We start from the raw sequence: 70,071 nt of genomic DNA on the forward strand, positions 1-70,071 counted from the left end.
GGGAGGTGGCCTGCGGGAGCCGCCCGTTCGCCGGGAGGCCTATATGAAGGCGTGGGGGAGCAGCCGGAGGGGCTGCAGCCTGTCTTTGGGAACAGTCCTGGACCCCAGCAGCCCGCACCCAGCACGTCTGATGCAGAAACATCACAAACGGTACAAGAGCAGGGTGTGGGGGAAGACGGGACCCACGTGATCGCTGTAGTGTCTTGTAAGTTACTCATATGCTTTTTTTTTTTACGTCTTTATTGGAGTCTAATTGCTTTACAACGGTGTGTTAGTTTCTGCTTTATAACAAAGTGAATCAGTTATACGTATACATATGTCCCCATATCTCTTCCCTCTTGCGTCTCCCTCCCTCCCAACTTACACACTTCTGTGTTTTGTAGTTAAAAGCTGTGTTTGTTACAGAAAATTTATAAAGCAGAGAAAGGTGAAAAAATAAAAATCCTCACACATGGCAGCTCTCCCCCTTCACAATAGGTCCAGAGAGAGGGGCAGGAGCCTGGGGTGTCCTGTAGCCCAGGTTTGGCGTGACCGGCTACCACTCACATATCCTATTGGCCTCAAAGACAATTTGGGCACCAGGCGGCGGGGGCTCACCCGGCGTGAATACCAGGAGATGTGGACTCCTGGGGGCCTGCTTGGGGGCTGCTACCACACACGGGGAACTGGGAACCCTCGACCCCAACGGTCTGCAGAGGATCAGAAAGCCTGGAACGATGGACCGGGCCAGCCTGGATGCAGGGCCGGGAGGGCTGTGCCTCTGTGGAAGCTGACCGTTTCAGTGTCAGGGGAGCAGGCCAGGGCAGAGGGGGCTGAACCAGGCAGAGCTGCCGGCCTGTATGTGCTGGAGCTGTGCTCCTTTTTGTCCTCACGTGGCTCCCAGTCTAGTGAGAAGTGGACACTGGCCAGCTGACCTCAGAAACACATGATCTGACACGGGGTGCGGAACGTCCATGGGTGAATGCGCTTAGGTCACCCAGGCTGTAAGGCTAGGAAACCTTCCAGGATGAGATGTTTGAGCAGCACTTGGAATAAGAGTGAATGAAATAAGGGTGGGGTGGGGGCAAACAGCTCCAGGGTGGAAGGCTGCGCTAAGACCCAGGGGCACCATGGAGATGGTGCTTCTAGAAGCTTCCGGAAGGCCAGAACACTTCAACCCTCCAGATGAATTCCATATTCTTCTTCTTCTTTGGTGTTGGAAGTATGTGTCAGTGTACAGAATTTGTATTCAGCACTCACTGAAGAATGACCCACTGACTCTATAGGTATTTTTGGGCCCAGGCACTGTGTTAGGTCCTGGACAACAGGGGACCAAGGTCGACAGCCCCCTCACCTGGGCTCCGGGCCTGGCCTGGGGGGCTGGTGGGGCCACCCTGAGCCCCTGGGCACTGAAAGGACAGGCTGGCCTGGTTGGGGCCTGGGTAGCCACTGGCAGGGCTTGCTGATGCTCTGGCTGGCTGAGGGACCCATCTGCCAGGCAGCCGAGGGTCTTTGTACCCCCTCTGCTTCTGAGGTGTTGGATTCTGATCCTGAGGACCTAGGGGACTTCTGAGGCCAGACTCTGGTCATCTCTGCTCTGGGGAGGCTGGTCTTGCTTTTCTCAGGTTCTCCTCTAGATGGTGCAAGGGGACCAGACATGGGCTCTGTCCCCAGCGCAGGCCTCCCAGGCGCCCCCAGGACGGCAGTGACCACAGGAATACATCCAGCTGAGTGTAGCTGGGGTGCTGCAACCTGCAGCAGGGACAGGACAGAGCACAGGCCTTGGGCAGGGCTGGCTGCCTGCAGCCGCCACAGCAGCCTAGCGGGGCTGCCCTGGGCCTGGTGTGCACCCCACAGACCCTGTACTGCAGCCGGCCCCGAGGCCCCCTCATCCGGTGTCCTCTCCCCGCTTATCCCATCAAAGCCGAGAGGCCAGGAGCTGCCCCTCCCCTTGGGGACGGGATGGACACTGTTCCCAGGCCCTGGCCAGCCCACACCCCGGTTCCCGAAAGCCAGCTCCGAGAAGAGTAAGAAAGACCCCTCTGTGCGGGTGGGGACCCCTCCCACAGGGGCTTTGGAACTCTGCTCTCCTGATGAAGGTGAGGTTCATTCAAGCCCCCTCCGGTCCCCCAGGCCAAGGCTTCTGAGGCGTCTCTGCTCACCTGCTTCATGTTCCCTTTGGGTTGGGGGGACATTGACTTGAGGGAGAGTTTCCTGTGAGGGCTGAGCAGGACCTCCGGAGGGTGGCCTGGGGGCCACTGCGTCCGGCCTCCTGGGAAGCCTGCACCTCTGGGCATGGCCTCTGGGGGACTGGCCCCAGGAATGTGCACATTTGACTTGCTCCCAGGTGGGGAGGCGCCGGGGAGGGCCAGGGCCCATGAGGACCCTCTGCCAGCCCCCTCCTCGGGCCTCCCTGCCCTTCATCCGTCTCAGGCTTGTGGGTGGGGCCCGGGAGTGAAGGTGAGCCCACCACCTGCATCCCCGGAGCCCCACTGACACACTCTGTCCCTCGGGCCCACAGGGCAGGGGTCGTGCACGCGTCCCCGTCTATATACTGATTTATTTCTTTACTTGTTTTAATTCAGGAAGTGGTCTCTGCCCTCACTCAGAGGGGTTGCCTCCTGCCTCTTGATTCTCCACAGCCAGGCCCCAGGCCGACTGAAGGAGGGTTTTTGTTTTGATTTCTCCCCAGTTTGTCTTTTTAATCATGTTTGAATCCTTAACCCTTTCTCCTCAGCCCTGTGGCAGGTGCTGTCCTACTGTGGACCAAGCAGGCTGTCTAACTCTTGTGGAGAAGCAGACTTTCAACTAGAGGAATTTAACTGAAAACCTTTTCTTTCATCTTGTTCCAGGCTTCCTCCACCACCCTCGCCCCCTCAGCCCCTCCCTCTGCAGATCTGGGTCCCAAACACCACACGCTCCTGCGTTAATTCAGGAAAGTCCCTTCACCTGTCTGGGCCTCGGTTTAGATGGTGAAAATGGGCATAACGGAATTCAGATTTTACGTGCACAGCTGTCGTGAGCAGCACACGGGACAAGGCAGGAGGGCCCTGGGCTAGTGGCGTGCACGGTCTCGCGGGGCTCACAGCTCAGGCCCTGCCCGCATCTCTCCTCCCATCCAGCAGCTTTACCTGCTGTTTGAATTTGTATCAAAGTAATAGATAAACACAGTTTTAAAAGCCAAATAACACTACAGATCAGATCATGGACAAGAGCAGACCCCTGCCCACCTCACCCCTGTTCCCGAAGCAAAGACCCAGAGAAGTCACTTTCTGTAAGTCCCCTGGGTGTGCTGTTCTTTGTCTCGTTTGCGCATCACCTCCATGTTTCTAAATGACAGGCTTTTTATTTTTAAGTTTTACAAGATACCTACCAACTTCCTACCTGAGAGAGGACCAGCCCCTCCCAGTTCAGTTGCATCACATTTTCCTTTTGGGGAAACAGTGCTGATTGCTGACAGGGTCATGTCTGTGAACCTCATCACGGCCGAGCCAGACTGTCCTGGACTGTGTTTCCTTCCTTGTGTGACTGTCTCCCGGAGGTGACCAGTTCTCACCGCTGCCGTTCTAGGCCTGTCCTCACCCCGACAAGGCCACGGCCTTTTCCCACAGAAGGACTGGCTCCTCTTGGCTCCCGTTTGCCTGGGGACTGTACTCTGAGCAGTTTGGTAACTTTCATCATCATGCCAGTGGTCCCACCCCCCGTCCCGTTTTCCTTTTACTTGACTCCTTCCTGGTCCCACACCCCGCGGCAGCGTCCTTGGGGCCTCGAGGTGTGCGTGCAGAGTCTGTTTGCTGCACGTCTGTCTGTCTCTCCCAGGCTCACCTCCCGGCTTCCCACTGGTGTCTCAGCCGCTGCCCCAGCTCTGGAGCCTCTGAGAGCACTGCTTGCTGTGTGCTAAGGGGACGAGACTCTGTGCTACCCAAGAGGTGTCAGTCAGCCTCCTCCGAAGCCCCTCCCAGCGAGGCCTCGACTCCCGTGTCTGCATCACCCAATTTTAGCAAGAATCCTGTTAACTCAGTTGGACGAGAGACCCCTGGCCCGCCATCACCGAGAACCCTGGTTTAGTCAGAGCCCCTGATGCAGTGATTTCCCATCCCCCACCTCACCTGCTCCTTGGCTGTCAATCCCTACCTTCCAGGCTGCATTGGGAATTGAGCCAGTTCTGTACTGAGGCCTTTTTTTGTCCCCATTGCAATGGTGCTGAACGAACCTGTCTCCATGGCTTTAACTGCTGTCCAGCTCTGGGCCTCTAGGACAGCTCTGCTGAGCTCGGAACCTCCTTTGTGACACTGCTTGGCCTTTGAGGGGGAGCCGATGTCACCTAACGTGTGCCTCTTTGGTGTAACGATTATTATTATTTCTTTTTGCGGTACGCGGGCCTCTCACTGTTGTGGCCTCTCCCGTTGCGGAGCACAGGCTCCGGACGCGCAGGCTCAGCGGCCATGGCTCACGGGCCCAGCCGCTCCGCAGCATGTGGGATCTTCCCGGACCGGGGCACGAACCCGTGTCCCCTGCATCGGCAGGCGGACTCTCAACCACTGCGCCACCCTGGCGTAACGATTATTTTGAGCTGATTATTTTGAGAAACAGTGGAGCAGAAATTGCCCTTTTGGGAGGGACATTCGCATAGTTAAGGAAATCTCCCTCTGTACGTGTCTCTCTCTCTGTACCTGAACGGGGGTGGCTCTGGATCAGGAGAGACTCTTACTGGGGAGAAGCCCAGATTCAAATCCACGTAACCACTACACCCTCATTTCTGCTCTTCCTCGTCACCCCCATAACTGGCTTCCCCCACACCCTTCTTCTCTTGTCTTTAGCTCAGGGAGTTCTGAGGGACTGAGAAGCTCTGTGTCAGCAATGGGGGACAACGACCACATGTGTATTTCTGATCACGCCCTGGGTGCCGCACCAGGACACCACAGACGGCGCAGCTGAAACACAGACTCTTCTGTCTGCTCTGGGGTTGTTTCTGGTGAGGCCTCTCTCCCGGCTTGCAGACGGGCATGTCCTCCCCGCATCCCCACGTGGTCTCCCCTCCTGTGCGCATGGGGAGATCTGTGGGGTGACAGGTGAGGGAACCTCCAGTAAAAGGCACAGGGGCTGTGATTTCTCTGCTTCATGAACCGAGGTTCACACGGGTGCTCATGTGAGTCCTCCAGGGCTGGGCCCCGCCCACACACCCCAGCCTTCTGGCTGGGAGGAGGCCAGTGTCCCCTCCCTCCAGCAGGGCGGTGGGGGGCCGGCTCTCCCAGGCCACCCGTGGCTCAGCCGCTTCCTCGCCGTCCCCGTGGCCAGTCCAGCCAGCACTGTCCTGGCTCCTGCTGGGTAAACACGGTGCCCACGTGATGCCAGGCCTGTAGAGACTCTGGGGCCCACATGTGACTTCAGGGATCCGCACTCAGCTCCCTGGGAGCAGCTGCAGCAGGAGCGGGACAGGCCGTCCCTGCCACACCAAGGCCCACCTCAGGCCTTGCGTCAAGCCCCTCCTTCCAGCCTGGACACTGGGCCACACCTGGTTCTAGGACTCACTCTTTTGGAGGGCGGGTGGGCAGGCAGCTGAGCACCACGGAGTGAGGGACCCAGACCCCAGCAAGGCCCCAGTACACACTTGCTGAATCTTTATTGCACTTTTACCACATTGCAAACTATTCCACGAAAATGCCGTGAAAGTAACCAGCTGCCCGGCCACATGACTGTGTCACACACGAGCACAGGCTTCCGAAGCAAGTCAGAAGGTGCTCTGAAGGCAGCCTGGGCAGCCAGGAAACGACTGGTCCTTCACGTCGCCCAAAAGCTACGCAGTGTTCATCTGTCGACGTGAGTCTGTGACAGCCTCAGGAGCCTCCTGCAGCCCGAGACACCTCTCAGCCCCGGGGAGGGAGGAGAGTTTTTACTGTACGTTCGGTCCAGAGTGGGAGCCCTTCGCAGGAGCACTTGGCCCTGCTGGGCGGCCCTCCGTGTGATTTGCTGGGTGGTTGGGGTCTGCATAGATGTCTCTATTTATGTACATTTACACCAGGTATAAATACAAAATAGTAAATAAAGACTTCCTTTCCATACAAAAGGGTGGTGGCCCACCGCCAGGCTGCCTCTGTCCACGGGGGCAGAGTGCTCCCGCCAGCCCGCCCTGGTCTGGAAAGTGAGGACACGCATCCCCGGGCAGCCCGTCTGCTCCTGCGTTGGCCCGTGTGCCCCGGCAGCTGGCCTGGCCACGGCTCGCGGTCACTACCTCCCGGCAGAGGCTCTGTGCTCGGGGCTGAGGTCGTCCTCCACGACGCCGGGCAGCCCGTCCTTCTCCACGCAGTCCCTGACCGCCTGCAGCACGACGCGCAGCCGCCGGTCCAGAGCCTCCAGGTGCGGCTGGTACAGGATGGGGGCCACGCGGTCCCTGCGCAGGGACTCGGCCATCATCAGACTCAGCTTGTACTCCTCCTTAGCCAGGAGCTGCAGCCGCAGGTACGTGGACCGCCTGATCCTGCAGGGAGAATGACGTCAGGCCGGCACCAGGAGGAGGAGCCTGGCTGTCCGCTGCAGCCGCGCCGAGCGGGGTGCCTGCCCAGCCCCTGGTCCACTCCAGCCCCGGCCTCTCAGAAGCACGCGGGGAGGGTCCTGCCTCCAAGAGGGGCCCGGGTGGGCCCAGCGGTGTCCAACGGGCCCCTGTTACTCCCGGCAGACGGTAGCGGGGAGGGAGGCAGCCCCAGCTTGGCTTGCTCGTTGTCTGGGCCGGGCGACACGGAGCTGCCCCGGGGCCGAGCAGGTGTTTAGCCCCACAGCCTGTTTCCCCATCTGCTAAAGGAAGGGCCGGGCTGGGAGCCCCGAGGAGGGTGGCAGAGTGGGAGCCCGGGGCTTCGGTGTCTTCTGCTGCAAGACGGGCTATTATGGTAACAAGGAGCTGGGTCCCGGGAGGAGCTCTGGGAACTGCCGGGGTGGGGACAGGAAGGCTTGGCCTGATCTGCGGCTGTGGCAGCGTCCGGCCTCCTGTGCAGTGACAGGGCCAGCCCAGGGGTGGGGCCCTCGGGGAGGGGCAGAGCCGCACCTGCAGCACTGCTGTAAAGGCACCAGGATGGAAAGCTCGTCGTGGGAGTATTTTCCAAACCTGTGGGAAGAAGAGCAGAGCTGTGGAGAGGCCACTTGCAGGGGGACACCGTGCGCAGAGCCCGAGCACGGGGACAGGAGCATCAGAGCAGGTGGTACCCGCATGGGCCCTGCCTGGCAGTGCGGGGGCCTGGCCCCTGCTGTCCAGCCCCAGGTGCAGGGCCTGGGACGAGGCAGGTGCCTGAAAGCAGCCTGACCTTCTGGCCACTGGACTAAGCAGAAGTTCAAAAGTGAGAGGCCCTGGGCAGGCTGAGTGGAGAAGGCTCGAGGGCGGGTCAGCCTAGGGTCTAGCTGCAGGGGCGTCTTTTACAGCTGGGAACGAGTGACCCACAGACGTAACGGCCCAGGTGCCCAGAGCTGATTCCCCTGAGGCGTCTGAGAACTTGCAACTCTGATCACTGGAGTCGTCTGTCCCCGGCACACACACCCACTCCAGGCCTCAGTCTCCCCAGCTCACGGGCTCACAGGAGTCCTGGTCAGAACCCTGTGTCACATAGGGGGGCCTTTGGGTGCTGTGCCATCCCTCCCCACAGAGCGCCTGCTCCCCCAGGTCTGGGTGGGGACACGGCCAGCCCTTCGCTGCGTCTGGAAGGACTCACCCTCTCCCATTGTCCAAGTGGATGATAAACGTCTTGTTCCCAAACTTCTCGAAGGTCTCGTAGTGATGGCGGTCCATGTTTCCTGTAGGGACAAGCCTGCTGGGAGCCTGTGTGCAGCTCAGAGGCGTCCCCTCCCTCCCCCATCTGGCCTCCAAGCCGGCAGAAGCGAGTACAAGCAGGACCACGGTGGCTGGATCTGTGTCAGGCGTTCCCAGGGCAGGCTGGTGGCCCCGGACATACCCATGAGGAAGTCGAAGATTGTCATGTCCATGACGTCCAGGATGCGGTGGCTGCTGTCGTAGGGGGGCGTCTGCTTCACCTCCTCGCAGTAGTCAGGGTCTACTTCCCACCTGCAGGGGCGCCGGCGTGAGAAGGGCGGGCTCCTCTGTAGACAAGGAGGACCCAAGCAACCTCTGGGGCTGCCCAGCTCAGTACACCGGGTTCACGGGGCAGCAACAGGGACCGGGTGAGAAAACGTGTCACCGCAGAACAGAGTGTCTGCGGATGATACCCGGCAGCGGTGGGCTGAGGCTGCATTAACAGGAGCACGAGGCTGGGAGGTGATGGAGCCACACCATGTGGATGCCACATATTTGTGGTGGGGGGGGCTGGATAGCACACTTGCAAGGACGTCTCCGTGGCTGGAGGGACTGTGGCTCTCTTGCGAGAAGAGCAGGGGTCTGAAGCCTCGTCCGAACACAGAGAGATCCCAGTGGCCAGTGAGCACCCCGTCCCCAAGCGAGGGGCCCTTTCTCATCATCTACTCCCACACACTTGGCCCTGCCGCTCCTCACACCGAGCTTGTTCCCTGCTGCAGCTTGGGCAGAAGCCAGCCCTCTGGAGACCCCGGGGAGTCAGGATCCTGGAGTCCCCGGCCCAACGTGCCCCCGACTCACTCTGCCTTCTTGCGCTTGTGGTATGAGCGTCGCCAGGGGTTCCGCCAGGTCTTCCTCTTGGCCAGGGACAGGTCAGGCAGAAAGGCAGCCAGCGAGCCCTCGATCTGGTCTGGCCTCCCGCACAGGGCATGCTCCGTGGAGCAGTAGTAGGAGCACTCCCCGTAGAAGCAGATGTTGTTGGCTGTGGGTGGAGGACACGCAGTCAGTGGGGCCACTCGGGCAGCGTCCCCGTGCCGGCCCCTCCCGGGCATCCGCCCTGGGCCAGCGCGTCTGCACCACATCCGACTCGTCCCTCCCCTGGGCAGGGCTCACCCACACTCTCACGCTTGACCTCAGCCGCCTGCTCCAACCCCACATCACAGACCATGGGGCCACACAGCTCGGGACTTAGAGCTCGGATCTGAACCCAAGCTCTTTCTCGTTACCCTCGAAACTAAGTCTGGAGTCTGTGGAGATTCTGTCCAGTGGCTTGAAAAAGGCCCTCATACCAAGAAAAAAAAGTGAGACTCAGCCGGGGGGGAGATGCTTGCAAACCGTAAGTTAATAAGCATCCAGTGTTTGCACACAGGAGAGTTCTTAGGTCTCAGTAACGAAAAGATGAACAACCCAATCAATAAATGGGCAAAGGAGTACAAAGGGTATTTTTCCAAAGAAAATATAGAAATGGCCAACAAAGACACGAAAAGATGCTCGACACCGTTAGTTACCAGGGAAATGCAAATCAAATCCACAATTTCCCAACCAGTAGGATAGTTTTGATCAAAAGGACAGATAATAACTAGTGTGTCGAGGGTGTGGAGACATTGGATCCCTAACACAGAGCTGGTGGGAACGTCAAATGGTGCAGCTGCTGCGAAAAACAGTCAGAAAGTTGGACACAGAACTACCACATGACCCGGCCATCCCACTCCCAGGCACACGCCCGAGAGGAATGAAGACACACATCCACACAGACACTTGCACACAGATGTTCACAGCAGGCCATTCTGGCAGTCAGAGTGGAACCAACCCACATGCTCGTCAAGGGATGGGCGGATAAACACAGTGTGGTTCATCCATAAAGTGGAACAATATTAAACCACAAAAGGAATGAAGTGTAACACCTGCTACCACGTGCATGAACCATGAGCATTACGCCCAGTGGAAGATGCCAGACACTGCTTACGTGAAACACTGGGAACAGGCAAATCCACGGGGAAACACTGGCAGCTGCCGGGGCAGAGTGGGGGTGACTTTGAATAGGGACGGGGTTTCTCTTGGGGTGAGCAAATGTCCTGGAATCAGATAGTAGTGACTTGCACAGCACTGAGAAGGTACTAAAAACCACTGAACGGCACACTTCAAATGTTGGGTTGACGACGTGTGGATTATACCCCCACAAAGAAGAGTGATTTGAGAAGCACTGGGCGGGGAGCAGGCGGCAGCCACGCCTCAGTGCCGGGCGCGGTGGGTCTGTCCGTGCATTTACCAACCGAACCATGTTCTCAGGGTCAATCACTTCCTTCCTTTGCTGGGGAAACAAACCCCGAGCCTGGGGTGTGCAGAAATACAGGGCCAGGGCCCCAGGCACCACTGCAAGCCCCCTTCCCTGTGCGAACGGCTGGTTCCCGGGCCAGGGGTCCCCCCTCCTGCTGCACAGCCTGCCCGAGTGACACTTGTGACCTTCTCTGGCTACAGGCAGCAGTCACACCCCCTGGAATGGAAGCGCAGGCTCGGCGGCTCCTCTGAACACGCAGAGTCCCCGCCAGGTCGGGACACGGGGGTGGGAGACAGCTCCCACACCCCCTGCTGCCCCCACCTCAGGGTCTCGCAGCTGCTTCTGAGTCATGACTCTCGGGCGATCAAAGAAAGATCAGCCTGAGATCTCGTCTGCGTAGACACAGTTCAATCTCAGCCCATTTTCAGTAGGAAAATACTTTTCTGAGCCCTGGAATTTGTCCCTCTAATAGCCTAAGCTGGCTTTAGATGGATTCATGTGGAAAGAGAGGCAGTCCCTTGGGCCCACAGCCTCTTCCTCATCAGAGGCCCAAATCCAGTCTCTAAAGGGACGTCCAGGGTGGGGCTCCGATAGCCCATAGCCTCTCGCTTCTCAGCTGTGCAGCCTTGGGGGAGGCCCTTCACCTCTCTGTGCCTCAGTCTCCTCTGAACGGGGACTGCAGCAGTTTAGAGGCTGAGTGTTAAACGTGTGACCCGAGGGAGGAGTGAGGGGCCGGTCGCGGCAGTGCCTGCACGTGGCGAGGAGGGGGCTTGAGGAGGCAGTGCCGGCTCATCTTGATAATGACACTCAAGACAGACAGCTCGGGGTGGCCGGGGCCAGGTAACCAGGAGGGCCTGCCTGCTCCAGCCCCCAGAGGACTTGGATGAGATGCGCTGCCTGGGCAGGGAGCCTCGTCTCTGAGAGGATCAGGAGGTCCCAAAACCCGCCAGCCTGAGGGTCCCGGAGGGTCCAGGCACGCCGTTCTCTGAACGTTTCAGGGGTTTGCCGGCCAGAGGTGGCCAAGATGTCACGTGGGGCAGGGCTTCTGGGGAGGGGTCTGAGGATGCCCGGGTGCAGTTCTGGGAACCCCTCTGGCCCTCAGTGGGACTCTGACTGGACACTGACCACAGTGTGTGGACAGAGGCCCAGTGACCACCCAGCCAGACCGCGGCCGACATGGCAGGAAAAGAGCCGATTTAAAAGTGGGGCTGAGTGGCTGGGAGGGGGCAGGAGAGGCTCCTGGGGGGTTCACGCGGGGCCCCTGTAGAAGCCCACAGATTTGCACGGGAGGACGTGGGCTGATCTCAGGATATGAGGCACGTCCATAGAAATCTGCCGGGAAAGCACGAGGAACGTGTTCCGTAGAAGACGTGGGCTCCGGCTGCTGGCCTCCGCGCAGCCCCACAGTGGCAGGCACTCAGCTGTCCCGCAGCCCAACGTAGCCCTGCACCTCTGGCCGCTCACTGCTGCCCCGGGCCCGCCGGCAGGAGGGTCGCCTCCACCTCTCACCCCCTCGGGCTCCCTGCCCTCCACTCAGGCCCCTGGAGGCGGAAGGGAGCTGGCGTAGATTAAAGTCTACAGGGAAGCTCGGCATCGATGGCGATTTTGGCCTCTGATGGGTGCAGAAGTGCAGGCAGAGCCAAAGTGGTCCAAATGAATCCCAACAGACTTCATTTTCCAAAATGAGATCAAAGCTGGCTCCTGTTATCCTGCAGCTTAAGGGAAAACCAAACCTTCCCCAGGGCTTTCTGGAAGAAATCTGGCTGACGGAGCAGGGGCGGTGGGAACAGAAGCAGTCTGGTCAGAGAGGGTGGGTGGCAGGCCAAGCTGAGCCTGCAGCCAGCTGCTCCGAGGAGCGGGGTCAGGAGTGCGACCCCAGCGGGGAGCTCGGGCGCCAAGCAGGATTCTCGGAGAAACCCGCGGGGCCTGGGAGAGCGGCTGGGAGCTGGGAACCTGAGTGGGTCCAGCTGTCAGGACCGACCACAGTCAGAGTGACGGCTCTGCTCAGGGTGAGGACGGGTGTCGGCAGCAGGCTGTGTACTCGGGGACAACCAGGGAGACTGACAGTCATGATTCGTGCAGAGGACAGGGTAGGACGCCAGAATCTCCGCTCATCCGCTTAGGCTAACAACTGACTCCATCTTCTGGTTGTAGAAAGGAGTCCCCACTCAAAGCCCAGGCTAAGGCTGCCTTTCCCCAGGAGAACACGGAGCAGGCATCAGCTCGGAGGCCCCTCTGCCCCAGAGGAATGAAATCCAGCACAGAAACCCCTTGATTTGTGTCCCTTTCTCGAGATTTCAAACTTCAATCCCTCCCTTTCCTTGTGGAAAGTTACATCATCCCTTCCGCTCAGGGCCCTCAACTGTCGGGACAGAGCTCGGAAATGAAAGAGAAAATGCGGGGACAGGCAACAGTGTGGGTGACTCTCAAAATAACCATGTCGAGGGAAAGACAAAGAACATGCCCAACGCCACCACCCCCCCTCCACTGGCAGAAGCAACCCAATCCACAGATAGAAGGTGGGTCCCAGGCCATCTGGGGGGACGCAGGGGCGGGAGGGGACTCTGGGGGACGGACATGGTCACCATCTCGACCGTGGGGATAGTTCAGACTCCAAACGTCAGTTAAACCATTTAAAAATGGGGATGTGGAAACGATGGGCCACCCCAGGGCCTGAGCGAGGAATCCCACGCAGGTGCTCGGCGAGGCTGGGGCTCCTGCCGCCGTGGCTGCGTCACCTGAACCTTCCCACCTGTGCCATGACGGAGGCAGGGGCACACGCCCCCGGACAGGCCTGTCCCACCCATCCACGCAGCTCGGGCACAGGCAAGGCGACCGGAAAGCCCTCAAAGACCCCTCCCGATGCACAGGCTCTCACTTTGCCCTTTGGTTTCTGGTCACATGGGTGAGACACTGACGCAAAAGGGAATGAAAACCCTCCTGCCTCGGGCGGGTGGGTGGGTTTCTGCCCTACTTTCCTCTCTTTATGGGCTCTGAGAGGAGGAACCAGACGAGGCTCTCGGTGAGCACTGGATGACAAACATGGCGCTTCATGAAATTAAGGACGTGTGGGCCTCAGTTCTGATGAATTTATGAATGCAGCTGAGAAGCGTGCTGAGTATGTCAATCTGAACATCAATCTATGAGAAAGGAGTTTCTAGGCCAGGCTTTCATTCGCCAGCAGGTCTTCAGACACAGACAATCCAGGGCCTTATGTGCCTTCTGTCGGCATGAACTAACTGGGCTGGGGGCCAGGCATGGCCGAGGCATTCCTGCAGGGGAGCGGGGGGTGAGGTCCACTCCCTGTGGATCTCGGTGTCCCAGCTGGGTCACTCCACTCTGCTTTGCCGGCATTACTGGGACAACTCAAAATGCTCCAAGATGAAATACAAGAGAGTTCTCCATGGCTCAAGCTTAGTGAGTGTGGGCGCCTGGAACAGCTCAGCGCAGGGCCTGGCGCAAAGGAAGTGCTTGGGAAAGGGATGGGCGGATCGTGGAGCCCCAAGTGCCACATCTGAAACAGGCTGGGGCAGGTAACTCAGCAGAGCGTGACTTACGTTTATGTGCGCATTTAAGGTTTATAATATGAAGTCTTGAGGGTTTTCATAAACGTCAGCACCTCATGGTACACGGAGCGTGCAGGGTACCCGAGTGCGAGGGGAACCGGGGCCAACCCTCCAGGGGACCAGGGGAAGTTGCTGCTCCCTGCTGGCACTTGGTGGAGGAGGGGGAGGCAGCATGGCCCCTGCCACTATGGGAGGGTCTTGCTGGGGTGTTTTAAATCTGGGAGAGTCCAAAGGACGGAGTTCCCCTCTGGCTGGAGCACCTGGAGGAGACCCCCAAGAGGCTGCGAATTTCCTTTTGCCTTTGGTAGAAACAACATCTATGCCAGCCCAGGGGGCAGAGTCAGGAATGATCAAGACCATTCTGGCAACTTTTAGACTTAGGGTGCGTGGCACGCGGTGACTTGAACACAGCAGCTGAAGCCAGCGCCACATGCGGGGCAGGGGCAGGTTACCTGGGGAATGAGGTTACCTGGGGAAATGAAGAAGGTTCTCCACAGCTTCTTGTCCCGCGTGACGTCCCGGATCTCCTTGGTCATGTTGACCATCCTGCCGGCCACGGGAGGGACCCGGCGGAAGTCCAGGATCCTGGCAGAAGGACAGGGAAAGCCGGCCTCACCTCCGTACCCTCCAGCCGCTCCCACCGGAGTTGAGTGGACACCTCACTCCCCTCCGTTAGGCCCAGACCCCTCACGTCAGCTGCCCACCTTCCTCCCCAGCAGCAAGGGGCCTGTGAGGCCAGAAAGGATTTGCGTTCTGCTGGCAGAGCTACCCTGAGACAGGTGATCATGGAGGGAAGGGGCCCAGTTTTGTGAGACCCATGACCTTTGGTCTTGCCAGAGAGGCTGATGCCCTGTGAGTCTCCTCTTTTCTCTCCTTTATTCCTGACGGCCGGCTCTCTACCCTGGGTCACCTGGGCAACTCCTGTCGGCCAGGCACACAGCAGGGCACGGCCATGGGGTGACAATGCCACGAGGGTGCCGGCGGGAGGGCTCACCTGTCCAGGTGGAAGGCAGCGATCTCTGCGTTGTGCCTCTCGTAATCGGAGAAATAGAAGAAGTCAGGGGGTGTCTCCTGCTCCCTCGTTTGCCTGGAGAAAATGGAACAAAACAGAAGGAGTTTATCAAAGAGAAGTCCTCCCAGTGGAAGGGGGCGTGTGGCTCGTACCAACTCCAGGGAGCTGACTGTCAAATTCCCAAGGATTCTGGGAACAAGTCGTTACATGTAGTCATCGTTAAAAATTAAATTATATGGGGAATTCCCCGGTGGTCCAATGGTTAGGACTCCAAGCTTTCACTGCCGAGGGTGCGGGTTCAATCCCTGGTTGGGGAAGTAAGATCCCACAAGCTGTGTGGCACAGCCAAAAAAAAAATTAAATTATATAAACCTACAGCTAAATAAGTTGCATTTAAGAATAACCACTTAGGGCTTCCCTGGTGGCGCAGTGGTTGAGAGTCTGCCTGCCGATGAAGGGGACACGGGCTCGTGCCCAGGTCCGCGAAGATCCCACATGCCGCGGAGCGGCTGGGCCCGTGAGCTATGGCCGCTGAGCCTGCGCGTCCGGATCCTGTGCTCCGCAACGGGAGAGGCCACAACAGTGAGAGGCCCGCGTACCATAAAAAAAAAAAAAAAAGAATAACCACTTAGATCTCACGATGTCCCAGCTATTTCCTGAGCTGAGGCTGCTCCTCTTGTCTGCAGGTGGAAACCCGTGCTGGGACACCTGTTCCCAGCCCACCTCTGCGACCTCGTGCTGGGAACCTGAAGCCTGGAAGTGTCTGCACTGTGGAACTCGGCAGACTCTGCCCATCAGGCTTTAATAGCCACAGGGGCTGGTTATTAAATGATGATCAACACCCCCCACCACCGCCCACCATACACAGATTCTTGGGAGAGGCTGCTGGCGAGGGTGGCCAGGCAGCAGAGGACCCGCCCTGAGCAAGCGACTTCCCCGGGTGTGAGCCAGGGCCCGGGTCAGGTTGTGCAAACTGACCCCAACCTGCTCTCGCTGGCCGGCCGCTGCCTGGACAGAGGGCTCCCCGGGGCTGTGCAGGAGGCACGAGGACCGCAGGACCCGTCTCTGAAGCCCACGAGGTGACCGCTGTCCGTGTCCCCAGGGCACCCTGGCATTCAAGACCAGCGGCCTGCCTCCGCTCCTGCCCTGGGTCTTCCCATGTCCCTGAGTGGAGTTGAGGTCACCACACTGTCTCCTGGGCCTCTGCTCTGAGGCCTCCGCTCCGCTGTTCCATCTTCCTGGAAAAACCTTCCCTCCATGTCTCCCAGTGGCTCAGTCGGTGTTCCCAAATGTGTATCCCACCCCACCAGGCCCTCAGGCTCCCAGCACAAAAGCAGTCCTCAGTCAAAGGAGTTTGGAGTCTGGGTAACGGCCCCACCGGAACGCACGTGGGCGCCGTGAAGGCTCGCAAGTGCCGCAGCCTCGTCCACGGGCTTCGCAGCACCGTGCCACGCTCTGCACCTGTGAGGGCTGCCGGCTAAGCTCTCAGCGCCTGTCCCCCCACCGCCCGAGGCAGCTCCTTCACAAGCCTTCCACAAGGCCACAGTGAGCACGGCCACCGCTGGTCCCTCCCCTCCCAGGCTGGTGAGCAGCCAGCAGTGCCCCGCCCCACACCACCTCTGGGAAGCCCTGCCGGGCCGCTGGCTGCTCCTGTGCTGCACTGGCCGCCCCCATTGCAGTGTGTGGGGGGAGGGGAGCACCGCCTGGCCCTCCCCGGACTCCTCATGCCCCCAGGATGTGAGGACTAAGGGGCTCCAGGAGCCTGTCGGCTCTAACGTGCCAAGCCCACCGTGAGCGGCAGACAGCCCCTCCGCCTGGCCACGGGACAGGAGGCCACGTGCAGGATTCTGCTGAAGGGTGGACGGCACCCTGTAAACATCAGAGCTTAGCAGGTGCCTGGGGGCAAACACGGTGAGGGCCAGTGTTTGACCTCACATTTTGGGGCGTTTGCCCACTGTCCAAAGTCATGTGGGAGCAAACACACTCCCTGCATGAGATCCAGGTCCGTTCCGTGTCCTGCCTCCACCGCTGGGGACAATTTCCCCAGGAGGCCACCTGGCGGCACCCAGGGAGGAAACCCAACCCTCAACCTAATAAGAATTTACCAAATGCCAGCGATCTTCCCTGAGCTGGGAAACACAGACCGGGCGAGAGTCAAGGGCCTCCCATGATCTGGCCCACACCTCCCACTCAAGGCGGAGGCTGTCCAGTACGGGCTTGAATGCGCCAGCGACAGGAGGCTCACCACATTTCCCCAGGTAACTCTCCCAGCCTGGCTTCCCTGAGTCCTTACTCCCCAAAATGCAGCTTGAGTTGGCCAGAGACCGCCCGACCCCGAGCATCTGGACCCAACCGCCAGCCGACGTCACTGCTGAACACACACGCACACGCACACGCACAAGTATTGAGTACTGGAGAGCCACCCTCAGGAAACTGAGGCCACGCGGGGAGGACCAGACCTAGGCCTCAGTCCAGTGGGTTGCACATCCACTGGGGGGTCCCTCGCTCCCTGTGCTCTCAGAGCTCCTGACGGGACACGCCCCTTTCCCCGTGCTTCCCCAAATGTCACCTGAATCAGCCTTTCCAGGAACCAGCTTGTGACTGTGGTCACAGACCAGAGTTCACAATTCCAGCTGGTGTAACTCTGGCCTGGGCAGGACTCTAGCTGGGGACAACCCTGGCCTTGCACCAGTCCCTTTGTGAGCCACTTAGGGATACCCTGCAGACGGCTGCTGGTGACCGAGGCACAGGTCACCTAGTCACCCGGCTGAGCTGGAGGCGGCTGGCGTGCACTTCCCAGTCACAGACCCTGCAGGGGGCTGGCACCCAGGGCGGGGACTGCTCGGCACCCAGGAGAAGGGAAGGCCACACTGGCCAGGGCTCCTGAGACATCAAGGAAACCAAGTTCAGGCTTCCTGGCGGAATCTCCTGACTTTTAAATGCTGGCAAGTAAATTTCCTTTTTTTAAAAAAACTGTGGGTCCAATTAAATATGTGAGCCTCCCTCACTGGAAGCCGCCCATGCCCTGGGTCTACAATGGCTGGAGGACTGGGTATTTCTGAGATTGAAGGTGGAGGTTGACTCAACTGAGAATCCCTGGCCGAGCCAAGCACTGTCTACCCAACACTGGTTCTGTGGACTTTGACGTTTTAACTGGAAAAGGGCTGGTGCAGATTTAAGCCAGATTTCTTCCCTGCAGACCCCAGAACAGCCCTCCCTGCAAGGCAGCACCTCCCAATTGCACAGCCTGCAAACCCCACCCGATACGTCCCTGGCCTTTTATTTTTTCAGTCTGTCGTGGAATTAAGAATTATTTTCGTTGGAAAACACATCAGAACTCACCACCAGCTCCTGGGGCAGAGCCCCTCAAAGAGAGCCCTACAAAAATGTACGAAGCTGTGGGCCCTCAGAGGTGCCGGGGCCATGCCCAGGGCTGGCAGCACAGCTCTCGCCTGTGCTGCCAGGGGATCAGCCATTCTCGCCCCTCCCAGGGGCTCCGGGTCACTGACTCTGCTTCTCAGCGTGGCCTGCCCTGCCCTCCCCAGCCCGGCAGGACTTTCCTCCGTGATGGACATGCTCTACACCTCACAGGCACACCCAGATGTTGGACACAGGACCCGACTTCCACATTTTATTTTAATTAACTTACACATAAACAGACACATGTGACTGGTGGCTACTGTCCTGGACGGTGCAGATCTAGAGGACGGCCTTTCTGAGGGCTCTCTGCTCCCTCTGACTGTCCCTCTGTCTGCCCGTATACCCTCACTGGGTGGAAGGTGGGGCCTGGGTCCCTCTGCCCTGTCTCCCAGGCTCTGCCTCTCCACTTAGCTCATGGCTCCCCTGACCCAACAGGGCTCTGCCTGCCCTCCCAGTGGACCTTCCTTCCTCCACTTTCTCGGCCAGGCCATCATCACCATCACCAGCGCTTTGGCCTTTGTTCCCTCTCCCTCACCCTGGCCCACCCCTCTGAGCAGGTCACACACGTGGAATGCAGGTGGCTCTGAGCCCTGCTGCTCTGGGAGAAGCCCAGCCCCTTCCTGAAGGCACTGTGACCAGGTTCCAGAACAGTTCCTGCTTCCTTCACATCTCCCGCCTTGGGGTTTTCTGGTGACCTCCGGCCCCGGGCCATTCACAGGGATGCAGCTCTGCTTGCCTCCTGGCGGATGTCCTTGCCAGCCAGTTCACGCCTGGGAGAACTCAGGGAGTCCCAGAGTTCTGTCTACCTGCTGTGGGGAGGATGCTGGTACATCTCAGGGCGCAGGTGCTGAGCAAGGGATAACCTGGGAGCATCTGTGGGATGCCAGGGGCCAGGGGCACCAGTCCCACTGGGGAGACTGGGATTTCTTTCGTTGCACTGAGTAGGGAGAAGGTGGGCCATGATCCCCTCCATGGGGGGCCGACCACCTTCCCGCCACTTCCTGGGCTGCACTGGGGAACAGCAGGTACTTTGGAAAACTACTGAACCCAAAGCACCAGGCAGGAGACTGGACTTGGCTAAACCAGGTCACCTGGAAGCCTCTTCTTCCTCCAGGTGTCCCGGCGGACGGTGTGCTCAGACGCAGCAGGGCAGGTGTGGGGTGCGGCCCGCCCCAGGCTTCTTCCTGGGAGGGGGACATGGAGATGTGAAAGGGAGATGCTATCGGACCCCCTGGAGTTGGCTGAGCACCCAGGGCTGGCCCTGACGAGGGGCGGAGAGCCCAGGGGCCAGGGACCAGCATTTCCCGGAACGGCACCTGGAGCCCAGGAGTCACGGTCCTCCCCCACCGACTGAGAGGGAGCAAGGCCGGTGGCAGCCCCCCCCCGGGATACACGGAGATCTCTGAGGAACCCGGGACGGGAGGAGCCCCTCACACGTGGAGCAGTCAGCACCTGGAGGCCCCCTCCCACTGCCTCGGAGGTCAGTTGGGCACCCTGGCCTCGGGACTGCAAGGCAGGAAAATGAAAAGGTGTTAAGGCTGACTTCCTGGTCAAACAGCAGCTGAGGAATGAGGCAAACCATGGATTAGGTGTCTGTTGAAGTGAAAGATGGCCTTGGCAACTGCGACTGGGGTTAAAAAGGGAAGAAAGGTAGAAACTGGTGGAAGTGGGAAGAGCCAGGGTCCGAGGAAGGTTCGGGTCCACTCCTCCTCTCAGGAAGGCCCTGGAACTTCACACTCCACCTGGCTCAGACAGTCAGATGGAGCCTCAAGGCCACCAGAAAGCAGGCACTGGAGGGCGGTCCCTGATACCCTCAAAGCCCAGACCCGCTAAACCCCAGTGAGAGGCTGCTTGGGACCAGTTCTCGGGGCCTCCTGCATGTCCCTCTCTCCTTCCTCTCCAGAGCTGACCACACCCAAACCCCCTTCCTTTAGAGGGACTTCCCTTAGCTCGGAAGGAAGCACAATACTACCTGATTGTGCTTATTCATACTAAAGTGAGAATGACTGCTATGTTGACCTCTCCCAGGAAATCTGTGATCTAAATCCCCAGAATCTGCGAATACGACTGCCTTAAATGGCAAGAGGAACTTTGAAGATGTGATTTAGTTAAGGATCTTGAGATGAGGAGATTATCCTGGATTATTTGCCCTATGTCATCAAAAGGGTCCTTATTAGAGGGAAGCACAGGGAGATCTGAAGGCAGAAGAGGCTACACTGGCGGCCCTGCAGATGGAGGCTCTGGGGGGGGGAATCTGTTTCCTTCTCTAGCTTCTAGAGGCACCTGCATTCCTCGGCAGAAAGCCAACTCCAGAGCCTCCAGAAGCCCACAGCCCACAGATCCATTTTAGATTTTGGACCTCCAGAACCGTAAGAGACCAAGCTTGTGTTGCTTTAAGCCACTAAATTTGTGGTAATTTTTTACCACAGGAAAAAGAAAGGCGTATGGAATCTTTGGCAACACCAAAGCAGCACAAAGGACACGGTGATTTAGCAACCTCGGGGAGGTTGTGAAATCCCGTCTGCTTCCTCCAGATCTGGTCACGCTGAAACGCATTACACTTTTAGGAAGTGATGCAGAACGTTTTGAGAGAAGTACCTCTGTCTTCACATAAGCTGCGGGGGCAGAATCCAATGCGCATCGTGGGCCCTCCCTGGGCTGCACGGTTTGTCCTTGGGGCGCCCCTCAAGGCTCTGATCTTTGTCCCTGTTTTAATGACACAGACGTCTGAGGTTGGGAAATGGGAAGCGACGTCTGCAGAGTCACACGGCTGGAAATGGCCGGCCCTGGGTCAGGACCCGGGTGTCTGACCCTGTCCTAGGCTTTCTTTAGGCCCCAAAGTCAGACATGGCTCTGGGTGTGGGTCTTGAAAGCCTGCGTTTCTTCTGGGATCAGAACCACCTCTGGGCACAGCGAGGTCGGAAGACGCTGGCTGCCAGCCGCCAGGTCAGGTGCCTAGGCTCACAGGGGACAAGGGGCTGCAGCCCCAGAGGTTCGGCTGCAAGAACCGTCCCCACGTCCCCAAGAAAGGTCCTGGTTCCTGGTGGGAGGAAGGGCCCACCAGTGCGTCCAGTTCCTGCCAGACGCTTGGCCCAGCTCCCAGCAGGTCTGCACCGCTGCAACCCTCTGAACAGTTGTCAGACCCCTCGTCCCCTCCCACAGACCAACAGCCCCCCTGCTGGTCTCACTGCTACTGTCAACATCTCAGCATTCTTTAACTTGTGGGAAAACAGAAACTTTTGCTTTGATTAAAAACAGAGTAAATTGGCAACTTATGACCAAAACCCACGAAGGAATAAAAGCCAACATTTATCTGGCTCTTACTCTGAGCTGAGTGCCCTGCTAAGTGCTTTCCGTGCGTTCACTCCCTGGGTCCTCACGACCCCTGTGAAGTGTCCCCGTCCTACAGACAAGGACACAGCCAGTGAGAGGTTTCAGCTCACCAACAGAGGGGTCCTGATACAGGGCCCAGCACTGGGGTCCAAGGCCTTGCTTTAGTCCAAGGGGACCCCTGGATTGAGATGGGGGGACTGGGGTGGGGATGGGCTGGGCCACATTCTCTCCACTGGACACCTGGGGAGGACAACTGGTGGGGAAGGCTCTGCTCACACAGGCCTGCCCTGGGTGCCACCCTCTCCGGGCTGACGGAACAGGTGCGCCCTTGGTGCCTCTGTGAAGTGGGGCAGGTAAGACGGCTCGGGGTGATGCCGCCAGGGGGAGCAGAGCCCTGCCGCCCCCCTGCCGCCCCCCGGCTGCCCCACCAACCCGTGCAGAGACGGACTCGCTGAGTTGCGCAGCTGGATGGGGATGCGGGAGCCGGGAGAGAGAACGGCAAACCGTTGGGTGAAACTTTGGAAAAAGGGCAACTGTGCAATTTGCCCAGGGCATACACAGCTGTCACAAGGCTTTTCCGTGTCCTTGTCAGAGCTAAGGGCCCCCGAGATCCCTGAGCCCAGATGGGAACCTGAGGCCCAGAGAGAGGTGGGCCACACATACACCTTTTGTGTGTCGTGGAGAAGGACCGGCGTCCCAGACCCAGCAAGAGAGGCAGAAGGAACGAGAGCGCTTCCAAGGCCACGTGAGAATTGCGAAAGGCACCCCTTCAGGCGTCACTGCAGGTACCCGCTCGGCCCCGAGATGCTCACAGACGGCGGTGCTCCTGAGGGCCCTCCCCTGGGTCCCCGTGCACCCAGCCTCCTCTGACCCTCTTCTATCCATTATTCAGTAAGCTATTGATGACAGCAAACCCTCCTGTAGAATTTTCTAGCCCCCTGCTCTGCTGTCAGCGCTCCACCCACACTGACGCACGCAGGTCAGGACTCTGGAAGGCAGGCCGTGTGACTAGACCCACCTCACAGGTGAGGCACTGTAGCCGGGTCACGCGCTGGGAAGCGGCAAAGCCGGGCACGGCACGTGGACCGGAGAGCCTGGCGGCGTCTGTATCCCCGCCGCCTCCTCCTAGGTCCAGGAGCGGGGGGCCCAGGGGGCACATGGATGGGAGTCCTGCAGCTACTGTAACAGATGACCACAAACGTGCTCCACACAACAGGAGTTCACCCCTCACAGTTCTGAGGACCAGGATCCAAAATCAGGGTGTGGGCGGGTCACACTCCCCCCAGGGGCTCCGGGGGTGGGGGGTCCCTCCAGCCTCTTCTGGCTTCCTTGGCCCCAGCCCTGCCTCCATCACCACATCCCTCCTCTGGTTTCTCTGTGTCCTAACCAAGGACACACGTGACTGCATTTCAGGCCCATCCAGGGGTCCAAGGTGACCACCCCACCCCAAGATCCTGACTCCATCACTTCTGCAAAGACCCTTGTCCTAACCAGGTGGCCTGATGTCCTGGGGGCAGAGGCCACCGCGGGGATGAGGCTCTGGCTCCCGTCCCTGGGCCAACCTCAGGGGCAAAACACCCGATGAGACAGACACTTGTTCGTTCCTCCAAAGTGTGCAGTGGATCCGGACGCACCCGGCACAGGCAAGGAGGCAGAACTCAGCCTTTCTGTCTCGGACAATCTTCCCGTCACTCACACGGCAGAGAGCAAGCACCTTGTCATTAAGGAGATATATTAAGCTGTTTAATACCAGGTTTTGGGCTGGTAGACGTTCTGGAAGGGAGAGGAGGCCGCTCCCTGGCAGTTACCTCGGCGAGACCTTTCCGTCAGTATCTCCTGCCAGTTTTGGCAGCGCCTGTCCTGGCCCCTGCGGGGCTGGGGATCTGTTTGGTAAAACACGCTCTTCCTACTGAGAACCTCCAGCACCTGTTGTCCACTCCTACCAACCTATTTTCTTTTGGGGGAGGATTTCCCTGAAGGCTATGGGCCTCATAATGACCACACCCAAGGACGGGTTCCCCCAGCATCTTGTTACTCGCCCACAGACCTGCCCATGCCTCGACCGGCCACGCCGTGAGCCACAGCCAGAGCATCAGGACCAATCAGCGATTTGCCGCTATCAGGTGATCACGAGGGGCCTTCACACCCGCTGATCCCCCTCCCCTTGGGTCTCCAAGAGACACGGCGACAGCTCTGCAAAGTAGGACACAGGGGACAAGTTGCTCACTTATGGTTGGGTGGAAAAATTAACTCAGAAGAGACTCAAACCTCTTATGGTCAATTTCATGAAAAACAATTTAAAAACAATTCAAAGATCTGTAACTGCAAAAAAAAGTCTGAAGTCGTTTCCATTTAAAAATAATTGCAGTGACTCAGACTTGCGTTCCAAAGCAAAGGGTCGGGGGGGGGGTCGGGGGGGGAAGAGATTTGCTTGAAAGTTTAAGGTCTATTGTGTTCTAAATACTTTTCTGTCAGCTCATCTGGAATTTGGGGACATGACTGAGGCATGAAATCAGCGTGGAAGTGAACACTCCGTCCCCGGCAGCCGTGAGCACAGGCCTCTAGTTCTTCTTCCCGTATTTAAGCCTCCGTCGCTCATCTTTTTATTCAAGGTAAAAAAAAGATGCTCAAATCTACTAAACCGTGTATTAAATATTTAGCACCAAGGCTACTGCTGTGATGTTGTTTTTCCTGCTGAACGAAAAACAAACTCAATCCCGAGTGTAGGGGTCGATTCCAGCTTATTTTTGAGGCTTTTAAAGGAGATGTCAGGTCTGCAAAATTTCCTTTTAGGGTGTAAAAAACCACCAGCTGATCAAACTGCTCTTGAGCTGCCCGACTGGGTTTCTTCCCTGGCGTGTGGGAACGAGGACCAGAGTTTCCTTCCTTCTTGTCACCTTCTGCCCCTTTCACGATAGCTCGGTGACGGTCCCCAGAGACCCTAACACCAGGGAGAACCTCCATGCTGCTGTTCAGGAGGATGTTTTCGGAAAAAATGACTTGCTTGCTTTGATTTGAACAAAGGGGATAATCTTTTCCAGAAGCTCCCAAGGAAATGTTTGTCACGGTCAGCTGGGGCGGGCGTCCTGACGAGACTGGGGGGACTGGGAGACGGCACAGCCCCCCACCTGCTCGACGGGGGCAAAGCAGGGCGCAGGGGCCAGAACTGCGCTCTCTGCAGGTTTTACTAACTTCTTACCATTTACCCATTTCCCTGCCTGCTTCCCTGCTACTGTTATAGAATTGTTAATAATTTCCTTTTTCTTTTATTTTGTCAAGCAAAGGAATTCCCAGCTGCAGGAGCAGCCAGAGACAGTGAACTCCCGCGGTTGCCCGAATCACGCAGTTTTGGCCGATGGTGAAACAGCAGGGTGTTTGGGGAGCCGGAGGGACCGTGCCCTGGCCACTCGAGCCCATGGACAGTAGCGGCCCAGCATAACAGCCAGGCCAGCCACATGGAGCCACCCAGGAGCCCGGGGCGGGCAGTCCCCTTGGCCACGACGCTGGCCTCACAGCTCTGCGGGCGGGCATTCCCTCCCTGAGCCTCTGGGTCCTGTCTGAATGGGCGAGGATGACGAGCCCCTGGGGCTGCAGTGGGGACCAACTAAGAGAATCCTCCCAGCGCTCAGGTGTACCAGCGCCCAGGGCACATGGGAGGTGGCGGTGCTGTGCTGTTCTTAAGGTCCCCCTGCCTCGGACCCTTGGGAGTCTCTGACTGGGCAGCACCAGGCCAGCCTTTCCTGGGGGCCTAGGAGCTCAGCTGGTCAGAGGCAACCATGTCCTCCACGTGGGAACATGGGGACGCTTGGACCCCGGGGAGAAGGCTTGCAGTGGACCCTGGCAGCGAAGCAAGGATTGGAGCGGGAGAAGCCCCTTCTCCAGAGACCCTCCCCCGAGGCCCGGCACCACGCTCCTCAGGCAACAGCCCCCCACATCTCAGGTGAGCCCCTCTGTCCCCCAGAGTCTCCTCCTGCCCTCTCATTTCCTCAAGACACTCACTCTCAGTGACGGTGGATCTCGAAGGTGGGCAGCTGACTTCCGATGGTGCTGTCGGGCAGAGAGCCCAGGGTGGCCATGCAGGCTCAGCCGGGGGCCTGGCTGCTCTGCCCCGAGCCTCCACTGGGCCAACAGCTCTGCCCTGCTGCTGACAAGCTCGGGAGAGTCTCTCAAAAGCCTGTAATGGGTTGTTACTTGTTTTTCAATTAAGAAAGTCCACGGCTTTCTGACTATAAAAATAGCCCATGAAATTGGAGACAACCTGAGTGCCCTACAACTGGGGGCCTGTAAGGTGATCAACCATGTGAGACATGGTGTCTGGTCATCACTCCCAGTGGCACGGGGAGGGCACCGTGCAGATGCACCAAAGACCAAGGACGGGACCTGGAGTAGCTGCCGGGGAGCCCCCTGCACGCTCAGACCCTCACAGGCCAACCGCAGGACCTGTCCACCCACCCCCGGCACAGGGCCTGTGCCGGCCGAGGAGGCTCCCCTGAGCCTGGGGCACCAGGCTCTGCAGCTCTGGACGTTTTCTGTTTGCACCACGTGCAGAGGCCAGGACGGCGCTCAGAGGTCCTGCTCCTTCAGGCAGGGGCCACGTGGAGACACCAGGTGCTGCTCTGAGTCCGCGGGAGCCCCGCACAGCGTCCCCACTAGGCTGTACACGTTAACTGCAGGAGTTTGGAGCCCGAAGCTCCCCTGGGTCCACTAGGCCCTGTGCTTACTGGAGACATAGATGGGTCACACCCAGGGCTCAGTGGGGGGGTCAACTGAGGTTGTGGACAAACTGCAGGGCACTGGGCAGCCCCGGATCCGGAGCGGAGGTGGGGTCCTCCCCCGAGGTAAGTGCAGGAAGGGGACTCTGGGTGCCAGAGACCAGCTGAGGTGATGAGACCAGGCCAGCGGGGTGCAGAGTTCCAGAACGACCCAGCGACCCCATCTGTACTTAAATCCCACAGTGGCTCAGGGAGGAAACAGCCAGCCTGGCCGCCCTGCTGTGCGCCTGGTGTGCCTGGTGCGCCTGGTGTGCCTGGTGTGCCCCCCGTTGCAGGCGAGGCCGCCGAGGCCCAGGGGAGCTCAGGGCCCACAGGAGGTGGCACTTGCCTCCCTCAGCAAAGGAGGCAGCTCTGTGGCTCACAGCCCAGCCCCCGCTGTACAGGATCCATGCGGCATGTCTGACGGGAGCATCAGAAGAGATTAAGTATAGGAGAGGCGCTGTCTGACTCATATATAAATCGGCCCTGGAGACCAACACGCAGTACAGGGTCATGGACAACAAAACCGCATTTTACACATTCATCTGGGATAGCCGCTAACCATGCAAGGCTGTAGCGGGACCTGTGTTGCAGTATAAACGTGGCCATGGCTCCCACTCTGGCGGCCAGGGGAGCACAGCGTTTCATCAGAGCCTCTTTAAATCCTCTCCTCGTAAAAGTGATGAGTGGAAATAGCGTGCAATGGTTTCATGCTTTGATAATGAGACACAGAGCCCCAGGTCCACCGATGCGGTGGCCACGTGGGGACCACGGAGAACACCACGCTAGTCCCTCTGCCTGTCAGCCCTGGAGGGAGCGGGGAGGGAGGAGGTGTCAGGGAAGAGCCAGCCCCTCCAGTCGCCTCCCACATAACTGTTCCAGGGACAGATAACCTCACAGAGTCAAGTCCCTTGCGACTCCTGCCCTGTGTTGGCCCCAGAGAAGCTCACCCCACCAGGTTGTAGCAAGCGGGCTCCCCCGGGCCAGTGCTCACGACAGCTGGATGCGGTCCTAGTGCGGAGGCGCCCCAGCGAGGGGCAGGGCCTGCTCAGGGCCAGGCAGTGGTCTGGACCACCGTGTCGCTAACCCAGAGGCAGTGCAAGTGCTGGGAAGACAGCCGAGAGGGCGCCTGTCCGAGCGCCACACCCAGCTGGACATCCTGGTCATCGGGAGGCCCTGGCGGGGCCTGGAGGGCAGGCAGTTCAGTGAGGCTGCCCGCTCACGCCCCTGGGCCCCAGCCCAGGCCTGAGCAGGGCTCAGCAGGCTGAGGTCGAAACCACCAGGGGAGGCCCTGCCCTCCAGCACTTCCTGTTCTCAGGCCCGCGCTGCCCCCTGGCGGGCCAGGCTGTGGCTGGGGGGCGGCTCGCGTGTCTGCGGTGGAGAAGGGCTGGCTGGCCAGAAGGCGGTTCTGCAGCTGCCTCTGCGTGTGCACCTCGGCTACGAGGACCTCCTGGACCTCCAAACAGCTGCTCAGGGATGGTTTCTCCGGGAGATGCGTGCGTGCACATACGCACGCGCGCGCGCACACACACACACACACGCACACACACACCCCTGTTCTTTGCAAAAGTAATGCAGGTACTTAGAGCCTCTTCACGAGCAATGCCTCTGGGAGGAGTGGGCAGCGTGGGCGCCACACCAGCAGAGACCCCGGGTCCAGGGTCTCCGGCCGGCCGAGCCTCGGCCTCACGGTGCCTGACAGGCCTGGGACCTGACGTCCAAGACCCTGGAACCAAGCCCGGGCCGGCCTCCCACGCCCGATTCACGTTTAAACCCTCTGAGACTCAATTACCTCCTCCTTGAAGGAGAGTGGTGATAAAGTTAAATTGTGACGTGTCAGCTACAGGGGCACTGGCTTCGCCGGCCAGAGTGGAGGCTGTCAAATCCTAACAAACCTGAGGAGGTGGGGGAACAGCTCTCACTGGGGTGGAGAGCCGCGGCCGAGCGTGGTAGCCTCAGGGAGACCAGGGCGTGGCACGAACAAGGAGCACGTGGTGGGCAGAGGCGGGCAGGCAGCAGCCCCTGGACGGACGTGCAGACACAGGCCCCTCCCCCCGCAAGGCCACACACACGGCTGTCCCTCCAGACCCAGGCTCCCAGAGCAGGACAGAGGGGAGCTGCTGCCCGCAAACAAAGGGAGTGAGGCCCCAAGGGCCAGAAGTGGGGTTAGGCCTGGCCCGGTCCAGAGGGACAGGTCATTCACAGCCTGTGACCTGTCCAGGTTCTGTGTACGGCCATCACAGACACTGGCATCAAGCCTGGGCACCACACCCTGCCCTGGAATGAGCTGCTGGAGTGTAGACCACAGGATGGCTGCCCTGGACAGCAGCTCTACTGAAGCCAAGCTGAACAGAGCCCGACCCTGCCACCCAGCACTGTGCTCCTGACACAGCCCTGCCCCCAGACGAGCCCTCAGAAGTACAAGAGCGGTCAGGGCAGCTCCACTAACAACATTCTTTAACTGAAACCGCCCACAAGTCCATCAACAGGAGAGGGATGAAGAAACCGGAGGTTTTCACACAGTGGAATGTGACTTGGCTACGAGAACAACCAGCCACGGGAGAGGCATCTCTCGGGCGCACGGGCAGCACGGGTGGGGGCAGGGGGCGGGGATTCACTCGCCGGGAACCGGGGGTGGGGGGCAGGAGCCACCCTAGGAGGAGGAAACTGCAGCGGCCACAGGGGTCTAGGGGCTGTCAGTTGGTCCTGACCTGGTGCTGGTTACCTGGTCACCTGGTTACTGGCGTGTGTTGTAAACATCCGCTTACCATCTGTGTGCATTTCCATATGAATGTTCCAACTCAACAGAAGCGTGCATTTTAAGAAGGCGGGAAAGTGGGGAATTACAAGTGTCGGTAGAGCTAAAATTGTATTGGATTTTATCAGCACTGATGATAGTTGCCCTTGATCTAACTGACCCTCCTCATACAACATACAGAGGAGACCAAGGCAGGCGGGGCGGCGGGTGAATCCATCAACAGTGAAGATGAAAACTCTTTGCTACCTTCGTCACCCAGGCACTGGGAAGAGGTGAGGGTATACACGGAATATAGTCTTACCTGGACGTTGGAAGGGGTTGAATTGTGTTCCCCCAAAATGGTACGTTGAAGTCCTAACCCTGGGGACCTGTGACTGGGGCCTTATTTGGAAATAGGGACTTGGCAGATGGGATTCATTAAGAAAAGGTCACAGTGAGTCAGGGTGGCCCTGAGTCCAGTGACTGGTGTCCTTATAAGAAGAGGGGAATTTGGACACAGACCCGCAGGAGAGGCCACGCGAAAACAGAGGCAGAAAAGGGAGTGACCTGGCCACAAGCCACAGAACGCCAAGGATCGACAGCCACGCCCAGAAGCTGGAAGAGGCAGGAAGGACCCTCTAGAAGCCTTCGGGGGAGGCGGTCCTGCGACACCGTGGTTTCTGACTCTGGTCTCCGGAACTGAGGAAGAAGAGCTTCCTGATTCTCTAAGCTGCCCAGGTCGTGATGCTTCCCGAGGGCAGCCTGGGACACTCACACAGTGTGGACGCATCGGGTTAGAGCTCAGCTGTTGTTATAAATTAAGGAACCAGAAATGAACCCACATGTTAACGACGTCAAAGACGATGATGGCCACTGCTTTGAGATCTGAGTAGGGACAGTGCAGTGGTCACTCCAGCCACATCTAATGCTGGCCAGTGCCCTTGGGTGCCCTCGGGCACTCTGAGCTTCAGTCTCCTTGTCCACAACAAGGTCTGTGGGGTAACAGTGGCCTCCCTGTCTGGGTCCGTGAGGCACTGTGTCTGGCGTGGTGCCCTTTCGTGCACCCACGACCTCGGCCTCATCTACCTCCAGGCTGGGGGGGTGCCTTCTTTGGGGGTGCCTTCCACTGTCCCCTCAGCTCCTGAGCCCTGCATGACAAGTGCTCGGTAAGCCAGACTCGAAATGACCCAGTTCAGACTCACTGAGCCTGGCCCGTGGGGTTTTTCTCCTCTTCTTCTGCTTTGCAAGTGATGCTGGGTCTGTGGAGCCCCAGCGACCGGCTCGTCTGTCCTGCAGGTGTCGTCTTGCTGTTGGAGTTATTTTCCCCTCAGAGCTACCACAGGGGCAGGTGTGCTTTCCTTCCCTCCCTGCGTCTGAACACGCTTTGGGTCCCAAAATACACACGGCACAGAGGGCGCTGTAGCTCCGGATTCCAAACGCTCAGGAGGCGGCCCGGATGTTTTGGTGAAAACGGACCGTTAAAGCAGCCTCGCCAGGCCACGGGGAGCGATGGGTTGCCTGCTGGCAAGTGACCTGAGCAGAAGCGCGGCTGCAGCTCTGTTTCCAGCCTGCATTCAGCTGTTGCGCCCTAAATAGCCACTGTTCAAGTGCACCAAATAGTCATCATCCCTCGAATGTTTGCAAGTCACAATTGCAAACTCCAGCACACCCAGACAATCAGAGAGCAAGGCCTGACTCGGGGAGGGGACTGCAGTGGCTCCTGGAGCCCCACCGGGGCTGAACTTACTGTCTTCCTTACCGGAGATACAGAGGTCCCAGAACGGCAGGGGCCCGAAGCCTCCTGTAATCCAGCCTCATGCAGCGTAAGGCAAGCGAGGCCCAGAGAGGGGAGGGAGTGTTGCAAGGTCACACAGCAAGGATACTCTCTATGGCTAGGCCTCACCTTCTAGGGGCCTCCACGTGCACCTGCTCCCTGCCTGGACCCCCCCCACACACACACACACATGGCCCCGCAGGCCACTGGCACCTAGGTCAGAAGCCTTCACTCTCAGCCCCGACCACGTCTGTCACTGTGCCCAGGGGTTCTGCCTCTCCCAAGTGTCTCTAGGAGCCACGCTCATCCCCCATCCTCACGCCTCCTCAGGCGCAGACGCCAGCACCTCCCATCTGACACCCAATAAGCCCTCCCACCCTCCCCGCATAACGTGGCTGACTGACACTCCTGGAAAAAATCCAAACATCCAGGCCCAGATGCCCTGCAGAGTCTGACCCCTGCCCCTCTCCAGCTGCCTGGACTCATCTCCCCTCGAGTTCTGTGCTCAAACACAGAACTGTCCCACAGAACTTTCTGTGATGCTGGGCATGTCCAACACGGCACCACCAGTTACGTGCAGCCACTGATGCCTCAGGTGTGGCTGGTGTGACCGAGAGACTAGGTTGTAACTTCATCTCACTTAAATTAACCTCAGGATAAACAGCCATGTGATGTAGTCCTCTGCACAACAGCACTGGTCCTCCAGACCGTAGAAGCCACCCGGTCCTGGAATGTGCCGCCTCCTCCAGGCTGGCCTTCTGGCCTGGGGTGCTGTCCGCCTGACCGTCACACTTGTGCTCAGGCCTCAGCTGGAGGTCACTTCTGAGAAACCTTCCAGCTGCCTCCCAAGTGCTCACCAGCCCTCAGTCTCCCGTCTGCCGTCAGTGGCTCGTTCTCTTGTTCGTTCTGCAGACGGATGTGTAGCACCCACCGAGGACCAGGCCCTGCGCAGTGGAGCAGACACACTGCTCTCTGTCCCGCCCTAAGCAGCAGCAGTGCCGGGCCTGAGTCACGCCTGCATTCCCTGAGCCTGGCAGGAGGCCAGGCCGGGCTCAGTGCTGGTGGGGTGACTGAATGCATATCTCTGCCAGCAGGTGGTCACAGCTAGTGTTACGGGCACACCTGGACGCTTCCTTTGCAAGAAGCAGGTTGAATCCTGTTGCAAAGCCTGTACAATCTGGTGCATTTGCCCAGCCCCACCCTGACTTGCCAAACACCAGCACCTCCCGGCTTCCTTCTATAAACTTGGTGTCCTGTCTCCTAAACCAGTCCAATAGAGTTTAGACCTCAAACCTCTTCCTACAATGCTTTTGTTGACAGATGGATAAACTGAGTCCCAGTAAGGGGGAATGAATTTACTGGAGGTCACACAGCAATGGCCTTGCCAGACCTGCTGTCACTGTGGATCCATCAATGCTTCTGAACTTCAGCCACACACATCACCTGCACCACTATTACCTAGCATGTACATTTTTCGATATTAAAATTTAAATACTACACCAAAAGCACGAGCAACAACAACATAATAGTTAAACCCCACATCCTCAAAATGAGAAACTTGTGCCTCAGAGGACACCACGTATGTGATAAGGGTCTTATATCCAAAATATATAAAGAAGTCTTACAACTTACTAATGGAAAGACAACCAACTAAACAACGGCAAAAGATCTGAACAGACGCTTCTCCAAAGAAGCTCTAAATGACCAACAAGGATGTGAAAAGACACTCGACACCATTAGTCAGTAGAGAACTATGAGTCAGAACCTCAAGGAGACACCATGTCACACACCCACCAGGATGGCGAGGACCAGAAAGGCGGATAAAGACAAGTATTGACGAGCAGCACGTGGAGATGGCTGGTGGGGCTACACGTTACATAGCCGCCCAGGAAAAGCGTCTGCAGCTCCTCAAACAGTTACACTTAGTTATTATGTGACCCAGCAATTCCACTCCCAGGCATACAGCCGGGAGGAATGAAAACATATGTCCACCCAAAAACCTGTACATGAATGTTCATACGGCATTATTCATACAGCCAAAAAGTGGAAATAACTCAGATGCCCATTAACGGATGAAAGTACAAGTAAAATGTGGTCCATCCACACTGTGGAGTATTGTTCGGCCACAGAAAGGAAGGAAGCTCTGACACCGGCCACAACGCGGATGAACCTTGAACACATGATGCTCAGTGAGAGACGCAGACACAAAGAATCAGATAGTGTGTGATTCTGTTTACGTGCAACTCCAAGACGGGCAAGTCCACAGAGACAGAAAGTAGAGTAGTGGTTGTCCAGGCCTGGAGGGAGGGCAACATCGGACAAGGTTTTTTTCTGGAGGAACGAAAAGGTTCTAAAATTGTGGTGATGGATGCACCGTGAATCCCGTGAATATACTGAAAGCTATTGAACTGTAGACTTTAAGTGGCTGAATTATGAAATATGTAAATTACATCTTGATAAAGCTGTTAAAAAATCTTACTTTAACACTAAAGCAAGAATACTCAGCAACTCATGGGCTAATGCACTATTTAAATATTTTTCAATGTCTATTAAAAATATATACCCATTAAACTTTAAATGGTGGGGCTTCCCTGGTGGCACAGTGGTTAAGAATCCGCCTGCCAATGCAGGGGACACAGGTTCGAGCCCTGGTCCGGGAAGATCCCACATGCCGCGGAACAACTAGGCCCGCGCACCACAACTACCGAAGCCCGCATGTGCCTAGAGCCCACGCACAGCAACAAAGACCCAACGCAGCCAAAAATAAAAATAAATAAAATAAATAAATTAAAAAAAAACTTTAAATGGTCATGCACATACCACGTAAATTACACTTTGCAGCCCCCCAGGCTCTACCTCCCACCTCAGGGCTGTTCCTCTCTAGACCCTCTCAGCATACATCCTTCAAGGTCTCAGAGGAAAAATACTGCCACCTAAGTAATTCAGAATCTTCAACTTACAAAGCTCTGGGCGTACCTGGAGACGATTTACTGGACTGTGGACAATACACCACCGAGACGGGGGGCCTGTGTGGCCGACGGGGCGACAAAGACATTGTGGTTTTCGGCTATTGTCCCGGATTCCTGCCAGGGAGGGGTCCAGGCCCACCTGTCACCTGGCCGTCAATGCAGCATCCGAGCTCGACCCCGCCTGGCACACCCTCCTCCCGGCACAGCTCCATACTCACTGTTGCGACATCAAGAAGCCTGGAAGGGGCCCCTCTACTCAAGCTCCAGTCTGAGAGGGCACAGAGGAGCCTACGGTGGCCAGAAAGTTCTATGAGGAGCCCCCTCCCCTCCAGAACCTTCCCAAGGAGCCCACATGCAGCCTAGGCCTCACCTCACCCAAATCACCCCTCATGAACGTTGGGGTTCTGTCCTGTGTGAACCAGGCTGGCCGTCCACCCTGGTCACAGATAGCTGCTCCTTTTGCGGGGGGCCCATGCCCTGGAGCTTTGCCGCAGTCCCCACCCAGCCCAGCAGCCCCACATGACCTGAATGGCTTCATGGGCTTTTGGGGGTGCAACCCATGCTTTAAAAACAATGAACCATCTCAACAGTGCAAAAATGGCCCTTTTTGAAACTAACCAAAGATGGCAAACAACCTGGGCCCATGCAGGACAAGCAAGCCCCAGGACCATCAGAGTGGACATCACAAACCACAGGTGCTCATTTCTGGAGTAGTCTGGCTTCCAAATGTTCCTTCTCCACCATCCCCACAGTTTTCAGATGCCACTGAGGGGTTCATTTTGATTTTGGTAGCACAGTTTCTATTTTATCTAGAATAGGGATCGGGGGTCAAATCAGCTGACCCACTAGTTTTAGAAATAAAGTTTTGGGGCCTCCCTGGTGGCGCAGTGGTTGAGAGTCCGCCTGCCGATGCAGGGGATACGGGTTCGTGCCCCGGTCTGGGAGGATCCCATATGCCGCGGAGCGGCTGGGCCCGTGAGCCATGGCCACTGAGCCTGCGCATCCGGAGCCTGTGCCCCGCAACGGGAGAGGCCACAACAGTGAGAGGCCCGCGTACCGCAAAAAAAAAAAAAAAAAAAAAAAAAAGAAATAAAGTTTTACGGGCAGGGCTATGCGCGTTCACAGACATAGAGTCTGGCTGCTCTCGGGCGAGGACAGCAGAGCTGAGAGGCTGAGACACAGATCACACGACCTGCGCACTCCCGACCACAGCCCCTCGCACCTGACCCCCACCGGCCCGGCACTTACTTCATGGGTTTGAACAGTGCTTGCCCGTAGTTCTGGAAGGTCATGATGAGCTTGAGTTGTGTGCCCCCCGACTTCATGGCTGCAACAGGAGGGAAAGAATACAGGGTCACCTGCTGCCTTGGGGCAGGCCCGTGAGCTTGATGATGCACTGCTTCAGGGTCTGGGGGGACCCCCGGGTAGCGGTGGCCTGAGGCTGTGGGGTTAGGTCAGGGTATGGGTGCAAATGTGAGGGTCGTGGCGGTGGAGTGGTGAGGGTCCGGGACCAAGGCCTGGGGCAGGCAGATGTTTCAGGGTCAGGAAGCACCAACCAGGGGCTGGAGGAGCCGTGCTGAGGAGGGTGGACGGGGCCTGGGAAAATGGGCCGACGGCAGAGGTGGCGGGAGGGTGCCACACTGGAGGGTTGGGTGTGCAGTGGCCCCAGCTGGCGCCCTAGACGGTGTCTCTGCTTGCCCCGACCTCGGCCCCCTCTGTTGAAGGGGGCTCAGCACACCCACCCAGCCTCCCCCATGGGGCTGGGGGCAGGGCGGAGACCCACTCGTCGGTGCCTCAGGGGACTCAGGTGAGCATGGGGACGCGTTGCACCCTCTCCCGGGGTTACTCTCGTGGTGACCGGGGTCACGCCAGTGAAGCACCTGGAACAGCGTCAGGCACATTCAGGTCAGCGGACTTCAGGGGCGAGAGAGGCAGAACCTCAAGGTCCAAGTTCCCAGATGTTTCAGGGGCTGCAGGGCTCCGTGGGCGCTGAGGCCAGACCTGTCCTCCAGGTCCCCGGCCACCTGCCTGACTCCTGCTGCCAGGTCAGCAGCTCCATCTGAAGGGGACCTGGACTCAGCATCGGAGACAGTGTGACCCAGGTCTGTGCGTGAAGCTCCCCGAGCCTGTGCCCTCCCCATTCCTAACAAGATCCCTGACCCATATTTGGATGGGCCACCCTGACTTTAAATGAATGAACTCCGTCTTCTGGAGACTGGTGGACCACACAGACACCTCCATGTGGGAGGTGCTGCCAGGTGCCAGCAGGGCCACTGACGTTGTGCCCTCAGCCTCGGCCAGTTCATCTGTGAAGTAGGACCAACGTCTGTCCTTAGGAGTCACGGTCAGGACGCTGGTCCAGCTGTTTTCACAGCCCCTGCCTTGATTTAAGGGCCAGAAGAAGCGAGGCCTGGCCCAAGGACGGCTCAGGTTTGGAGAATGTGACACCGGGAGCAGCTGGGCTCTCTGTTCTCCCCGCCCACCCCACAGCCACGGAGAAAGGCGAGAGCGCGTCCATTTACAGGCACTGAGGGGCCAGCCCCGTGGGCCCCTACCCCACGTAAGCCTGTGCTCCGGCCTGGGTCCTCGGCCCAACTCAGGGGTGCAGCCCAGACTTCAGTCCACGACACAGGCCCCAGGATGTTTGAGAAGCAACAGCTTCCAGCCTGGACTACGACTGACGCTGTGATTTGCCACAATCCAGCTCACCCTTATTGGGGGAATTCTGCTTACTTGAAAGGGAAACCACAGCACCGCCCCAGGTGGAAACCAGCTCCCGCCCTGGACTTAGATGGAACCCAGTCGGAACACACCCCTGCTGGATTCCGGGGCCGTGGCTGCCAATGGTTCAAAATGGAGAAAGCAAGCGCCGGTGGGTGCAGCCGGGTCAGCACCGCACAGGCTTTGTTTTTGACCTTCAACCCGACAGCGGAGAGAGATGAGGGGGAGCTCAGCTATTCACCGTCTTCTCCGGGTCCCCAGGGGGGCCTTTGTCCTTCCTCCAGGATGACTGAAGGCCCCTCTGGCCCTGGGTTTGGGCGTCCAGCTTACTGGGCATTTTCAGTTCCCTTCCTCCAGGTCAGTCGAGCCAGGCTCCTGGGACTGGGGCATGAAGTGGTGGTGTCCCCGGGGTAGGAGGGGGACTGTAGCCTTTCTGGGCCCAGAGCCACCTTCCTGAGCAGCCCGCTCATTAGGCAGGGCGGCCCTACGGCCCCCAGGGCTGCAGGTCAGTGAGCGCCCAGGACTTCCGTCCCGTGGAGCCGTCTCCACTGCTCGGCACCACCATGGCTTTGTCCTGATCTGGATGAGCAACTGCGGGGTCTGTGCTTCAGGCCAGAGGCTGCCCGAATCCTCTCCTGCTGAGTGACTTCTTTTTAAGTAACTCCAAGTACAGAGTAGTTAATTGTGTCATTTATTCTTTGCATCCATGATTGTGCACAATAGTGATTTAATTCAACACTACCACTGGCCCAGCCAAAGCCTCCGCAGGCCTGGCTTCAGGGTCCTGAGCCTCTTTAAAGGCGGCTAATAGCCATTACCAAGCAGCCGGGAGCCCAGGTCTAAAGAAATCTCCGCTGGCCACATGCGTTTTGTGGGCGGATCAAGGGGCTCTGAACGGGGAGCCTTGACGGAACGGTTCTGAGGGAAAGCATCGGGGGCCTCGCAGGACCCGTTCTCACGGCCACACCATTTCTGGGCTCATGTTCCAAGACTGAAGTGACCATTTGGGTCCAGACACAGCCCAGAGCTGGGGGCAGAGATGTGCTGACCGTGGGCAAGCCTGCCCTCCCGGAAGCCTGTTCCCCGATTTGCAGGGGTTGGGAGATGGGCTGGATTTCTAGCTCTTCTTCCATTTTAAGCTCAAAAGGACGGCGCTGCTGAACCCTGACTCCCAAGGCAGGTTCCCGGCTCCCATGGGGCCTCCGAGGGCTGCACCCCCCAGGTCACAGCAGTGTCAGGGGCAGGGCCTCCAGCAGCAGACAGCTCTTGTCCAGGGACCCCGGTCTGCAAACCCACCCAGTGGCTCTGCTAAGCCAAGGGCCCAGTCAGAGGCTGCTGTTTCAGCCGCTGGGTGTCCAACGAAAACGACCAGCTGGATGTGGGGGCAGACACCCCCGGGGAGGTGTGCATTCCCCGGGGACGCCTGCAGCCTGGCCGGGCCAGCCCCTCTCCTGCTCCCCACCTAGCAGGAGCCTGGGCCCGGACACTTGCAGCCATGCTCCCGGAGGCTCCACTGGGCTCCAGGTGAGAAGATGTCCTGCTTCCTCAGGAAGAGGGGCCTTCTCTCAAGTGTGAACTTGCTGGGAGCACCTCCAGGCACGTCCAGGCACAAGGCCGCACATAGTGGGGTGAGCGTCCGGTCGAGGCCTTCAGCAGGCTCCAGCTTGCCCAGTGCTGGCCGCCCCACACACAGGTAACCAGCGGGGACACGGCTTAGCCTCTGCTCCTACCTCTTCCTCTTCCTCACCAAAACCTCTCAACAGCCCTGTGAGGCAGGTTTCATGGATCCACACCCGTCTTCAAAATCTCTGGGGCAGAAGTGTTCAGGGGTTTTGAAAATTTCAAATGACAAGAGTTGCAGGTGGTGTATCCACCCCACAGATCCTGTAGCCCTGAGCGGGTCGGGGGAGAACCCCGGAATTAAATGCACTCCATGGGAACATTCACTCCAAGTGAGAAAAACAAGGGTTTATAAACAGTCTCTCATTTTAGGTTTTGCCTCCATGTCCGTTCATGTTGGGTCGGGTTTTGCTGTCAAATGGGTTATGATTTCAGATTTGCAAGCTGGAGATTACAGGGTCGAGGATATGACCACGTCTGTGAGCCACAGGAGACACGGGGAGGCCCACAGAAGTTAACCCATCTGCCCAGAGTCACGCTGACTCGTGACTGGGGGAGCCGGGACACACCAGGCCTGCTGTTCGCTGTGGGTGATGATACCCGGGGTCCCACCAAGTCAACCTTCCCATGCTCATCAGGCACCTGTGAATGCCAGCCTGGGCTCTGACTGGCCCACGGCCCCAAGGAACATGCTGGATTAGGACCAGCTAGGCCAGGGTAGTCCAGCGGGTGAGATCAGCTCAAACAGCCCACAGGACACACATGGGCAGGCACTCACCCCAGGTCACCCTGTCAGGCGCAGAGCAAGCCAGAACTCTGGGACGTCAGGCAGCCTAGGCACCACTGCCCAGGACCAAAGGGGGTGGGGGTGCCCCAAGGCCAGGCCCCCGGGAGAATGGGGGAGGAGGGTGCCCAGGGCGGGCAAAGCTTCCTGTGAGCCCCCGAGGCTTGTCCTCTGCCTCCGGCGGCTCCCTGGGCTCCTGGGCTCTGCTATCTGCACAGGGCAACGTCCAGTGAGAGCTGGGAGGCTGTCTGTCCTCTGAGGGGAATGGTGAGCCTGGCTGGCCTGTGGGATCCTTGCAGCCCTGCCTCTAACCAAGACCCTGAACAAAGCCCGAGTTAATACTGTACAAGACTGGGTGCACTGTCCATCTTCTTGAAATAAGATGCAGTGTGCCTGAGCCCACTTGACAGATGGGAGACTGGGGCAGACAGCAGCCTGCAACCATGAATGCTGCACTTCCCTAAACCCCAATTTTAAAACGCTGTTGTCATTTTCCCAAAAGGCCCACGCTCCCTGCCCCCTTCCATCATGAAAGCCTTCGCCCCATTCAAGACCTGGTCCTCCCAGGTGGAGGTCACCTCCTCGCTAATCACTCTCGACTTTATCTGTCCATCAGCATGTGCAGGTCAGGACGCAGCAGAAGCTTGTTGAGGCTGGATTCACCCCCAACTCCCACGGCCTGGAAAGGGGCCCTGAGATGCAGGAGGTGCTCAGGAGAATCCGCTGAACAGATGACAAATGGTCATCGCATTGGATGTTTCTCTAACGACCTCGTCTACTCAGGAGAGAAGGGGACACCCCGGCTGTGGCGTCTCCCATGCAGTCCTCTTCATCCACACGGATTGCCTTCCAGCACAGGAGGAGGGCTGGGTGGGGCTGGGGGCCGGGAGGCACTCAGATTCCTCCTGGGCAGCAAGAAGGAGGGGAGACCACCATGGTGCCCCGGCGAGTTCTCTCTCAGGGTGAACAACCACATGCTAGGGAGAAGGGTGGTGCTGCCAAACAGCTCAGCACCGGGTGGAGACACCCAACACAGCCTCTAAAGAGCTCTGGAAGCCCAGGCGCCAGCCTCGCAGGCAACTCCCAACTCCCTGGGCATCAGCCCAGGTTAGCAGAGCCCCTTCAGCCTCAGGATGGCCCAGACACCAGTAAGACAGTGCCTGGAACCCCCTGCTCCCAGCACTCATGCTCCTGGGGCCTCCCTCCACCCTACGCGCCTCCTGGGACTGTTCCTCCCACCCAGGGCCTCTGCCCACCCCCTCTGCCCTTGGAGCTATTAGTGACTAATCGGGACCTTCACAAACAATTGCCTACAGGCCTGCGAACAATGGCATCAAACCTCCACACTCAGAAACCACTACCGACACGGTTTCCTGAAATCAGTAACTGGATGCCCTGAAACTTCTGATTCAGCAGATCCCAAAGAACTCAGAGATGTCTCCTCCGAACCACTCAGTGTATGGGGCTCTGCCCTGGATAGAGTTGAGCCCTTGTCACTCCCCGCCCACACGAATCCCAGGAGCACCTGGTGGGCTCCGAGGCAGAGCCTCCCCAGACAACCAGAAGATGCTGAGCTCTCCAAGGCGTCTCCCTGCAACTGCCAGGGGTGCCTCTTCTTAAGCCGCGGTGGGGACCCGTGGTGCACCCCCCCCAGCAGAACAACAGGACTGGCTGGGCGGCGTCTGGCCCTGCCTGGCTCATCTTGCAACAGCAGAAGGCAGCCTCCCGCTGCCCCCAAATACTGACAGCATCGAAGGCCTGCAGGCGCCTCCTCTGGGAAGGCTGCCAGTATAACTCGCCCATGAGGTGATGCTCCAGCAAGGAGAGCTGGCCGGGCAGGGAGGGCACCTACCAACACTGGTGATCTTCTGGCCGCCGAGGTCACGCAGCAGGGCCTCCACCGCTGGGTTGTGTCGAGAGTACAACTCATAGCGGTTGATGCCGATGTGGAATTTGAGCCAGTTGGGATAGGAGTCCACGGCCGCGTCCCCTGTGGGTAGGAATTCATCCTCAGGACCTTCGTGTGGCCTGCACAAAGGAAGGTGACCCAGGTCAACAGGGAAAGAACAGAACAGCAAGGTCTCGAGATGGATGGGGGAGTTGGCATCGATGCCAAGGTTTTCACTTTGGATCCAAACAAATATGGATTTATTCAGAGGTGCCTCTACTCAGACAGGACCCTGCGACGTACGCACTTTTTCTGTGGCTGTTGTTCCACCAACTAATAATACATTTGAAGGCCTATAATTCTCACTTACCCTTGGGAGACGCCACAGACAGCTATAACTAAAGCAGACCAAACCCAGACCGTCAGCGCTAGGCCCCGCCGCGTCTGTCCCAGGGTCACTGAAACAGCCTGACAAGCATGGTGTCAGCCTGGGGTGCGAGGGGCTGCCGGCTTCCTGGGGGCAGATGAGCTCAGTCTGGCGGAAACCTTCGCTGGGTGCTGTTTTGGGGCAGCAATGATTCAAGAGGCTAAATTTGATTTTCAGGAAGCAGCCTTGGGTGGGGAGAGAGGAAAGTGGCACTCACTCCAGCCGAGGCCCAAATTGAGGACCTGCTGCCAACGTGGCCCCTCCTTGTCTCTTGAGCCAAAGGGCCAGTCTGGGGGAGGACAGGCCCTGTTTGCTGCTGGAGGGAAAAGCGGAACTTGTCTAAGCACTAATTCACCTGAAAGTGAGGCCTTTTCAGCCCCAAGTTCTGCCCCACAATGGACACGATGGGTTACGAGAAGCTGCCCAAGGGCCCCATCCCTGACCACTGGCTCTGGGCTCTGGCTCTCCTACAAGGAGGCCCAGGTCTAGCACACTGTTCTGCCTCTCAAACTTCTGAGCCTCTCCGTGAACCTGGCCAGCAGACAAAGCTCAGAGGCCACCAAACACCTTGGTGTGTTTAGACAGAAAACACTGGGTCTGGTCCAACTGCAAAGGAGAAGGGATTTTATGAGATGTTTTGGAAACCTGGCCTTTCCCCTCTGTTGCCTGTGTAACCTTTGCAGGTACTTATTTATCCTGGCCTTGCTGTTGGTTAATATTTCACCACCCAGGGCGGCAGCATCTGCTTATTTTGATCTGTGTGGCTGAGGAGGGCCTTGGGGGAGGGGTTTAAAGCAGGACAGTTTAAAGAGATGCTCCTGGGGGACGCTACTCGCCTTTTAGGAAGCTGTCACACCGTTGCAGCCTGGGTGGGGGGGGGAAAAACCCTTGGTTATGCCTCATGGGGGCCAGCGTGCCCCTCTGATAATTTTTTCTCAGGGACTGGTTTACAAGGCTCATGAGGCCTCTCCAGACCTTCCCGACACGTCCACCAGAGCGGTGTTGCCAAAAGCACTGGCAGGCAGCGGCTTCCCAAGGAAGCACCTTCACTCACTGCCTGAGTCCCTTTGTGAGCCAGTGACCAGGGCCTTGCAGGCCAGCACTGCTTTCCTGTAAATGCAGAACTCAAGCTTCCCGGCTCCTGCCTGCCATGTCTGCCTTCCAGGTCAGTGGCCACAGGAAACAGCTCCCAAAGCACCCAGCAGCCCTTCTCAGGGAGGCAGTCATTCTGGAGACACAGGCAGTGCCCAGAGCCTGCACGCTGCCCGCCCCACAAAGATCCCCTTCCCGGGGCCTCTGCCATGGGGTCCACGCCCTCTGCGAGTTTCTGACCCTGAGCCTCTTTACACAGCGCCTTGGATGTGCAAGGACACTTTCTGGGGTGGATCTTTATTCTCAAGGGGCGCATGGCTGCCTTGGGTGTCGGGCCTGCCAGCACCCCCCTCAGCAGCCGCAGCCCCACTCACCAGTCTGGGTTCTCCGCTGCCGCCGCCTTGGGGTTGAACCTGATGTCGCTGTTCACGTTGAAGAGGACGTCGTCCTCCGTTAGCGGCGGGATGGCTGCCTGGTACAGCGGGTGCTGGAACAGCCTGGCCAGGAGGGAGCCGTCCCCGCTCGGGCCGGGGGTCGGCACAGGTCCACGCGGACCGGAGTCTCTGAGCAGCGGCCGGTGACCGGGGTCTAAGGGTCGCAGGGCGCCGGGATCCTGCCCCGGCAAGGCGCCCTCAGCCGGTTCGGCTGCGGGTGGCAGTTTCTCAAGCGAGTGGGAAGTGAGGTTGGAGGAAGGGTCGGAGCTGAAGTCCTGCAGGATGCGCAGTGTGTGCTTGTTGGGCCAGCCCGCGTCGCCGGCGGCGGAGGCTGCTGCCGGGGGCTCCCCCGGGCGTCCGCGCGCCTGGGCCCAGCCGGGTGCCGCCGCCTCGGCCGCGGGCTGCGCGCAGGAGCAGCCGGGTTCCCCCGAGGGCTGCGCTCCGCTCCGCTCCAGCTTGGGCAGCAGATCCAGCACGATGTGCAGCGCGCAGGCCACCAGGAACGCCATCAGGATGAGCACGCGGAACCTGCGCACCAGGATCATCTTCATGGCCCGGCGGGCGAGCGGGGCCTGGAACTCCGGGCGCCCCCAGAGCGCGCTCCGCCCGTGCCCTTCTAGTCTTGGCTTGGCACGAATGCGGTGCCGCGGCGCGGATCAAGGTCCATCTGGCGTCGGCCAGCTACTCGTCCCGGGGCTGTCCCACGCGTAGGGCGCCCACCGCCAAAGCGCCCGCTCGCCGGGCCATTTCGGGGCCGTTACCTCTCGCCTCTCCGGAGCGGCCGCGCCCTCAGCCGGCCGGGCCCGGCGGCCCTCGTCCGCGAAGCTGGGGGCGCAGCTCGGGGAGGCCCCGCGCACGTAGCGGCCCGCTTGGGTCTCCGGGGCCGCGGCCGCGCTCATCAGGCGCGCAGGGGCCGGACACTTAGGCCCATCCCGGCCAAGGCGCGGCGGCCTGGGGTGGGGGTGGGGGGTGGCGGCGACCGCGCGGCGCAATCCGATCCGAGGCTCGGCGCAGTCTCTTGCGCTGCTCCGTGGGCCGCGCTAGGCGCCGGGCCGGCCGGGCGGAGAAGGGGCGGCTCCTTCGGGCAGGGCTCGGTTCTCTCACGCTGCGGCCCGCAGGCGGGGACCTGGAGGGGAATGAGGGCGCAGGGCCGCGGGGACCGAGGAGGGGAAGGGAACGGGGGGGCGGGCGCACGGAGCGTCCGGCGAAGTCCCCGGGCAGGTGCACCGGCCGTCCCCGGAGCGTAGCCCCCGCACAGCCGAGCCTCTCCCCGGGCGGTCAGATATCCGAGCGCCGCGGAGCCGCCCCCCGCGTCAGCGCCCGCAGATTGGCGGAGCCGCAGCCCCGCGAGCCCGGGCCTACGCTGCTCCCTCTGTTTTCTCCTCCCCTCGGCCGCGCCCCGCGATGCTCTGCAGCTCCCGGCCCGCTAAAGAGAGGGCGCTTTCTTCCCGCGGTTTGACCGGAGAAGACAGAGAGGAAAGCAGACGGCGCTGATCCCGCGCTGCGGGTTCTGCCGAGAAGGGCTCCTCGGCCTGGCTGCCGCGCCCAGGACCTCGGCCCGCCCGGGGCAGGCCGCCGCCAGCTGCAGCCTCGCGGCTCCTCCCGGATAAGCCGAGGGCCAGAACCCAGGCCAAGTCCCTCCCCGGAGGCGCTGGGCGTCTGCGCCGCCGGATGAGCTCCTTCTGGGCGGCGACCTTATGCCCCACGCCCCCGCCTCGGGCGGGTGCCGCGCCCCAGGCGGCCGCCGAAGGGGAGGAGGAGGGGGCGTTAGGGTCGCCACCGCTGGAGATGAGGAGAGGAGCGGGGTGTTGGCCCAAACCCGGAGGGGAGGCCCGCACCGGGGCGAGGCTCCTGCACGCTGGGGCCCCATCCCACCTCGAGGGGACCACGCCTGCGCCTTAACTATGGCGGCGCCGGTGCCCCAGTTAGAATTCGCTTGGCACAGAGAGGTGCCCGGTGTGTGCGGGAGGCGGCACCTCCCTCGCTTTGGGCGGGACTGTGTGTGTGTGTGTGTGTGTGTGTGTGCAAGCGCGCGCGTATCAGTTGGCCTCGCCAGATGCGCAAAATTGGCCACCTACAGCCAGGGGCGTGGTACTTCTGTGCCCACACAACTTCTGGACCCCCAGCCCCCAATAGGGAATATTTTTTATTTAATTATTTATTTTATTTATTTATTTTTGACTGCGTTAGGTGTTTGTTGCTGCGCACAGGCTTTCTCCAGTTGTGGAGAGCGGGTCCTACTCTTTGTTGTGGTGTACGGGCTTCTCACTGCGGTAGCTTCTCTTGTTGCCAAGTTCGGGCTCTAGGCGCACGTGTTTCAGTAGTTGTGGCTCACGGGCTTAGTTGCTCCGTGGCATGTGAGGTCTTCCCGGACCAGGGCTGGAACACGTGTCAGGCGGATTCTTAATCACTGCGCCACCAGGGAAGCCCCCCAGTAGGGAATACTAATGTGCATTTCGGCCTAAAGTCATAGCTGGGAAGGTAAGTGAACCTGGCCAAAGGAGACGTCACAAACACACCTACCACAGGCTCACTGCCCCCTGCCCTTCAGGGGCTGCAAGTTTCCAAGGACGAAGCCTCTCTGTCAGGACTGAGGGGAGGCCAGTCTCTGGTGGGAGCGCTGGGGTGGGAGCCCTAGTCTCCCATTGACTCACTGTACTGCCCTCTCAGGACTGCAGTTTTCTCTTGCATGGATTCAGGGTCCATTTTCCCTGAGACTCACCATTGAATCTCAGTGCCTGGCCCAGTGCCTGACATTCAGAAGGCGCCCATTAGATACTTGGGGTGAAGGAGGGGAGTCCCAGCCCAGCAAGTCAGTGAAATAGATGTTTCTGAGGCCATCTGAAGTAAGTGAAGGGCTGGGCCCTCCTGGAACGGGATCTGGAGGATGTGTTGGGGCCAGGGCTGGGGGTGGGTGGGGACCAGAGGGTGAAGGTGGACTTGACTGGAAATGGAGCACTTGGGGGCATTTTCATCCCCTGGAGATGGAGCTCCTCCCTCCCTCCCTCTCACACTGACAGCACCATTTGTGTGCAGAAGAGGTAACTTTGGACGGGGTTACTCAGAGAGGCCAAGGAGATGCTGTGCAAACTGAGATGGAGGTTGAGAAGCACCAGCCCCCATCTGGGGGAGGGGGAACCAGGCAGGAAGGAGCTTAGGTCTGTGGTCACCAGTGTCTCCCTTGGCCTTGGGGTTCTATAGGCTCCAGCGCCCCGCCCACCCACCCAGGCCTCCTATGTTCAGTGTCCTTAGGGTGGATGTGGGGTGAGCAGATCCCATGGACCATGGACATTAAGAGTGGGGGCCTCACTGGGGCCCCCTGTGCACTTAGGTTACCTCTCCCCCCACCCCCGTCATTCTCTTGGGACATATATTATTTGGACCCTACCACTGGATGGCTCCCGTGCACAGTTCTTGATTTATCTCAGCTATCACCTTGGAAAATCATTGTCTCACTAGCTTCGCCCCACTTCCTCTCATCCCGCCACTCTAATTATTTTCCCAGCAGCGCCATCACCGTGTGAAGACACTGTACCGTCTTCTGTTCTCATTTATGGCTTGTATCCCCTGAAATGCACATGCTCCACCAAGATCAGTGCCTTGTTCACACCCGTGCCCTGGGCAGATGTAGGGCGTGTGTCAAAGGGACCACAAGCCACCATCCAACTTGGGGTCGGGTGTCAACAGGCGACGGTGACGTGGAAAACGCCTTTGAACACAGAGCACTCACCACAGGAGGTCCGAGTCCTGCCTGGTTCCTTATATTTCGCTCTGAGAAGTAATTTGATTTGGCTGAATGGACTCATCCAAGGAAATATACACATACACACACAGCATGCACAGACGCACACATACACATGCACACACAGAGAGGCACAGCCACAGACAAATACACACACACACTCAGAGACATACACACAGGTACACACACATGCACGCAAATGCACAGGGTCCGAAGCTCCCTTAGGCCTCTGCTGTACTGTCCCTGGGCAAAGGCCAGGACAGGTGGGCTTACTCCAGGAAGGGCACCAGGAGGTTAAATGCGGCCTCATCCAAGACTGAGGAGTAGCACTGGGAGCTTTTTCCTCCCAAAGGCTGGCGCTCCAATAAACCAGTGTTAAATATGTCAGGTGGTGCCAGGAATTACGTAGAAAAATAAAGTTGGTACCACAGAGAGGGAATAATGCACATTCTGGGTGAGGGGACTGCTATTTACACGGGGACGGCCCCTGAGAAAAGGACATTTGACTAGAAACCTGCATGGGAGGGAATAAGCAACTTGGAGGCCTGTGGGGCTGGAGTCCTTGGCAGGACCGGCCCTGGTCCCGAGTGGGGTCACCTGGATGCTGAGCCTTGTGTTTGTTGAGGATCCTGGGCAGGAACCACTGTATGACCTCACCTGGGCTTATCCAAGGGAATCCGACTGGAGGCCCCGGCTCGAGGCTCAGCAGCTGCCCTGAAAGGACAGGAGGAGGATACTGGGGCCACAGGAGTGGGTGCACCTCACAAGATGTGCTGGGACTGGGCCAGAGGACAAATGGCGGTTCCTGTGAGGAGGGGTGCTCCAGGCAGAGAGAGATGAGGTCCCTGGGGACAGACACAGGGGAGACGCCACCTGCCTCTTACCCGTTTAGGGCCCCTGGTTCCCCCACGTGCCAGGTGCTCCTTCCACCCAAAATCTCCCCAGGGTGTGGGGAGCCGCCAGTGGGCCTGGCTCAGGGGGCTCTGTTAATCTTTTCAAACAGAAAAGGCTGCAGGTGGTGACTGGAGACGGGAGAACAGGGCAGTGGCTGTCTTTGTGCAGAAGGGGAGAAGTGCACACACTCGCTTGTGGGTGTCATGTGAGGGTGTGGGACCAGCACTGGAGCCTAATCCAGTGTCACCTGTGAAGTGGCACCTGGAAACCTGGGACAGGCTGGGAAGAGACTTGGGCCGTGAAGTTAGAGCGTGCGTTTGGGGCGGGAGGGGGAGGACTGTCCCAGGACCTGTGGGCCGACAGCTGCAGGGTGACAGTTGTCCTGCAGGGCTGGGGAACATTCCAGGAGGGCCCAGGACCCTCCTTCCTGAGTTGGGGGTGTAGAAAGGGGAGCAGCATGGCCTGCAAGTTGGCATGCCTCCTCCTTCTGGGACACCAAGCCTGCCTTCCCCACTGCAGCCCCTCTGTACCCGGCCAGCCCGTGTCCAGCCTGGAGTGGAGGAAGGAGACCTGGAGGGACCCGCCCACCAGCTCAGGTCCTAGTCCCACCCCTGTGTTTTCCTAAGGATGACTCATCCCAGACCCACCAGGGAGGCTCCTGGTCTGTTTACCACAGGCCAGCCCTGGCCGCAGGCTATTCTGGGAGCTGGGGGCTGGGCTAGCTGGGCTGGTGGAGAAGGCTTGTCTCTGGGCACTGGGCGGGGCGTGGGGGTGTGGGGGTGTGTGTGTGGGGTGCGGGCATCCACGTGTGCCCAGGTGTCACGGGGTTTGGGGTTTTAACCCTTGTCGGGGGAACTGGAAAACATGGAAACATTCTTGCCCTCCCCCGCCTGCCTGGGACTTGGGGCCGTTGGGGTAATGGGCCTGGAGAGAGGGATTTACACTGACCACTAGCAGGCGGGATGCCTCCATAGGAGAGGGGGACAATAAGACCAGTGTTATCTGCGCTGGGCTTGGGGGACTCTGAGGGGCGGCCGCAGTGGGGTTAGCATCCTGTGGCCGAACCCGGCCCCACCGGCCCCACCAGCCAGCCCACTGAGTGCCTCCTGCTGGGGCTCTGGCCCATTCATCCTCCTGTCCTCGTCCCCACAGCCACAGCCTGAGGGGTCTTTGGAAAATAGAGCCCCTTTGTTCTAATTTAAAATGACAGATCAAGAAGCCAAAAAAATGAGCAAATTAAACAATAAAAAAGCTTGACTTTATTTTGCACATTTTGTATCACTCAAATACATAATATATTGTTTTCTATCATACATGGAATAGCCACCAAAAACTGACCATCTACTGACTATAAGGAAAATTGTCAAGAAATTGCAAAGGAAGAAAATCTACAGTCTGTTCACTGAGTATGTGTGTGTATGTGTGTGTATGCACACAGACACATGTACATACAGATACATAAGCATATATAATCTACAGATGGTTCATGGAGTATGTACGTATATATACCATATACATATATACAGATACATATGCATACATCATCTACAGTCTGTTCACTGAGCACAGTGCAGTTTAATAAAACAAAAAAAGAGCTAAGCTTTAAAAATATTTCTACCTGGAAATTAATACCACAAATAAAAGCACTGCTATATATAATTTGAGCGTTATGAAGGAAACCAAAAGGCAAATTAGACCATTTAAAAGTGAACACAGGGCCTCCCTGGTGGCGCAGTGGTTGAGAGTCCGCCTGCCGATGCAGGGGACACGGGTTCGAGCCCCCGTCCGGGAAGATCCCACATGTTGTGGAGTGGCTGGGCCCGTGATCCATGGCCACTGAGCCTGCACGTCCAGAGCCTGTGCCCCGCAACGGGAGAGGCCACAACAGTGAGAGGCCCGCGTACCGCAAAAAAAAAAAAAAGAACACTAATGAGAACGGCACCTATTAAAACCTGTAGGATGCCACCAAAGGGGTACTCAGAGGAAACTTGGAGTGATAACCGCATTTGTTAAAAAATGATAATGACTAAAAATAAGGGAACTAAGCTTTCAGTTAGAGAAACTAGGAAAAGAACAGTAAAATAAGCCCAAATAGAGAAGGAATGGATTCCTACAGAACAAACCAGAAACAAATGCCATAGAAAACAAACAACTGTGGAGATGGCAAATAAAACAAGAAGACATTTCTTTGAAAAGACCAGTGGAAGAGTCAAAATGCTGTGAAATCTGATGGAGAAAAAGAGGCCTCTAAGCTAAGGGGCAGTGTGGCTAGAGGAGTGAGTTCTGGTCCTGCAAACCTCTGGCCTCAGGAAAAGCAGGGGAGAAGGCGGAGTGGTAAGAATCTGGTGGTGTAAGGCCTCCTGTGCCCAGGGAGCACGGTGGGGCGGGGCGGGGGAGCTCCACGAGGGCCCCGTAGGGTGGGGGATCTGGCAGATTGAGAAGAAGGGGACAGTTACTGGGCAGAGCATCCAGAGCACCTGGGGCAGAAATGGACCTCTTGAGGGTGTCTGCAGCACCCATCTCCCAGAAGCTCTGGTGCAGGTTTTGTGGGTCTGGGTGCTGGCTGGGCACTGTTTGCCTTATTGGCCCAGCTGTGGTCTCCAGCTGGCACCATAGTGCACTCTGTCCTGTGAACTCACAGATATCACAACTCAGGCGCCTTCAGATCCAAACGGAAAGGCATGTAGGAGTATTTGGGGTGCTGCTTTGGGGCCACCTGAATCATCCAGGGCCATGGCCCCCAGGATGGGAGGGTCTGGGCCGGATGAGGACACAGTAAGTAGAGACGTTATTAATTTAGTTGTCTCTTTCCTTTCAATAATTGAGGGATAATAGATGTCCACTGCTAACCTGAATAGCAAAAGCCAAAATTGATAAGACTTACTAAATATTTTTGTCTCCAAGTTGCCAGTGACACCATTTTGTCTTTTCTGGGGTGTAGGGGAATAATTTTAGAAGGAGGCATTTTGTAAAATTAAAAGGCATTCACCAAACATTATTTTATTCATGAATGTAATTTACAGGTTTAATGATTAGAGATGAAAATGCAAATATCAGACAAATAAGATTTGATATTTAAAGGCAAATGCAAGATTCAAGTGAGAGAATAAATTAAATTCTTATTCAGAGCCACCAAATTTCTGGATCTGGAGCAAAAACCTCATGCTGACAAGTCACATAGTGGGATGTCAGGTTCTCCCTGGGGGAACAGCCTGCTGTGGGGCCCACTGACCCCGCCCCAGCTTCAGGTCCACCCTGGTGGCCCCATCCAACACCCCTGTTGCCACAGTGATGGCTTCCAGTAATCAGCCCTTTTTGAGAACTCCATCTCCTCCTCTGCCAACCCATGAAGATTCCACGTCTCCTCTGGTGTCGGGGGGCAAGCCCCAGGCTCTGCCCCCTTGGCGGGGCATGGCCAGAGGGGTCCCCTCACAGCCCTGGCCAAGGAGGACCCCCTGAGTTAGGGTTTCACGTCCAACCCAGACAAAACCTGCTGCTGTTTATGGTACCATAGAAACAGATACAGGACAGAGCTCAGCTCCTCCTCCCTCGCAAATTGGAGATTGCTGGCATTTCTGGCCCTGCCTGCCAATGCGTCTGGGGGCAAAGGGCACAGGAGCACAGCTCTGCCACTTGTCACTCAGAGGGACAGTGGCTTGTGCTCCCAAGACCGCTTGCAGGCCGACAGGGGAGGGTTTAGGAAGGGTCAGACAGTGAACACGGTACAAGTCAGGGGTGTAAAATGGTTTCACATAAATAATCTGGAAACAGCTGCCTAGAATGTTCTTTACGTTGGCAAGTATGCTTTGAGGTGATTATTCAGGGTTTTATAGGCCGTTGCTTGCCTGAGCCCCAGGCTGGCTTCTGGCTTTGCAGAAAGATGATGTCGTGTTTTACGAGTGGCAGATGGCTTTTTATCACACCTCTGCATCATTGCTATGGTGTCAGGGCTGTGCGCTGCCCTGGGACGGGGTACCGCATGGCTGCACGCGGGCCGACTCAGCAGATCGGGCCTTGAGCGGGGGCCCCTGGACGAGGCCTGACCAGCTGTGCGTTCCTCTCTGCAGCTTCCCGGCCAGTGAAGCGGCTGCAGCAAGGACAGCACCCGTGCCCCCCGCTCCACCCCCTCAGGGGTGGCGTCCACTCCAGGGCCCACGGAGGCCTCTGGCCTCCTTTATCCCCGCTTTGCTCGGCAGTCACCTGCACAAACTTCCTTGGCCAAACCCCGTTCTCTTTATCAGAAGACAACAAAAGCAGTTCTTCTTCTTCCTCGGCGCCCCTCCAGTCCAGGCCCTCATCGAGGGGTAAAGGCCAAAGCCTCACTCCCCTCGGCCCGCTCCCACTGGACGCGAGGTCGACGGACGCCTGCCTCCCGGGGGCTCCCGTAAGCTTGAGCTGCCCCAGCCTCCCAAGCACTGCAACAGAATTTGGAGAGAAGGACTGAGTTCACTCCAGGGAAATCACTGCGTTTGATCCGAAGAGGCAACAGCTTCAACTTCCCTCAAAGCTTTGCCTCGTCTCCACTCTCTCCAGAGATTAAAGGAAAACTTGGGCCCACCAGAGGGGGCCCAGCACCCACGACCCCAGCTGGGCCTCCAGGATGAGGAGTCAGAGAAAGGCTCAGAAGCGTCGGCCAGGGCAGGTGAGGCAGGGCAGAGCCCCAGGTAAGGAATGGCCCAAAGCCAGGGACAGAGGGACTGAGGCGGCGGAGATGTGAGCAGGGGGTCCAGACCCTTCTCTAAAGGATCCCAACAGCCCAAGCCCATGTCTCCAGCTCACAGGAGGGAGGAGAAGCGGGCGTCAAGCTGGCCCGCTTCTCTCGGGCACGCTGTGATCTGAGTCAGCACAGCATGGACCCTGGGTCTCCCAGGCCACACTCCCCACCCCATCCCTGTCCCTCTGAGCAGAGCCCACTACAGGCTGCTGGGGTCAGGCAGGATCTGACCGTGGTCCATGCTGGTGCCATGCAGAGTGGTCTTTATATTCTCAGAGGAGCCAGGGAGGGGCCCCTGAGAGGCTGTGGGGACGCTGAGTTCTCTTTAGAAAGCCCCCCGCCACTGGCCCTAAGCCTCAGGGGACTTGGAGGGGATGGGACCCCTCCCTGGGACGCAGCCTCTGCAATGGTCTGTGCTCCCCCATCATGTCTGACTCTCAGCCTGGCCTCTCACTTCAGAAGGCAGGTGTGGAGGAGATCTGAACGAGGTTTTCAGACGCCTCAGCAGTTTGGACTAAAAATAGGGTTAATGAGAAACAGAAGCAGGAGCGAAGGCTGGACAGACACTAGCGTCCACGATGACGCGAAGCAGTGGTGACTTCCCAGAAATCCCACCCTGCAGTCCTGGAGCCTTCGGCCCCAGTGCTGATGTCCCCTGCCCGATCCATATCCTTCACTCTGCAGAATGGTTGGGGTGGCCCCCAGGATTGGGGTTCCCCCAGCAGCCTCCCAAGGCCCCGCATTGCCTACAGTGGGGTGTGGCCTCCCCGGAACACAGGGATCTGGAATTGCTCCCCCGGACTCTGGGCACAAGGCCAGCACTACCAGACAGCAAGGGGCCAGGTGTGACTGGGGGTACGTTGCTCAATCCCGAGTCCCCGGGAGGTGACCTCTTGGACAGAGTCACTAGGCTCCCAAAGGGCTGATGTTGCCCTTGGAGGCCTGGGGGCCTGGAGCCACGCCTGCTGTGAACCCAATCCAGCGTCTTAGGACCAAGAACAAAGTGAATATTTGGGGTGTGGCTAATGTTATTTTAGATACCTATGGAACCCACTGATCTAAAAACAAAACCGTTTTCTGAAAGCGCTGAGCTCAAAGCAGCAGAGTGTTCCTCCCCCCTGACCAGGGGGCCCGGCTCCACCTCCCTCATGGCCGCTGCAGGGGGCGGGACGGGTGGGGCGGGCTGGGGGCCTCTGTCCACCTCCCTTCAGCTCCCTCTGTCCACACAGGTCTCACAGGGTGGTCAGGCGACTTTATCAGAAACACCACAGCCTGGTGGCTTAAGTAACATCTATTTCTCAGTCAGGAGGCTGGACGTCGAGATCAAGGCGCCGGCATATTTGGCATCTGGTGACGCCTCACTTGCTGGTCACTAGCTGGCTGCCTTCTCACTGTATCCTCGTGGCTGAAGGGAAAAGAGCTCTCTGGGGTCTCTTCTCACCAGGGTCCTGATCCCACTCATGAGGCCTCCACCCCCGGGACCTCATCACCCACCAAAGGCCCACCTCCTGCAATAGTCATGTTGGGCATCAGGTTTCAGTACATGAATTTTGGCAGGGACCCAAATGTTCAGGCTACAGCAGAAGTGGTGCAGGACCTGCCTGGGCCTCATCTCATCCCAGAGTCCAAATCCACTGGCAAAACAGAAGGGGAACTGACCCCTGCCTGGACCAGCCCCCAGCCCGCCCGCCCTCCCTGCGAACAGCAGAAAAGGGTGGGAGGTGCCCGGAAAACAAAGGAGCGCCCGGTGGACAGCACACAGCGTGGGAAGAGCTGGGAGGGGAGGGTGGAGGGGAGGGGACAGCCAGCAAGGTCCTCTCCCAGCAGAGAGACCCTGAGAGACCCTGGCGGACCCCTGCCAGCCCAGCTGTTGGCCCAGCTCCTGTCCACCTGAGGCCCGACCTCCACCCTCTGCCCCCACCCTGCATGCCCGGCCCGGCTCAAGGAGAGTGCGGCCACTGCACTCACACTCACACCATCTGCAAACCCCTGGCCACTTCTTCATCCACGTGGGGGCCGCCCAGCTGGCCTCCAGGCCTCGGTGTTCAAAGCAGTGTCTGCTCCAGCCATGATCCAGCGGCCTCCTGGGCAAGTTATTCCCAGTCCCTGGGATCCATCATCTCTCTTCTGCCAGGAGGACCTGGAGAACCAAGGATGCTTGGCTTTGTAGCCTCGTCGGGCTCTGCCCAGCCCTCCATGCAAGCCCAACACAGGAAGTCAGGGTGTCTGGAGTGGAAGAGGGCGCGGTCTGTGACACGGAACATTTTAGCCTCTGCGGGTGTAGCTGGTGGGAGGCTGGGCCCAATAACACTTTATTATGGACACTGAAATTTAAATTTCATATAATTCGCACGTCAAGAAATATTCTTGTTTATATTTTTTCCCAACCACTTAAAAATACAAAAATCATTTCAGTTTGCTGGTAAGCGAAGATGGAGGCAGAACAGGGCCTCAGATCTGCAGTTTTCTGCCCTGGCCTTAGACAGTTCTTTTTAAAGAGACTCTTTGAAAGAGACCCTTTGGTTTCCATATTTTAAATACAGAATATTTTATAAAGTTTCCATTTATACACATTTTTAAAAAATGTTACTCTAGGACCACACTTGCCACTTGGTTTGGAATTCGTAGATTCTGTCCTAGACTTCTGGGCCTGAAGCCCTGCCCCAGGCAGCCAGTCCCAAGAGCCTTGGGGAGGCAGCTCCCGAGACCACGCAGACCCCGGCTCACACGTATACATGGGGCAGGGCACCCCCCCATCCACCCTCCCGCAGCTCGTTCCATCCGAAGGACCCAGGATGCCTGGAACCTCGCAGCAACCCCCAAGGCCAAGGGGGTGTCCGCCAGCTGAGGGAGGCCAGCGGTCGCCCAGGCTCCAAGTGAGGAGGCTCAAAAACCTCGGTTTTCCGGGTCAGGCTCTGCTCACTCTGGACCTTGTATGTAGAAGTGTGCATACGCCTCAGAAGCACAGGGCCTGGGCTGGGGGCCGGTACACAGCCATACGCAGGTGTGGGGGCCAGAAGACAGTCCCAGGCCTTGGTCCCGGGTCCTTGCAGACGTCCTTCTAATTCAGGAGCACAGTGGGGCCTCGGGAGCGTGGGGAAGGGTCAGTGTGTCCCACATCGCAAATTTCAAATGGACACCAAAGCAAGGCCGGGAGGACGGTAGGTATCATGTCCATGCCTGAGTGTCCCACTGACACACGGCCTCCCATGGGTGCTGGAGGATCCCCGGCCTTCTCGGTCCCTGTGCAGGGGGATGGGTGCAGCTTGGGGGCAGGGAAGAGGTGGGTCATTCCCCGAATACCCCCAGATGTGTGGTAGGGACACACTGGCTTCTGGCCAGCATAGGAGGGGTGAGACCCCCGATCCCCTGGGACGGGGTCCGCACAGCGTTTCCAGGCAGAGAACCACCACAAAAGACCAGACACAGAGGTTAGGCCTGAAGCACTTTTCCAGCCTCCCCCACAAAGAGAAAAAGAGGCAGAAACTTTCTCTCTAGGCCAAGGATAAATTAGCTGAGAGCAAACACAGCACAATGATCATTTATCATCTTGAGTCAGAGAGGGTACTGGGAATCCTGTCCTGGCCTCAGGACTCAAGGTCAGAGCTTCTGCTTTCCCTCATTATTTCTATTTTTAAAAACTGTGCTCAGGCCTCTTGCAAAAATAGCAAGAGGTGAGGACATGTCAAGCGCTAACATGCCCCCCTTTGTCAGAAAACCACAGGGATGCAGGAAAAACCGGCCAGGATCTGGGCAAGTGGCATCAAGTCGTCCACCACCAGGGTTGGTGGTCCCCCTGCTCGCTTCACAAGTGAGTAAACTGAGGTCCCCCAGGGCAGGCACACACCAGGGTCAGTCCAGGAGGAAGGCCCTGGAGCCATGGGTACTGGTCCCTCTGAAACGCTAGCCCAGGCGGCCAGAAGGCCCAGGTCCTGGGGTCCTGATGGCAGGGGAGCAGAGAGAGCAGGGCTGCCCACCTGTGGGGCTCCGACCTCTCCGCTCTGACCATAGGGGAGGTCCTTCCCAAGCGGTGCCTGAGAGCTTAGATGCTGGACATTCAGTCCCATCACAAGGAAATTAGGATGTGCCCCTTTGGGGAGAGCTGAGGGACAAGGAACGTACGTGTGTGCACACACAGATGTGTGTGAGTGCGTACATGTGTACACATGTTCGTGTGTGGATGTGTGTGCACACATGCGTGTGTGATGTGTGTACGCGTGTGTGATGTGTTTACACGTGTGTTAGAGTGTTCAAGTGCGTGTGCTCACGCATGCGTGTTAGTATGTGTATGCATGTGCATAGCCCCCTTCCAGGCCTGGAGGAGCAGGGATTCTTGCAAAGGCCAGGAAGCCCCTGCTCCTCCCCGCCCAGAAGTCTAGGCATCAGCCCCCATCCTGGAGCAGCTGCGTGGAGGTGAGTAAACCCAGGGCAGCGGGCCCTGCTGTACCTGACGTTAGAATCACCAGAGCAGGTCCAAGTCCGCTGGGCCCTGCGAGTCTGGAAAGGGTCACCCTCAGCTGACGCTCCGGGGCCACACTCCACCTCTCCTCTTCTGTCTCCATCTAGAATGCAGCATCTGGCTCCAGGCCCGGAGCCAGACGGACGGCCCTGGAAAGAGAACAGAGAAACAGCAGCAGGACAGCCATCTGCTCGGTCCTCCCGCCAGCCCCCCGAAGGCCCCCGACCCACCAACTCGGAGCCACGTTGGCAGGCTGGGGCTCCTTGGAAAGGACCCTCTGGGGCTGACTGGGGACCTGCCCTTACACAGAGGCCTTGTTTAACCCTCTGATCTACTCACCCCTTAGTTAACTGAACACACATCCCAAAGTGCCCACAGGGAGCCAGGCTCTGCCCTCAGCCCTCGAGTGTGGTGCGTCCAGGACGAAGAGTAAGAGGGACGGGGGCTCCCGTCCTTCCTGGGCCCAGGGCTCCCTCTCATCGCCAGGAGACCAGCGGCATCGCTGCACCTTCCCTGGGGGTGAGTGGGAGCCCCAGGGTCACTTTCAAAAAGGCCTCATGACCCCCTTGCAGGACTGAGGCTGCTTCCTATGCCAGAGCCCTGGGGAGTTGGTGTGCAGACAGCCCTGGGCCAACACGGCCTTGCAGAGCAAGGGGTAGCTGCAGGGCAGGCTGAGGGGGGGAGATGGCTGTGTGGACCCCTGACAAAGGGAAAGGCACTGCACCATAAAGTGGTCCAAAACCGGTGCTACTTACCAAATTGCCCAGGACCCGGCATCATAATATGACAGCATTTGGCTTCTCATGTTTTCTGTGGTCAGGGGATCCGGCGGCCTGGCTGTGTCTTCAGCCTTGAGGGCTGTCAGGGGGTGGGTTAGGGGTGCCATGGGTGCCCCCAGTCCATGTCATGTGGGCCCCTCTGCCTCGTCATTGGCTGCTCACAGCAGGGCAGCAGCCTTTCTAGAGGGAGAGAGAGAGAGAGAGAGAGGTCAGAGTCCTTATTCCCTGATCTCTGAGGAAGAGCCCTATATCCCCACACTCTCCCATTAGAACCTAGACCTGGGTCCTGGCTACACACACGGCGAGGGGGTTGCACAAGGGTGGCTACTGTCTGGGACGATAACACTGAGACGTGACACCTTAAGGGGAGGGGACCCCACCTGACCCCAGAGCTGGGCTTGTCCCTTGTTCCAAGTGTCCTGCCTGCCATGGCTCAGTTCTGAGGACGCACCCAGGTCTCCACCGAGTACAAGTGTCGCAGCCCTGCGGTCTGCACAACCTTTTTGAAAGTCAAGACCCTTAAAGCTAGGGACTTCCCTGGTGGCGCAGTGGTTAAGAATCCGCCTGCCAATGTAGGGGACACAGGTTCGATCCCTGGTCCGGGAAGATCCCACATGCCGCGGAGCAACTAAGCCCGTGCGCTCTAGAGCCCGCAAGCCACAACTACTGAAGCCCGTGTGCCTAGAGCCCGTGCTCCGCAACAGGAGAAGCCACCACAACGAGAAGCACGCACACCGCAGGGAAGAGTAGCCCCCGCTGTCAGCAACAAGAGAAAGCCTGTGCGCAGCAATGAAGACCCAATGCAGCAAAAAATAAATAAATAAAATATAAATAAATTTATATAAAAAAAGACCCTTAAAGCTATTCATCCCATCAACCCAGAAGGAAATTACTCAGCTGAAGAACAAACAAATAAAAACATAATAGCAACAAAAAAAGGCTTCCATTCCTAAAGATATTTGTGACATTACGTGTAAAATATACACATGGAGGAAAAGAACATTTCAGCATTCAAGGGATGGGAGGTGAATCATGGCTGATGAAGTTACTGGAATATGATTGAGTTACGACAGGTTTCAGCATGACTTCGATCCTGAGAAACTAGTGCCAATTATGTGTTAAAACAAGGTGGTTTGTGCACTGAGACAGAGGCCACAGTGGAATGTCCACATTAGTGCTGAAAATGGTAGTAGGTGTGAGCAAATGTGGAAAAGAATGTGTTAAAGTAACAGGATTATGGGTGTGTGTTTTCCTCAAATTTATCTTTAACAGAATGATCCAGGTTTTGCTAACATAGAGGAGATGAGAGGTCAGGGCAGGGGTTCCTTGCTGAGCCAGAAGAGCCTGGGGGGGTTGGGGCCCAGGGGCGTGGGAGGTGGAACAGGTGGGTCTGAGGAGGGAGAGGTGGGGAGAGGGTCTGGGTGAGGAGGCCCCGCCTCTGGGAGCCTCTCAATCAGGCTCATTGTAATTAAAGAAGGGAAGATTAATGGTGCTAACATTCTCTCAAAATGATGATGGAGAAACAAAGTACTGAAAAAAAAATTTAAGATGATGGGAAACGAGGTGAGTTCATATAAATAATTTCCCTTTAGTCAGTTGTGATCAAGGAAGGCAGTGCCTCGGGCTTTTGTGACAAGATACGTCCCTCCCCCCACGGTCCTGGCCGGCTGTCACTCAAGCTGGGGCTTGACAGTGAGAAGCAATTGCCCACCGGCTCATTTTATGGCTCATTAAGCAAGCACAGCAGATGCCTAGTCCTGCTTTCGGCCTTGAGGACAGTTTGAATGTCGGCACTGCTAATGACGCTGGACTTAGCAAAGGTCAGAGCGAATATTCATGGAATCCGAATCGGCACAGAGTCAGGGGCCAGTTTCCTCCTCCTGCAATCCTGTGGGTGTGACTAAAAGCCAGGCTGGAACACACACAATGAGGACATCGCACGACTACCTAAGGCACTGGGGAGGGAGTGGCAGGAGTCTCCAAGCGACTGACACACCTGCATCTCCGGCATCAGGACAGGAGCAGCCCTGACTTCATGAGTCTTTTTTTCAACCAAGGCCACATTTAAGGATTTCATAGGAAGCGGGGCTTTCCCCTGAGGCAGGGAGTGGCTCAAGTCCATTTTCCCTTGGAAATAGTCCTCTTGATTTTTAACATACAAGTGGTTTAGATTCAATGATTTTATACTTGTTAAAAAACATATGTGGGCCTGTAAATAAAAGTGGATAAAGGGATTAGTCTCTGAAATTTACAAACAGCTCATCTGGCTCAATATAAAAAAAATCACACAACCCAATCAAAAAATGGGCAGATGACCTAGACATTTCTCCAAAGAAGATATACAGATGGCCAAGAAGCACATAAAAAGATGTTCAACATTGCTAATTATTAGAGAAATGCAAATCAAAACTACAATGAGATATCATCCCACACCAGTCAGAATGGCCATCATCAAAAAAATCTACAAACAACAAGTGCTGGAGAGGGTGTGGAGAAAAGGAAACCCTCATGCACTGTTGATGGGAATGTAAATTGGTGCAGCCACTATGGAGGAGGACAGTACGGAGGTTCCTTAGGAAACTAAAAATAGAGCTACTGTATGATCCAGCAATCCCACTCCTGGGCATGTATCCAGAGAAAAACATGGTTCGAAAGGATACATGCACCCCAATATTCATAGCAGCGCTGTTACAATAGCCAAGACATGGAAGCAACCTAAACGTCCATTGAGAGATGAATGGATAAAGAATATGTGATACATATATACAATGGAATATTACTCAGCCATTAAAAAGAATGACATAATGCCATTTGCAGCAACATGGGTGGACCTGAAGATTATCATACTAAGTGAAGTAAGTCAGACAGAGAAAGACAAATATCATATGACATTGCTTATATGCAGAACCTTTAAAAAAAGATACAAATGAACTTATTTACAAAACAGAAACTGACCCACAGACTTGAGAACGAACTTATAGTTACTGGGGAGAAGGGTGGGAGGGAGGGATAGATTGGGAGGTTGGGATTGACACATACACGCTGCTATTTATAAAATAGATAACCAACAAGGACCTACTGTATAGCACAGAGAACGCTGCTCAATATTCTGTAATAACCTAAACTGGAAAAGAATTTGAAAAAAAAATAGATACATGTATACGTATAACTGAATCACTGTGCTGTACACCTGAAACTAACACAACATTGTTAATCAACTATGCTCCGATATAAAATTTAAAAAAATTAAAGTTCAGCCCTCGATTAATTGAATGAATAAATAAATAACAAAAATATGAGGATATGTAAATAAAAGTGGATAAAACATCAAAATGCAGCTGCTGAAGGAGTTGCAAGGGGTAGGGGACCTGGAATCCCTCGACCCTGGTCTTGGAGGGGCTAGGGACACCCCTACAAGTCTGCAGGATCTGAGGGACCCCACTGGAGACCCTGGGTCCTTTAGAGTGGGAGCAGCCAGGCCGGCCACGCAGGTGGCTCCACAGGGGTGCTCCCTGCAAGCAGACTACAGTTTGGGAGGCTGACTGGTCTGGCTAGGAGCATGGTACCCACGACCAAGAGGACTGTGCTGCTTGAGAGATCGCTGAACCACGGACAATGTGTGGCCAGAGAGACAGCTGTCGGTGGTGGGTGGTGAATGAGTGAGGCCAAGGAGAGACCCTCTAGAACTTGCTTCTTCTGCCAGTGCTTGCTCCCATCAGGGAGGCTAGGACACCTCTGCCTGCCCCCAGAGTCCAAGGGAAAGGTGGCCAGTCACAGAGATCCCACTGGTCTGGCCCCCCTGGCTCCGACTGTCGGGACCAGGAACTGAATAGACCCACTGATGCCTGCAGTGCAGCGGGGGCTAGATGGCCACATCCACGGAGATGCTGCGCACACTACCCCCTGCCCCATGCTGGTGTCATGGGAACCCACGTGGCCATGGAGACCGTGTCCGAGCAGCCGGCCCACAAGACTACACCTGGATTGGGAAGATTGTGTGAAGCTGGTGATGACGTGACATGAAACCATCTGCTTTCAAGAAGGAAGAGTGGGGAACGGTGGGCGCCATCAAAAGCGGCTGTGCGTTTGCAGGTTGCTTGGGAACTTTACTGCAAACATTTCTGTGGCAGAGTAGGCCAGTGTGTGTAGGCCAGGGTGGGAGTGAGGACCTGTAGGCTTGACTTAGCCCTTCCTGGAATGCCCACCAAAATTCCTGGGATGTGAAGCTTGTTCTGAGCACCCCAATTTGAAAACCCCTGGCTTGTCCTCTGGGCTGGAGGGCAGCTGCTGTGGCCCTGGATGTTCACCTCAGCAACTGCCCTGAGAACCGCTCACACTCCAGGGTGGCGCTGAAGGGACCCCCTCAGGGCCTTGAGCAGCCCTCCACGGTGGCGGGGGGCAACCTGCTAGCATCTGGCTGGGGGACATTCAGCCTGTCTGGGGTAGAGGGCACAGCAGTGGTGAGAGCTGAGGCCGGAAGCTTGTCCCTCCTGCTGGCATTTCTCTCCAGTAAGCGGGCTCAGGAGGTACAGGGGGAAGGTGGCAGGGTCATGAGAGGCACTTGGCAACTGGTCAGGAGTAATATCTGGCCCTCATCCCTCCAGCTCCTCAGAGAAGCAGATTCTGTCTGGGGGGCAAGGGAAGTTGTCTGGTCACAGGCTGGAGCTCCTGATGGCCACGTCTGCCAGGCTCAGGTGCCCAGAGTCCCTCCACAATTTAACTTCACAGCTCAGGAACCCACTGTCGTCTCTTACCAGGGTGGGAAAGCACCGTTTCCTCTAAGAAGGCCTACTGTTCAGACCCATGATTTTTTTTTTTTTTTTTTTTTTGCAGTACGCAGGCCTCTCACCGTTGTGGCCTCTCCCGTTGCGGAGCACAGTCTCCGGACACGCAGGCTCAGCGGCCATGGCTCACGGGCCCAGCCGCTCCGCGGCATGTGGGATCCTCCCGGACCGGGCACGAGCCTGCGTCCCCTGCATCGGCAGGCGGACTCTCAACCACTGCGCCACCAGGGAAGCCCAGACCCATGATTTTTATCAGATGGTTAAACTGGGAGCTGATGAGGAACTGTTGGTCCACCTCAGCTTTACTGCTGAGACCTGGCCCCCTGGTATCACACCATGAGCCAAGGATGGCGGGACATGAGGGCAGACCCTGAGGTCTGCATGCACAGCAGCATCTGCTCAGAGCTTGTAGGAGAGGGTCCTTGTCGTGGACCCAAAGCTAAGGAGAGCTCTACATGGGCCGTAGTGGGAATTGGGATGTTGGGCCAGTGACCGTGACGCCATTCCCTGAGCCCCGAGGAACTGCCTTCCTAAAAGCTGAATTGGACGCGAATGAAACCAGTACTGTGTGGCCAGGTGAGGGCTGTGTCCAGGCCCCGACAGATGCCCACAGGATGAGCGCTACTGGCCCCCGGAGAGGCTCTGGGAAGTGTGGCTCTCCTGTTCTGACCGGAGGGTTCCTTCCGTCAACACCCATTGTGTATGTGTCCCTCCGGACCTTCCTTCAAGGTAAATGTCAGCATCTTGTGGGGCCAGCCAACAAAAACAGCAGCTGAGGGAAATGTCCCTGAGACTCTTCCCTGAGGAAACCTTCAAAGCTTTCAATGGGTACTTTATTCAAGCTTGAACACTGTGCTGCCCTTGACAATCGGATTTCTTTGTCTTCTGGCAAACAGTGACCAGGGGCTTTTGTTTCTACTTTCCAGAATAGAAGCCTGCTCAGGGAATCCTTCCCCAGAGCACCCAGCACAATCTCTCCATGCACATGGGGAGATGCATACCCTCTGCGAGGTCTCTGCCTGACACCTGATGCCCCAGCAGGGACGGGACGTCCACCTGCGGAGCTGGGACACTTGGTATTAGATGTGAATGTGAGAGCTAAGAGGACTGTTCTGCTTTTGCTCTGACACCACGTGCTCGGGTCTTGTGTCTTAGAAGTAGCCAGGGCCGTGCAGAACCGCGAATGTGACACAGGACACGTCTACCAGGAGCTGGACAGGGACAGCCCTCGTTCTGAGAGATGCAGGCCGTGTCGTCCACAAGCACAAGCTCACCAACTTCTTCCTGCTGGTGAGCTGCATCTTCTTTCCCTGGATCTGGTGGGACTTGGTGGGCAGGCACTTGGCTGAGGCTGGCCGGCCCGAGCCCCTGGTCCCTCTGATGTGTGATGGGCCCAGGGTGAGCACGACCCCACTGTCTTGGAGACCACCTTGCAGGTTGATGTGAACTCAGCTGTAGAGCAGAGAGAAGAGGTCTGTTTCTCAAGATCACCAGCCTGAGGGAGAGGTAAGCCCAGAATGGGTCTTGGTGACTTTTGTGGAGGAGCTTCTGGAAAGCGAAGCCGCACTCAGGGAGCAGCTCTGGAGACGAGCGAGGGAGGGAGGGTCCAGCGACTCTATGTGTCTCTAAGTCCATCTGTCTGCCACAGTCCGACTCCTGGAAGTTTGCAATGACCTGAGCTAATAAAATTATGTTTAATTTTTATTTTGTCTGATTTAGTTTGGCTTTGATTTCTATTACTTTAAACAAAAAGAATCTTAGAGAGATGCTACTTCAGTCTGCAAAAGAGAAATTTGAGGCTTAGGTGATGCAATGGACTGAATGTTTGTGCCCTCCCCAGATTCATATGGGGAAATCCTAATGCCCAATGGGATGGCGTTTGGGGTTGGAGCCTTCGGGAGGCAACTAGGTCATGAGGGCAGAGCCCTCATGAAAGGGATTAGTGCCCTTGTAAGAAGAGACTGGGGTCCCCTCGGCCCCTTCCACCAAGTGAGGCCATGGCAAGGAGATGGGCATCCCTGAACCAGGAAGGAGGCCCTCTCCCGACCATGCTGGCACCCTGATCTTGGACCTGCAGAACTGTGAGAAATAAATACCAGTCTGTGGTATCTTTGGTCTGGCAGCCAGAAGGGCCCGGACAGATGGGCAGGGAGGTGTCCAGGGTCGCCTGTCTGGGAACGAGGCAGCCTTACTCAGCTCCCATTGCTTTAATCACCAATAATTCTCAAGCTCCAATGAACATGGGATTCACTGAGGGAGCTTGTTAAATGCAGACTGAAGGGCCCCCACCACAGATTCTATTCAACAGGTCCCAGGTGATTCTGGCGCAGACCACATCTTAGTGAAGATAAAATCTACTCTGCGGGACTTCCCTGATGGTCCAGTGGTTAAGACTCTGCGCTCACACTGCAGGGGGCGCGGGTTTGATCCCTGGTTGGGGAAGCTCCGCATGCTGAACAGCGTCCCCCCCCCCAGCAAAAAAGCAAATCTCCTGGCTGCCCTTGCTCATCCCTGATAGCATCTGTACCCAAATCCTCACCTAGAATCACAGACTTTAGCACTGTCGTCACGTCTCAACGGGTGGAGCTTGGCCCCTGAACAGGCCTGTGTGTCTGACCTCGGGGCTGGCCCTCCAGACCCTGTTAGGGACATAGGTGTGCCCCCTCCTCCCACAGGGCCTTTTGTACAGAAAGCCCAGGTGACAGGCCCATCCCCTCTCACACTGTGGGACTTTGGTCTCGTGATGAATCGTGGACGAGATCTTAGTACCCTCACAGGCAGACACGTGGCTCTGGCAACTGGACAGGGATCCAGGAGGAAACTCTGCTGTGCAGACGTGTCCTCCAGCATTCTGTCTTCCTTGTGTCTGTGCCCCATGCTCTGCCGCCTGTGCATTTCCTCAGGGGCCTCGGTGGGCCCAGCCTGGACCGAGCAGGGCATCAGGACAGACCAGCTTGAACCCCCTCCACACACACCCACAGAGAAGGAGTTCTGTTCAGACCTGAAAACTCCACTGCAAGTGAACAGCCCCAATGATCAAAACTTCACCAGTAAAATTCATATTTCTTGGGCTCTTTCTGAAGGAAAGGGAAATAGGCAATTAGGGTAAATTGTGACCCCTCTGTGTCACCAAGGGGTGGAGCAGGAGGCAGGAGGCCCTCCAGCGACCCCAGTGGAACCGCAGCCCTTAGTTTAGGGAATTTTTGAACTATGTGGACCAGCTGGCGGCTGTGCTCACAGGGGCTGCCCACGCCGGTCTACCCAGCACCACGCTCCCTCCCGTGGCCATGGCATGGTGCGGCCCTTCCCTGTCGCCCTCTAATTCTCCTGACCGACCACAGATCCCACTCCTTCCTGAAACACTTCCCCATCTGGCTCCCACTCACCACATTTTCCTGTTTTCATTGGTCAACCGGCCTCACCAGCCTCCTTCGCACAGCGTCACCGTCCTGGCTCCATCCTGGCACTGCTCTCCCCCGCATCGCTGCCCTGCACGTGACCGCGACCCTTCGACTCTGAGCATCGGCCTCTGACCCCCAGCCCCAGCCCCAGCCCCAGCTCCTGGTTTGAATCCAGGTCCACGTGCCCTACAGCCTGGGGGGCCTCTCCTACGGGTCGTGTGATAGTCCGACCATGTCGTCTCACACCTGCCATGAGCCTTCCCTCTGAAGTCAAGGGTTCTGTCCATCCCCTCTGCCCTCCGTCTGTCTACCTCACATCTGTCTCGGACCCGTTCTCCCTGCCCCCACGTTTCCCCACGGTCAGATCTGCTGCCCCTTCTGAAGGCACGACTGAGGCCCCTCCCCACTCGTCTCCTTCCTCCTTCCCTCAGTAATTGGGCCGTCACCTCCTCTCAGGGAGCTTCTACTTTCCATTAGAAGAGCAGAAAAAAAAAAAAGAAAGAGAATTTGTGAATACCTGTGACAAAGATTGCTAGCTCGAGCTGAGGTCTAGAAAAAACCCCTGCCTTCCTGAGTCACACTCACCCCCTGCACCCAAAGAGTGGGCTTTTCCCGCACCAGCTGGGCGCCCTATGGTGCCCTCAGTTCTGACAGATCCCATGGGTGATGCCTCAACCCCTGGGATGGCCCCCACTCAGGTGCCAGGGCTAGGTTGTTACCTGTGCTTCTGACCAACCAGCTATAACACAGGGGGTCCCCTGACCTCCTCTTTGGGTTCAGTAATCTGCTACAGTGGCTCACAGAACTCAGGGAAACACTCCTTACGTTTACTGGTTTATTATGGTAAAGGATGTGATCTAGGAACCGGGCCACACAGCAGGAGGTGAGCGGCGGCGAGGGAGAGAAGCTTCATCCGCGCTGCCGGTCGCTCGCATTGCTGCCTGAACCACTCCCCACCACCCATCCGCGGAAAAATGATCTTCCACAAAGCCGGTCCCTGGTGCCAAAATGGTTGGGTGCTGCTGGTCTAGGATACAAATGCCCAACTTTCAGGTGGGCACATGGTCACCTGAACTATTGATGCATTTCCCAGTCTCTGCTGCAGCCGGTATAGGTGGACAGGTAAGCTGGAGATGAAGATGCATAAGCAGGAGTGGTGTCTGAGAGCTTCTGGAAATCTCCTTGCAAGCTGGGAAGTGGGCAGATATGAAGGCTGTAGCTCCAGCAGCCACTTTGGGAGGGAGAAGGGAAGCCATGAGCAATGGGGTAGAAGCATTCCTGGTCACTAGTGACCCGGGTGTGAATTTCACGTCAGCTGGGAATGCCAACCTCTGTGCTTCCTTAACATGAAATAAAATGCGCTTCTGACTTGTTTTAGCCACTGTTATTTTGGGTTTCTGTTTACGCAGCTGAGCCTAATCATGGGAATAACAAACAACACTTGCCACATCTGTCATTACTCTGAGGCAGCTGCTGCCCCAGTAACACACAGAGCCTTCGTCAGCATCCTCTGCCATGTCCACGTTCTCGTGGTGGCCCTCAGTCCCCAGGCTGCTAAGAGGAACTGACCGCTCTGACCCTGCTCAGGAGGCAGCTTTCGCATGCTCCGGGAAACCCATGACTCAGTGTCCACCTCTCATCACAGCGTCCTGTCCCCACTGGTTAACATAAAGTCCTGCCTTCCTGATCTTGTCACTTGTCACCAGGTAAGACCTGGACCAGGGTCTTCTGTCCTGCAGACCACGCCCTCTGTCACAGCTTCCAGGGTGCCTGTCATGCTGAGATACGAACAGAAAGAGAACAGGGAGGCAGAGATCTCCAGAGGGGCCTAGAGAGTGACACGTGCAGCAGCCACCTGCCCTTGGGCCGGTTCGAGGAGGCTCTGCACGTTCAGCATCTCCTTACACTGTGCCACGTGGTGCCCTCTGTGGTGGATGGCATGACCCCAGCTCTGGAAATGGGGGGGAGGTGACCATTCAAAGTCACGCGGCAGGTGCGCTGCAGGTCCATCCAAACCCAACCTGTTGTCTTAACCACCTGCTCTGTGTGAACAGGCTTCGGATGTAAACCATGTACAGCCTGTGCCCAGATACTGCTGCCAATTCCTCGGCACCTGAAACTTCTGTGCCCCCAAGGGAATGTGTCACCTGCCCACGAGGCCTGAACCTCATGTGGGAGGAGCTGAGCCAGGCTGGTCACCTGCAGTTGGTTCCCAAAATGCAGCCACGCAACTGCCCAAGACAAACAGGTCCTGTATAGAAGGCAGGTCCCGGAGGTACCAGAGCACCAGGGGTGGGACAGGAAGGAAAAAGAAACAAAGGCTCTGGAGAAAATCCATGTTCTCAGGGCAAGGTTGCTGGGAAAGGCCAGGCCCTCCTTCTAGACCTATCGTGTCAGCAATCAAGCAGCTGCTTTATGAACCATTAAGCTGACTGTGCTCACTGATGATATTTTAGGTTTTGTTGAAATTCTAAGCTTGTCCATCTTTCATAATAATCCAACAATGGGTCATCCATCATGGTTACAGCTTCAGAAAGAGAGGGCAGCAAGTGTCATGTCCTATGACGTCCCCAGCAATGTTTACTTTTTCTTTAATTAATCTCCAGTGCTGCCTGGAGAGCAACACTGCCCATGTGGATGGTGGACAGTTAGTGGGGAGGGCTCGTGTAGCTGCTGATGGGACCTGAATGGGAGGCCACACCAGCGGCCTCTTTATTCCAAGGAAGATCCAATGATGACCAGAAAGCCCTGCGCCTTCCTTCCCTCTGGGCCACCACACACATGGTGGGCCAGGGCCAAGAGGAGGCTGGCTGCAGGACCACGGCATGTGGTTGTACAACCCTCCCACCACCACCCATTTGATGTCTCTGGGATGATCCTGTCACTTAAACCTATTGTCACAGACACACCCTCTGTGTACTATGTGGGGGGTTCCATTCAGAAGCAGCTCGGGCAAGTAGTCCATGCTGAAACCCTCGAGGTCCTCCACCCCTGCTCCGTCCGGGGAGGTGTTCCACCCAGCCCAGGCTTGGCATTTGCAGAGGTGACCCTAGCCACCCACCCACACTGTGTCTGGGGACTCATCACCTGCCCTCAGGGCCAGCCTTCTGTCCCTTCAGGAGTGCTCATGACAATCCCAAATGTCTCTAGAAGCATCAGACCCCTGAGGTGTAGCTTCAGGACCCGCTCAGCTCCGGAGTGAGCCCAGGTGGGGAGCAGGGCAGGTCCAAGACCAGGAGGGAAGAGGGCTCGGCGGTGGTGGCCACAGGGAGGGGCCCTGGAGAGAGGAGGGACGGGTCGCCGGCGAGGACTAGCCTCTTAGACACTGCTGAGGAGAAGGAGGCTGTCTTGTGTCTCTTGGCTGTTCTGTAAGTACCTGGGAATCTGCTAGGACCCTCACAGGGTCTCACTCAGGTCTAACCTCTTGAGGACCAGGACAGCATCCTTGGCCATCATGTGCTCAGCACAGACCACAGGGCATCTGCTGAGTAAATGCACAACTTGCCACAATTATAAGAGTCAAACAGAATCACTGAAAATCACCAAAATCTATGCAAAAATGGGTGCATCATGTAGTAAGTAAATCTCCTTGTACCTGAACTTTGCATAACTGCAGGTATAAAAACTGCAAGAATTTGACGGAAAAAGGAATGAAGGTTGACCTATCCCAGGGCAGAACCCCGCTGGTGGCCATGACTGTGGGTAAAGGTCTAACAGCTGGCGCTCAGGAACGAAAACATACGCATGTACGTATGTGTACAAGCCTATTGTAAATTCTAGTAAAGTGTCTGGAGCACATAGTTTACAAGTAATTTTAAAAATACACAATCCTCTTCATTGTAATTTCCAAACAACCAACTGATTCTCACAGAATACTTCTGTTGATTTTTGGCGAACTCTTGTCTCTACAGGTAACCTATGCCTGTAATTGATCAGTGAGCGTCCTTCCCACACCCATGTTGGTGGATTTTTTTTTTTTTGCATTAACAGATAAGACAAAAATGAAGCCACAAAACTCAGTCTGATCCTCTCTTGTTTGTCAACGATTCCTTGGCTGAACTGGATTATAGTTTTCTAATACTAAAAGAATATTTCCTCCATTTTCTTGTGCTGTTCACGCTGTATGGGCTTCAACACGGTATTAAGTTTAATCTGCACTGTTAACGTTTTCTCTATCCTTTTATTGAGTCAAGACACTCTGCAAAGCAATAAATCAAGTGCTGATTTGCAGGTATGCCCACATCTGGGGTGTAAACATTCCTGCTACGACCTAGTTCAAGCCACACCTCACAGGACTGCCACAGAGTGGGAGCAATGGTCAGCGGTAACTGTGGGTGGAACTAGGAAAGGGGAGACACAGTGTGTGGGGTGTGGGGTGCCTTAGGCACACGCACTGTGCACCCGATACCAAGACCAGGGATTTAATTATGGTTACAGAACAAAAGGCATATGTATCAGCTTCACAAATAAAAATAACCATTTGATAGAGCCTGGAGATGAAAAGGGGGAGGGACAGGCAAAGGGGCAGGCAGGGCACCCAGCTCACCTTGCAGGACTAGAAAGAGGCCTGCGCATATTGGCCTAAACCAGCTTCCGAGGCTGCTGCTGAGTTCTCTCCCCACGGGAGGGCCAGGAACGGGCACCTGGCTGTCTGCTGCCCTGCGTTCACTTTTGTCTGGTTCCTGGCTGCTCCCTCTGGGCCCTGGGGGACCCCTCATCTG

General features: G+C 57.2%; 1 protein-coding gene across 1 annotated transcript; it reads right to left on the bottom strand.

The window, feature by feature from the left end:
* Nucleotides 1-5,583: 5,583 nt before the first annotated feature.
* Nucleotides 5,584-44,209, bottom strand: FAM20C (FAM20C golgi associated secretory pathway kinase). The gene is made up of 10 exons (XM_081256851.1): nucleotides 42,518-44,209; nucleotides 40,589-40,764; nucleotides 34,860-34,938; nucleotides 14,610-14,702; nucleotides 14,085-14,200; nucleotides 8,573-8,753; nucleotides 7,917-8,026; nucleotides 7,677-7,758; nucleotides 7,019-7,078; nucleotides 5,584-6,457 (listed from the first exon to the last, which is right to left on the bottom strand). The coding sequence occupies exons 1-10, from the start codon at nucleotides 43,126-43,128 to the stop codon at nucleotides 6,208-6,210; spliced, it is 1,758 nt and encodes a 585-aa protein (XP_081112977.1). The 5' UTR covers nucleotides 43,129-44,209; the 3' UTR covers nucleotides 5,584-6,207.
* Nucleotides 44,210-70,071: the final 25,862 nt, after the last annotated feature.

Source organism: Mesoplodon bidens (genome assembly GCF_964165515.1).
Source record: "Mesoplodon bidens genome assembly, chromosome: 15".
Lineage (NCBI taxonomy): Eukaryota > Metazoa > Chordata > Mammalia > Artiodactyla > Ziphiidae > Mesoplodon > Mesoplodon bidens.

Coding starts and splice junctions, on each gene's coding strand:
- FAM20C (XM_081256851.1), bottom strand. CDS start 43,128: ATGAAGATGATCCTGGTGCGCAGGTTCCGCGTGCTCATCCTGATGGCG. Junction 8,754..14,084: donor AACCTTCTTCATTTCCCCAG/GTAACCTCATTC, acceptor CTCCACCCACAG/CCAACAACATCTGCTTCTAC. Junction 6,458..7,018: donor CCTTTACAGCAGTGCTGCAG/GTGCGGCTCTGC, acceptor TTCTCCCTGCAG/GATCAGGCGGTCCACGTACC.